Source organism: Gossypium arboreum, chromosome 13, assembly GCF_025698485.1.
Source record: "Gossypium arboreum isolate Shixiya-1 chromosome 13, ASM2569848v2, whole genome shotgun sequence".
In the NCBI taxonomy this organism is placed as follows: domain Eukaryota; kingdom Viridiplantae; phylum Streptophyta; class Magnoliopsida; order Malvales; family Malvaceae; genus Gossypium; species Gossypium arboreum.
In genome coordinates, this window is record NC_069082.1 from 43,716,792 (window position 1) to 43,788,880 (window position 72,089).

Consider the following 72,089-nt stretch of genomic DNA (forward strand, 5'->3'; position numbering starts at 1 on the left):
TTACCTATCCATATCAATCATTACTTTTTTATTATTTATCAATTTTTTAAATCTAATATTTAAATATATATGAAATGATTTAGATTAAATATTTTAAATATAAAAGCATTAATTGATTGTATAAAATTTAATCATTTAACAAATCTCAAGTAAACCTTTAATCTTAAACCATTTAATATATATAAAGTTTATCTATTATCTCTTAAATAATTTAAACTATAATCATAATTTTAATATATTAAAATTAAAATTATATATTTTACAATTATATAAGAAATTAATTAATATATAAATTAAAAACACTAATTAATATAAACCTTAAACGCCTATCCCTATCCCCATAAATCCTAAATCATAAAACATAAACCCTAAGCCCATAACCCATAACCCATAACCCCTAAACCTTAAGCCCCAACCCTTAAACCATAAACTATAATCCATAAACCTTAAAATAGTATCTCCTAAAGCTTAAACCCTAAACTATATATCCTAAACTATAAACCCTAAACTATAATGATAATTAATTCAATATTTTAAAATTAATATTATCTCTTTTACGATTATATAAGAAATTATTTAATATATAAATTAAAAATAATTAGTCATATACCCTTTTTACTTTCAAATTTTTCTACGTTTCATTCTTTTTTTTTTTTTGAAGAATTCAAGTATTCAATTAAAATAAATTGTATTTTAATTAATATAAATAAACCAATTGTATTTTAATTAATATAAATAAACCAGTTAAATAATAAATAGACAGATAAAACATTTTTTGCGGCGTTTTTGATAAACTGACGCTAAAACTCGATCTATAGCGGCGTTTTTCAAAAAGCGCCGCTAATGGTCGACCTATAGTGGCGTTTTTTAAAAAAGCGCCGCTAATGCTCAATCTATAACGGTGTTTTTCAAAAAGCGCCGCTAATGCCACCAAAGCTCTGGCGTTATGCTTAATTTTTTGCGGCATTCTTAAAAAAGCGTCGCTAATGGTCGACCTATAGCGGCGTTTTTTAAAAAGCGCCACTAATGCTCAATCTATAGCGGCGTTTTTGAAAATGCGCCTCTAATGCCACTATAGCTTAACATAAAATGACGAAGTTGTGCTTATTTTTTGTGGCGTTTTTCAAAAAGCGCCGCTAATGCTTGATCTATAGCGGCGTTTTTCAAAAAGCGCCGCTAATACTCGATCTATAGCGAAGTTTTTTATCCAAATGCCGCTAAAAACCTGTTTTGATGTAGTGATTCTCAATTAGGCTATACAAAGTAAACATACCTGAATCTGATATGATTTCACCAAATTATTCATTTTCTCGGAATGCCTATTTGAACTGTTCGAAAACGTAAGGATACGTGGATAGCTCAGAGAACATATACACTGCCAACATCCCAGACGTGGTCTTACATGTAATTAAACATCGATGCTACTGTCCCAGACAGGGTCTTACACAAAGTCAGATACGATGCCGATGTCCTAGACATGGTCTTACATGTAAAACATAAATCGATGCCAACGTCCCAGATGTGGTCTTACAAAGAAACGCATATCGGATCCTATGTCATGACATATGTATCCTAACTATTCCTATGGTTCATACGGGGCTTTTTGGATGTCGTCACATTATCGAAACTTTCTCAGATTTTCTCGTATTCAACTCATATTGCCATTCATCAATGTTCAATAGCATATAAACATTAATATTCCAATTCAAATCACATTTACTTGTATATAGACTTACCTCGTACAGATTCGGATGGATAGAATTGGTTACTCGACAACTTCCGATTTTCCCCGATCTAATTCCGTTTTCTTTAATTTTTTATCTATATAAATTTAAATTTAACTTATTCAATCATAAATTCATTCAAAACAATCCATAAACACATATTTAGGGCACTTTGTAAACTAGCCCTCACATTTTCACATTTTGACACTTTAGTCCCTAATTCACAAAATCACAAAATACACATAATTTTCATATACTCATGCTTGGCCGAATATTCATAGCACTCATACAAGTTCACACATTTCATTTATTTCATATTTTAGTCCCTCAATTTACAAATTTTACAATTTATCCCATTTTACTCAAAATCATCAAAAATCCAAAGACAAAACATATACACCCAACATCAAACTTTCATATTTCATCATATAACAACATAAAGCTCATGAATTTATCCATGGCACATTTCAAATTCATCATCAAAATCAGAAATTGAGACATGGGCTTGATAGTATACTAAGCAACGATTATAAAACGTAGAAATTATCAAAAACCAAAGCAAAAACATACCTTAATCAAAGAAAATCAATGGTCAAACCCTAATGTTCCTTTTTTTCTTTTTTCTTGTATTTTTGGCACAAATGGACGTTAATGGCCATTTTCGTGCTTTTGTTTTATTTTAATTAACATTAATAAACATTTTACCTTATTAACCTTATTATAAATATAAAATAAACATATATTGGATGGTCATTAATGTCCATTCCAACTTCCAGTGGACAAATAACATAATAAGGACCTCTCATTTGTAAAGCCAAATCAAATAAGCACTTTTAACAAGTAGCAGTAACTTTTTATTTTACGCGATTAAATCCTTTTTATCAAATTGAGTACACAAACAATCAAGTTTTCAGATGAAACTTTCACATATGCTAATTCACACATCACAAAGCATGGAAAATAATATTTAACTATTTTTCTAACTTAGATATGTAGTCCCGAAACCACTGTTCTGACTAGGGTCAAAACCAGATTGTTACAGCTTTTGACCTCCAATTCCTAATTCCTCTGGATTTCCAACATTCCTTAAACTATAAATCTCCATTGAAACTAGGAAAATACCCAAAAACTTCATTAATTTCATCATCTTCTTCAAGAATGGATTTTTCAAAATTTTGCCAAAGTTCATTTTTTTTTTTTGCATTCAAGGTAACCATTCATCTTCCTATTAGTTTTAAATGTTAAAACACATGTTTTAGATAAAAATCCAAAATTTTGGTCATTAACGGTGGATTTCAGGTTTTTGAATTAAAACTTGGTTTTAAACTACTTTTCAACTTATTTTAACATAGCTAGAAGGTTTCTAAAGTTATTTTGAATTTTTGTTAAGGAATTCTTGAGTTTTAATGAATTTTCGTTATTATGGTCAAAACTTGTTGATAAAAGTCGATACCTTGAAACATGTAGTTTTGTGTGGTTTAAAGGTTGGGTTTTAGTCGTATATGAATATGGGGATGAATGAAACTTGTCTCATGAGAAAAGGCTAAGTGTAGATCGAGGAATTTTTATTTTAAGGCCATCATGCTAAAGGGTTTGGTTACATGAGAAGGTAATTAGACTTGTGTTTCAGTTAGTTTAAGTGGGTCATTAGCTGTCATTTGACTATGTATATTGTGTGATTGTTATATGTGAAGTCTCGAATTTATTAGATCCTTCTACGAGTTAGAGGAAGAGCCAGTTTGAGCTCTCAATTTTCAATGAAAGTTGATATTCGGTGAGAGTTTTGGAATCACTGTTAGTAGATGATTCATTATGTAATTGGGAATTTAGAGGTAGCCTAAACCCCTAATATAAATTTCGAGAGTAAGTGTTCTCGTGCCTATGATTAAATGTGATATATGTATGCTTGTGAAATTGTGAAATTATGAACATATATGAGATTGTTACGACATATGTTATAAGCTTATGATGACTAATGTGAAAGTGAGTATATGGGTATGTTATTCATGCTATGTGACAATGTTTATAATGTGCTAATTATGTGAATATACAGTGAATATGTGTGGAAAATCAATAAGTAAATATGTGATAATAATGTGAATATTTTGGCCTTGTGTTATTATGATACCGTTGGATATAGTTGGCACGCCATAGGATTGTGAATACTCACCTTTGTGATGTGATTTTGAGGTGTTGAGGCCCAAGGATAGTTTTTAGAGTGATAAGGAAATGTGAGCTAAGCTCCATTTACTGGGATATGTGTGTTTGGTGTGTTGGAGAATGTTAGCTATACGCTACACTTATAGGACATGCATGACTCTATGAGTCATTATTGGTGTGTTGGAGATCCTTGTATCTGAGTGTAGTGATAGAGTCCACATTATGTTTCGTAACATCAAGAGCCAAACTATCTTATAATATGATTGAATGTGACTAAATATGGTTTATTTGTGCTGTGATATATACTTAAATAATCATGTGGTTAAATGTGTGAAATATGATATTAGAGTTATGTTATGAATATTAGAAATGTCTGTTTAGTTGATGCATAATGACTTGTTTACATAGTGGTTGTTGTATAAATATTTTTATGGTCTACAATTTCACAAAATGATTTTGTGAAAATTTCGTTTGAAAATTTTGGCGTTTGGGCTCTCAATTTAGTTAAAAAGACTAAATTGTAAAAATTGCAAAAGTTGAGTTCTACATGTTAGAGGTGTCCAATTGTTATGAAATTTTAAATTGGAGGTCCTTAAATGGTAATTAACCATGGGTTAATTTTTTGGACAAAAATGGACATGAAATAGGTGAAATAGAATATCTTTAAGTTAGAGGCATTTGGGTCATTTAGTAATTAAAATGAATTAAAAATAGAATAAAAGCCAAAATTTCATGTCCATCTTCTTCCTTGTCCGAATTTTACATGAAGAAACCATGGCTGGGGTTTTTCAAGCTTCCAAGCTCGATTGTAAGTCCATTCTGGCCCCGTTTTTAATAATTTTTATGTTTTTGAAATCCTCGTAACAAGATCTACCTATTTCTGCCATTTATTTGAGTTATGATGAAGGTCAAGGGTTAGACCCATGTTAGAAATTTGTGCATTTTGATGTTGAATGGTAGATTATGCATGTTTATGGTTGGAGAAACAACTTTTGCTAAGTGATTTTCAATGAAAACGCTTAAAAGGACTAAATTGTAAAATTTATAAAATATGTAGAAAAAGTGTGTTTTAATGGAAATTGTAGGCTGTTATAGTTATGAAAATGATTCGGCTAGGCTTGTATGTTAGAGAAATTGAACAAAAATCATTTTACAAACCTAGGGGAAAAATGTAAATATGACAAAGTTTAGGGGCAAAAATGTAATTTTTATTTTTGGGTCACAATGAATAATGTGACTAATAAATAAGCTAAATATGATGTTAAAGATCAAAGAAAATGAGGGTCAAACCTAGAACAGGGAAAAAACGAGTAATTAACGATTAGGTACCTCTTTGCCATTTTTGGTGTCGAGGTAAGTTCATGTGTAAATAATGCAATGTTGTATCATGTTTTAATGCTTAATTAATGTATGAATTTCTATGTTTAATTGTTACAATTAGTGTATGAATGATAATATGGTCAATGAGAATGACATTGTAACGAGTTCGGCAAAGATGAGACGTCGAGAAAACCCCGTTTGAACCTTAGGAATAATTTAGGATACAATGTGACATGTCACTAGGAACTATGTGATTATGAGCTCATGAGATTATGTGTATATGTGACCATGTGAATTCGAGTGCTGGTCTTGTACATTCTACTGGTGGCTGGGTAGCCCGGCATGTGTTGTGGGTACCTGTTAGCTTGTGTGAGCAGCTCGTGTAGTTACGTCCTCACTGTCAGCTTATGTGAGTAGGCCCGTGATTAGCTCGAGAGTGAGCAATGTGTGATATGTTATATGAGGTAGCAAGTGGCTACGTATGAGGCACTATGTGCAAGCTTTCCGTGTATTCGATAGTATTCCAAGTGTTTAACGGGTAAATCAGTGAATTATGTGACAAGTAAGTCAATGATGAGGAAATATGAGAATGTGCTACGAGTTAGTACAGGTATGTACTTATAACCCATGAGTAAGGGTCTCGGTATACTATGAATATGTGGTAAGAATGCGTACGAAAAAGTTATGCTTCTGAAATATTGATAGTCATGTGACTGATGATCTACAATTATGATAAATGGATGTATAGTAAGATTTGAAAATAATCATGTGTTAGTCTTATGAGCCTAATTGAGTTGGGATATAGTACGATGTATATACTTAAGTTGTGATTCAATAGATATGTGAAAGATTGTTAAGCTATATGTTGAAATTATGATTACTTGTAAATGATGTACATGTTGTTAAGCAAATTGAAATAACTTGTTAATAATGTGATATGCTATAATGGGGAGATTATGGTTGCTAGCCTAATGACAAGACGATATAATTAGTGTGTATAAGATAAAAGAGTAAGCATTATGAATGAGTAAGTTGTAATCATGGGATTTAATGCAAATTGTAATAATGGTATCATCATGGACGGATAAAGTAAATAAATGCTAATAGTTGTTCTTATTTGCTTATGAACTTACTAAGCTTTGAAGCTTACTCCCCTTTCCTTTCCCATATCTCATAGGTTTATTCAGCTAGCTCGGGTTGGAGATCGTCAGAGATTCTATCACATTATCAAGCTATCATGTTGGGTAAATGAACGTAAACCTTTGAGTCTATGGCATGTATAGGGACTTATTCATTTTGTATATGTGTCATTATGATATGGCCAAATGTATTGGCTTGTAATGAATAAGGATTTGATTTGGTATGTAGCCATATAAATTGGCTTATATTGGCTAATGGGTTGCAAATATATTAATTACTCATATGCCTATACCAATGTCATTGTGTGATGTGGTTTATAATGGTATGTTAATGAAAGTACAAGGGAATCAGTAAAGAGTAAAATTAGCATTAAAACAGTTTTGGATTGCAGCAGTAGTACAACTTTGAAAATCACCAAAAATTTTGAAAATCGAATTAGAGGTTGAAAAAAATATGAAATTAAATTTTATGAGTCTAGTTTTACATAGAAGAAACGTCGTAAGGAAAATAATTTCATTTTATGAGATATTTGAATTTTTGTGAGACAATGTCAGAATAATTTCGGGTTCCCCTGTTCTGAATTCGGAAAATAATTAAAAATTGTATAAAAATACTTGGGGGTTCAAATTTATATTTTTAAATTATTAATGAGTCTATTTTCAAGAGAAATAAATGGGAACATCATCCGAATCCTGTACTAAGAGATAATTAATTTTTAGTGAAGAAAGGTCGAAACTGTCAAACAGCAAAATAGGAATGAATTTGAAGAATTAATTGTACTTATTGGCTAAACCATAAATTCTGTAAATTTTATGGTAGGAAGATATTTGAGTCTAGTTTTGGAAAAATCAAGAGGATTTTAATTTAGAGTTCTGTAGATGAAGATATAAATAATTCAGTGACTGTGACTTAAGTGGACAGTTTTATTATGAACAGTAATAATTGTTTTGATAAGTTTAAGCCTTGGTTATGGTTGTGATGGTAGCTTAATTGTGCCATGTTAAGTTTCATTGAAAGTGTATACGTGAGTGTGCAAATGAGGGTGGCAAATGGCTTGGAAAATAGCCATTTCCTTGGCCACATGGGCAGAGACACGGCCGTGTGTCTCAGCAGTGTGAAGGACACGACCCCGAGACATGAGTGTGTGTATGACCACACGGCCTACCCACATGGGCGTGTGACTCTCCAAAGTATGAAAATTTTCTAATTGTAGTAAAAGTTCCAAAAGTTTTTGGTTTAGTCCCGAACCACTCCCAACATATGTTTTGGGTCTCGTGGGTCCGTATAAGGGACGATATGCATGTGATTGGATGAATTTGATTTGGACCAAATTTTATAGCCCGATTTGTATTAATGTTTATGTTTAAGTTCGGTAATGCCTCGAACCCTGTCCCGGTGTCGGATACGTTTGAGCATTCACTAAGCTTGTTAACCTTATCCACTCCATTTTAACCTTTACAGAGTAGTTGAGTTCCTAGTGTGAGGGTGTAGCCCTCAAGGGATTGATCCAAGCCAATCTTTAGTCGCGATAGTAGGTGTTAATGGTTATTTTGATATGGGAGTTTAAGGCAATGTGGCAGATTTTATATCGGTTTTGCTAAGTCAATTTTTGGGCTGTTTGCATGCTATTTATGTTTGGAATATGTGAACGTGAATATGATGTTAGGATTGTTATTTTGAATACTTTGATGTTTATTTAACTAGGTGAATGAAGCATGTTATGTAACAACCCATTTTTTTAGTGAAATCGGAAGAGTGATTTCGGGACCAGAAAACTGATCCGAAAACAAAGTTTATTTTTATTATATGGTCCGTATTATGACAGTTATGTCGTGTGTAAATCTTGATACGAAAATTTTATCGATTAAATGTTTAATTACAAGAAGGACTAAATCGCATAAAATGCTAAAGTTGAATTCTAGTAGCTATAAGGATTAAATAGCTATGGAATTCAAAACTTGAGGTCCTTATATGGTAATTAGACCATTAAAGAAAGTATGTAGATTTTGGTGACTTATCCATGGAAATTTAGAAAAAGGGTAAGGACTAAATTGAAATTGAAATAATTTAATTAATTAAAAGATGATAAAAATAAATATCATCTTATTTTTGTCATCTTCAACCCCAAAATTATATGGAAACCCTAGGAGAGAGAGAAAAACTTTCAAAGCTTAATTGGGTAAGTTTTATTGTCCCGTTTTTAGTAATTTTGATATTTTTTAAAACTGGGATAGCTTAAACTATCTATTTGAAGGATTAATTTGAAAAGTTACAAGGCATGAAACTTGGGTCATGGATGAATATGCTGAAAATTAGAAATTTATGGTAGAAAATGAAAGGTTGTTGATAGATGAACAACTTTTACAAAGTGATTTTTGATGAAAACAGATTTAGGGACTAAAATGTAAAGTTGTGAAATTTGATGAAAAATTTTGAATTTTTATGAATACATGTGCTGTAAGTTTTTATGGTAGAAAATGAAAGGTTGTTGATAGATGAACAACTTTTACAAAGTGATTTTTGATGAAAACAGATTTAGGGACTAAAATGTAAAGTTGTGAAATTTGATGAAAAATTTTGAATTTTTATGAATACATTTGCTGTAAATTTTTGTAATGGGATTATGGTTAGGCTTGGAATAGGGAGTAAATTGCACAAGTTTCATTTTTCGAGCCTAGGAACAAAATGGGAATTTATGGAAAAGTGAGGGGCAAAATGGTAATTTTGCCTAGGATGTAAATTGAATCCAAATAAATATGAAATATGTTAAATTGATGATTAAAGCTATTTATATAGATCTGGAAAACACAAATTCGAGGTTAGATCGAGGAAAAAAAAGGGATCGGATTAGTAGATTTTATACGCGAATAAGTGTCGAGGTAAGTTCGTGTAACTTAATCGAGCCTGTAAATATGTTTAATTGAATGTTGTGTTTATATGGAATGTGACTTATATTGATGTACATTATTTGAATGTTATAATGAAAAGTTGAATACATGTTTGAAATGGTGAAAAAGGGTTAAGTCTCGATTAAATATTGAATTCCGATGAATATATGCGTTTTCCCGAAATGAATAAGGTCCAACATTTGTTGTGGACGGGATTTTTCTCGAATGAGTAATCCTATTGACCTTGTTATAGAAAGGATTTAGCCTGGACGGGTAATCCTGATATAATACCTCTCAAGTATACGTTACGATTAGGGTTTAGCCTAGACTGGTAATCCTAATTGAGCTCATTTGAGCTTACATTACATAAAGGATTTAGCCTGGACTAGTAATCCTGTTATACGATATGTGGCTTAAGAGTGTGTTCCTTAATTAGTGCCCTAATGGGTACCCTCGAATAAGAATTGAAGGATTATTGAATCGTACACCCCGAGTGTACTACTTGAGTATCCATCAGAATTTCAATGATTCAAAAGACATAAAACTCTTAACATGGAATTAGAATTATGAGATGAAATGGTAATGTCTTGAAAGAGTATTGCATGATGAGCTTATCTATCCTTACTTGATGTATATGTAAATTTTGTGACTAACATGTTTGATTGGATGCATGTGTTTAGGCAATTTTGCCAAATGGATAGAAAACTTGTTATTGTATGCTTAGATTTAATAAACGGGATTGGTAAGTTTAGTTTCTGTTATACGAACTTACTAAGCATGTAATGCTTACTCCGTTTTATTTTTCCCTTATTTTATAGTACTCGGAAGCTCGCGAAGGTTGGAGATCATTGGAGCATTGTCGCACTATCATCTAGCTTGTTTCGGGTATACTTAGTAAAATCATTTTGGTATAATATCATGTATAGCACAACTTGACCATTAGTGGCTTGATAATGATGCTTGTAATCTAGCCATTGGAATAGCTAGTAATGGTTGTTTTGATATACTTGTAATGTCATGTTATGGTAGTTAAATATATGTTAAGTAGTTGATCAGATTATGTCTAATACATAGATTGAATCAAGGTAAGATTGTGAGCATGTATGCATGTAATGGTATGCCATGATGAATTATAGAAATTGCTTAACTTGAATGCTTTGAAATGGTTGGAATGTGTTTGGTATGTTTTAGTACAGGAAAATGGTAAATTTAGGTGACAAATAAGGCTAGGAAATGACTTTATTTTGTCCACATAGGCAGACACACGGGTGTGTGTCTAGACTGTGTGTGACACAAGGCCTAGTATATGGGCGTGTGGTTAGGCCGTATGTCCTCTGCACCTTAATTTTGAGAAAAAGAATGCTCAAAATTGAGTACATGGGCAGAGACACGGGTGTGTGTCTCAGCTGTATATGCTACATGACCTAGAACTTGGGCGTGTGTCTTGGCCGTGTGAAACCTGCACCTAATTTTGAAAAGAATTAATTGACCACATGGCCTAGCACACGGATGTGTGGAATGGCTGTGTGCACAAGTCAGAGAGTTACACGGGGTCAAACACGGCCTATAGCACGGGCGTGTCCCTTGGACCAAATGGACATGTGAACCCTACACATTGGGAAAATTTTTGTAATTTCACAAAAAATTCTTAGAGTTCCAGATTAAGTCTTGACTCGATTCTAATGCTCGTATTGGGCCTCGAGGGTCCAATTAGGGGACGTTTTGAATGATATCAGTTAATAAATAGTAATTTACATAAATTATGTTCTAAAAGTTTTGATAATGCCCTGAAACCCTATTTTGACGATAAATACAGGTTAGGATGTTACATTTAGTGGTATCAGAGCTACGATTTAATCGATTCTCAAATTTATCGTAGCAAACACGAGTTTAGCTATACATGCCATTATATAATTTGTGATAGTGTGATTACTCCTAATCATTTTAAATTTGTTTTTCATATAGTATTATCATCCAACTGATCTAGAGCTGAATCTGAGGAAGCTGAGAGCAATACTTCAACTTCAATTCAAAAAGTTGCGTTTGTCTCTAGTAGTGAAAGGCCCGTCTCTAAGGGTCGAGGTGAGGAGGCAAAATAGGCCTTCTTTCAATTGATGAATGAGTAGTTTACTGAGTACCTAAGAACAAACCCCACTATAAAATGACCTCTCTCACCTGCTTCTCAACCGATTCCTAAGGTACCATAGGGTGCTGAACCTGTTAGAATTAGTAAGCCTCCGGTAGATAAAATCTGTAAGCATGGGGCAGAAGAATTTAGAGCTACTGCAGATGATGATCCGAAAAAGGGCTGAGTTTTGGCTAGAAAATACTATCTGGGTTTTTGATGAATTATCCTGTACACCTGTTGACTGTCTGAAATGTGCAGTATCCCTACTGAAAGATACAACTTATCATTGGTGGAATACCATAACTTCATTGGTACCGAAGGAAAACGTTACATGGGAATTCTTCTAGGCTGAATTCAGAAAGAAATATGTTAGTGAAATATGTTAGTCAGAGATTCATGGATAAGAAAAAGAAAGAATTTTTAGAGCTCAAACAAGAAAATATGACTGTGTCTGAGTATGAATGAGAATTTGTTCGGTTGAGAAAGTATGCCAGAGAATGGGTTCTAATTGAGGCTGAAATGTGTAAATGCTTTGAAGAGAGTTTAAATGAAGATATCAAGTTGTTGATTGAAATTCTCAAAATAAGGGAATTTGCGGTGTTAACCGATCAAGCACACACAGCTAAGGAATTAAGTAAAAAGAAGAAACAAGCTGAAAGAGAGGCTCGGGTTTTAGGAAAAAGAATTATGAGTAAGTCACAATCATTAGCATCTAAGAAATTAAAAATGTATTATGATCGTGTTACCACCTCTACAGAATATTTTGGAAGAGACCGGGCTCTCAAAGTTTTAACCCGAGGTCTTCATCTCCATCTGTGACCAGTATGGGTAGTGTCGGTAATCCCAAACTAAAATGTAAACATTGTAACAAATTTCATCATGAGGAATGTCTGTCTAGAAGTGGAGCTTGTTTTGGATGTGGTTCATTTGACCATTTTCTCAGAGATTATCTCGAAAGAGTTGAAAAAGAAATAGAACCAGCTCCAAAGCTTAGTAATCCTGTTTCAAGAGGCAGACCACCCCGTCACCCGGGCAATGTTAGTGGTAGTCGAGGTACTACCAGGGATACAACAGTTAGATCTGAGGCATGAGCACCTGCAAGAACATATGCTATTCGTGCTAGAGAAGATGCCTCTGCACTAGACATCATTACTGGTACATTTTCTCTACTTGATACTGATATTACTGCTTTGATTGATCTTGGTTCCACACATTCATACATATGCACGAACTTAGTGACTGTTAAAAATTTACTTATTGAATTTGTGGTTAAAGTTTCAAACCCCCTGGGCCAGTGTGTTATGGTGGATAAAGTTTGTAAGAACTGTCCGTTGATGGTAAAAAGTTATTGCTTTTCAGCTGACTTGATGTTGTTTCCATTTGATGAATTTGATGTGATTCTGGGAATGGATTGTTTAACTCAATATGATGCAGTGGTGAATTGTAAGCAAAAATATATTGTATTGAAATGTGAGAGTGGTGAACTACTTCATGCTGAATCTGATAAATTGGATGGATTACCTAATGTGATTTCAGCAACATCAGCACAGAAATATGTCAAAAAAGGTTATGACGCTTATCTTGCATATGTATTGGATACTAAAGAATTTGAGTCAAAAATTTAGTCAATGCCGGCTGTATGTGAATTTCCTGATGTATTCCCAGAAGAATTACCTGGTTTACCATCGGATAGAGAAGTGGAATTCTCTATAGATCTTGTTCCGAGTACAATACTTATATCCATAGCACCTTACAGGATAGCTTCTACTGAATTGAAAGAACTAAAAACACAGTTGCAAGAATTGATTAACAGAGGTTTTGCTCAACCTAGGTTCTCACCTTAGGGTGTGCCAGTTCTATTTGTAAAGAAGAAGGATGGATCGTTGGGGCTGTGTATTGGTTACAGACAGCTCAACAAAGTTACAATAAAGATCAAGTATCTTTTGCCTTGTATTGATGACTGGTTTGACCAGTTAAAATGTGCCACTGTATTTTCCAAGATTGATTTCCGTTCTGGCTATAATCATTTACGGGCAAAAGATTCGGATGTACCAAAGATAGAATTTAGAACCAGGTATGGACACTATGAGTTTCTTATGATGCCATTCGGCTTTACAAATGCACTTGCAGTGTTTATGGATCTGATGAATAGAATTTTCAGCCCGTATTTGGATAGGTTTGTGGTGGTATTTATAGATGATATTTTGATTTACTCCCGAGATGAAAATGATCATGCTGAGCATTTGAGAATAGTGTTGCAAACCTTGCGAGAGAAACAATTGTACATAAAATTAAGTAAATGTAAATTTTGGCTACAGGAAGTTAGTTTTCTCAGGCATATAGTATCTGTGGAAGGTGTCAAAGTAGACTCGAAAAAAATTTGAGCCATTGTTAATTGGAAGCCACTGAAGAATGTGTCTGAAGTCCAAAGTTTTTTGGGACTAGCTGGTTACTATCGGAGATTTGTAAAAAGTTTTTCAATGATAGCTTCTCCAATGACTCGTTTGCTATAGAAAGATGTAAAGTTTGAGTGGACTAACAAATGCCAGCAGAGTTTTGATAGATTAAAAGCTTTATTGATAGAAGCACCAGTGTTATTCAGCTAGAATCAGGTAAGGAACTTATAGTCTACAATGATGCCTCATTAAATGGTTTAGGCTGTGCTTTGATGCATGAAGGTAAAGTAGTAACCTATGCTTCAAGATAGCTAAAACCACATGAAAGAAACTACCTGACACATGATCTTGAATTGGCAGCCATAGTGTTTGCATTGAAAATCTGGCGGCATTACCTATTTGGCGAATTTGTATTGACACAAGGAAGCATGTGGTCTAGTGGTTGTGGCGTCATTAAGGTTGTAAGGAAACCTGAGTTCAAGTCTTGGCTCTTGCAATTTATTTTGGTTTTTCTTTTAAAGGAACCTGGACTTTGGCCTATAGACCTCATAATTAATTGAGAATATTTTGTGACACAGAAAGAGCCTATGGTGGAGAGGCAAGGTGGTGTGTTGTGTAACTATGAGGTCTGAGGTTCAAGTCCTGGGATACGCAATGGAGTATTTATTTTGCTGTTTGAGCTGTGTAGGAGGTAGAGTTGGACTGGAACTCTATGGTTGAAGTGGTCATAAAAAAATAAGGAATTTTCCTAATGGTTGAAAGTAATCCCACATTAAGAAGCTAACATGAGCATTGGTGAGAAGCTGGCTTTAAATAGAGCGAACCAGATGAGTTGGTGAGGGGGAAAGTGATTAAGACTCAATGCAGGATGTGCCAAGGTTGGTAATCGTGGACTTCGGCACGTTCTCATAAACAGGTGTGTATTCACGCCATTCTTTGTTGGAAATCGGCAAAAGCCAAAAAGCCAAAACTTCAACATTTGAGGCCTCACGAGCATATTATCGCTCGTGGGGTAAACTGAGCCCACAAACCATAGGCGATAGACTGTAGAGGCCGCCACAAGCGTTCTCGTGTACTGGGCCTCGATGGGCCAAATGGGCCTCGTGGGCCCACTTGTGTAAATCTAATTGATAAGTGGGAAGTAGTTGGGCTTGTCATGTCATGTACATGGTATAGGCCGTTAAAGGCTTTATTAGGCCAAAATGGGTCGGAAGGGCCTAACGGGCTCTGGGCCCCACACAGATTAAATTCACGGTAAGTGATTTTGGACTGGGCTATGTAGGTCACATAGCCGTAGCTAAATTTGGGCTAAGTGGGCCACACGAGCGTGTGGGCCCACTTGGACCGAATAATAGGTCTTAGGCCAATTTACACCGTTAGGTCTATTTAGGTTACTTAAGTCGCTCGAGCCAACTGTGGACCTTCCAAGAGGTCAATTATCTGTATCAAGACCCTAGAAGGTAAAATGACCAAAATACCCCTGAGAGGTAAAAATTACTATTCTACCCCTAATGGGTGGAAATGACTGTTATACCTTAGAGGTAGGTTAATTGATGAGTGTATGATATATGCATGACCGTATATGAGTATGAAACCTTGCATACATGAAATATTATGACATGACATACTGCATTGGGGTTGGGATTTTGATTTGGAGGAAGTACTGTTCTGGTGGCTTTGCCACGTATTCTGATGTTGGTGGCTACGCCACGTTTACCCCTATTAGCAACTTTGCTGCATTACTATTAGTAGCTACGCTGCAATATTGGTGAGTTGCCTATGTGGGTCAATTTAATCCCCACATGGTGAGTTGGTTGGTACGGGTGGTGAGCAGGATAGATTGGTTTGGGTTGCATACCTATATTATGATCATATTGTTTTGGGCATAGGCCCATACTATTATTGCATAGGGCTTAGACCCGCATGCATCATTATTGAATAGGGCTCGTGCCTGCACTTCTCTGTATGCACTGCTATTCTTGTTGACCGATAGGGGATCACACACTGAGTTTTCGTAAACTCACACTTCTTTTAACTGTGCAAGTAATCCCCAGCCTTGGACGATTTGGAGCCGCGAGGGACTCAATGGTGACCACAAGTTCGTAGATTGGTTGTTAATAACTCAATTTATTTAAGCTTTCATATTTGGGTTTTAATTATGTAATAAGGCCATTTGGGGGTTTTTAACTTTTAATGGGCTTTTGATTTCATATTCTAAACTGCTAGAGTAGGAACATCGAGTTTTCAAAATAATAACGTTTTTGAATAAAAACCTGCATTTCTAACCTTAAGGTTTTCAAGTAAAGATGCTTTTGCGGTTTTTAATCAGATGGGTTTAACTTAAAAATGGTTTCCACCATCAAGTACAAGGTTTCACAAAACACTCAGATGTGACACACCAGATTCGGCCGTAGCATCTAGGCCGGGTTTAGGGTGTTACAAGTTAGATTTACCACCAGAACTTAATCGGATTCACAATGTTTTTCATGTGTCTATGCTACGGCGGTGTCGATCTAATTCTTCATATGTTATCTCTCCGACAGAGGTAGAGATTTAGCCTGATATGACATATAGTGAAGAACCGATCAAAATCTTAGCTCGGGAAACAAAAGAGTTAAGAAATAAAAAGATAGCGTTAGTAAAAGTTCTTTGGAAACGATATTATATTGAAGAGGCTACCTGGGAACACGGAGGATACTAAGAGGAAGCAATACTCGAATCTTTTTACTGGTAAGATTTTCGAGGATGAAAATCCTTAAAGGGGGAGAGTTGTAACATCCCATTTTTTAGTGAAATCAGAACAGTGATTTCGGGACAAGAAATCCGATCCAAAAATAAAGTTTATTTTTATTTTTATTATATGGTTCGTATTATGATAGATATGTCGTGTGAAAATTTTGATATGAAAATTTTATTGATTAAGTGTTTAGTTATAAGAAGGACTAAATCGCATAAAATGCGGAAGTTGAATTCTAGTGGCTATAAGGATTAAATAGCTATGGAATTCAAAACTTGAGGTCCTTATATGGTAATTAGACCATTAAAGAAAAGTATGTATACTTTTGGTGACTCATCCATTGAAATTTAGAAAAAGGGCAAGAACTAAATTGGAATTGATATAATTTAATTAATTAAAAGATGATAAAAATAAATATCATCTTATTTTTGTCATCTTCAACCCCAAAATTATATGAAAACCCTAAGAGAGAGAGAGAAGAAACTTTCAAAACTTAATTGGGTAGGTTTCTTTGTCCCATTTTTAGTAATTTTGATATTTTTGAAACTGGGATAGCTTAAACAATCTATTTGGGGGATTAATTTGAAAAGTTATCAAGGTATGAAATTTGGTTCATGGATGAATATGCTAAAAATTAGAAATTTATGGTAGAAAATGAAAGGTTGTTGATAGATAAACAACTTTTACAAAGTGATTTTTGATGAAAACATGATTTAGAGACTAAAATGTAAAGTTTTGAAATTTGATGAAAAATTCTGAATTTTTATGAATACATGTACTGTAAGTAATAGGATTTTGGTTAGGCTTGGAATAGGGAGTAAATTGTGCAAGTTTCATGTTTTGAGCCTAGGGACAAAATGGGAATTTATGGAAAAGTTAGGGGCAAAATGGTAATTTTGCCTAAGATGTAAATTGAGTCTAAATAAATATGAAATATCTAAATTTCATGATTAAAGATATTTATATATATCTGGACAACGCAAATTTAAGGTTAGACTAAGGAAAAGAAAAGGGTTCGGATTAGTAGATTTTATACGCGAACAAGTGTCAAGGTAAGTTCGTGTAACTTAATCGAGCATGTAAATATTTTTAATTGAATGTTGTGTTTGTATGGAATGTGACTTATATTGATGTACATTATTTGAATGTTATAATGAAAAATTGAATACATGCTTGAAATGAAGAAAAAGGGTTAAGTCCCAATTGAATATTGAATTCCAATTCCGATGAATATATGCGTTTTCTCGAAACGAATAAGGTCCTGCATTTGTTGCATACGAGATTTAACTTAGATGAGTAATCGTATTGACCTCGTTATAAAAAGGATTTAGCCCGAACGGGTAATCTTGATATAATACCTCTCAAGTATATGTTACAATTAGGGTTTAGCCTGGACTGGTAATCCTAATTGAGCTCTTTTGAGCTTACGTTATATAAAGATTTAGCCTAAACTAATAATCCTATTATATGATATGTGACACAAGAGTGTGTTCCTTGATAAGTGCCCTAATGGGTACCCTCGAATAAGAATTGACGGATTATTAAATCGTACACCCCAAGTGTACTACTTGAGTATCCATCTGAATTTCAAGGATTCAATAGACTTAAAACTCTTGACATAACATGAGAATTATGAGATGAAATGATAATGTCTTGAAAGAGTATTACATGATGAGCTCATCTATCCTTACTTGATGTATATGTAAACTTTGGGACTAACATGTTTGATTGGATGCATGTGTTTAGGCTCCATATGGATGGAAAACATGTTATTGTATGCTTAGATTTAATAAACTGGATTGGTAGTTTAGTTTTCGTTATAGGAAATTACTAAGCATGTAATGCTTACTCCGTTTTATTTTTCCCCTTATTTTATAGTTCTTGGAAGCTCGCGAATGTTGGAGATCATTGGAGCATCGTCATACTATCATCTAGCTTGTTTGGGTATCCATAGTAAAATCATTTTGGTATAATGGCATGTATAGGACAACTTGACCATTAGTGACTTGATAATGATGCTTGTAATCTAGCCATTGAATGGCTAGTAATGGTTGTTTTGATATGCTTGTAATGTCATGTTATGGTAGTTAAATATATGTTAAGTAGTTGATCAACTTATGTCTAATATATGGATTGAATCAAGGTAAGATTGTGAGCATGTATGCATGTAATGGTATGCCATGATACATGATGGAAATTGCTTAAAATGAATGCCTAGAAATGATTGGAATGTGTTTGGTATGTTTTAGTGCAAGAACTGGTAAATTTGGGTGACAAATGAGGCTTCGAAATAACTGTATTTTGTTTACACGGGCAGACACATGGGTGTGTGTCTAGACTGTGTGTGACATACAGCCTGGTACATGGGCGTGTGGTTAGGCCGTGTGTCTCCTACACCTTAATTTTGAGAAATAGAATGCTCAGAATTGAGCACATAGGTAGAGACACGAGCATGTATTTCAAGTATGTGTGCTACATGGCCTAGAACACGGTGTATGTCTTGGCCGTGTGAAACCTGCACCTAATTTCGAAAAGAATCAATTGACCACACGGCCTAGCACACTGGGATGTGGCATGGTCGTATGCACAAGTTAGAGAGTTACACGGGGTCGAACACGACCTGTAGCACGGGCGTGTCCCTTGGACGACAAGGGCATGTGAATCCTGCACCTTGGAAAAATTTTTGTAATTTCGCGAAAAATTCTTAGAGTTCCAGATTAAGTCCCGACTCGATTCTAATGCTCGTATTGGGCCTCGAGGGTCCAATTAAGGAATATTTTGAATAATCTCGGTTAATGAATAGTAGTTTACATAAATTATTTGTAAAATGTTTTGAAAGTTCCAATAATGCCTCAAAACTCTGTTCCGATGACGGATACGGGTTAAAGGTGTTACAGGTTAGGGGTATTACATGTTATTTAGGATTGAGTTTAAATGATTTAATGTTGATATATGTTGAAATTTGGTAGTTTGGAGTAGAGGTATCGATATGTGGATTTTAAAAACGATACCTCTGTAACTTTAAAAGTGCAAGGAGTCAGGATATAGAATTGGTATTGATACCTTGGCCAGAGTATCGATACTCGAGATAAATTTATCGATACCTTGCAAAAGGTATCGATAATTTTTTATGTTTTAAAATTTGGCAAGAAATAGAATGCTAGTTTGGTATCGATTTTCCAGATGGTATCGATACCACTTAAGGAAAATATCGATATTGTAAAGGCTGTATCTATACCTACGTAACAGTTTTGGAAATTTTGCTAAGTGGTTCCAAGGCTTGATTTATGCCTATTTTATGTTCATTTGTCGTTTGAAAACTTGATTAAATGTTAAATTGAGTTTGTATGTCTTCATATTTGCATAAATGTTGTAGTAACAAAACAAAATAAAGATGCATGTATACTAAACGTGACAATTGTAATGAAATTGAAGTGAGACGTTGGTGTAGCGTTCTAGTATTCGAGCTCAACGACCGGGCTGGGTATAGGATATTACAACTTAAGATGAGTTCACTCGGCCACACACTTTTAGAACACATTATCATATTAAATTATTATTATCTTAACTATTCAATTACTATCTTTTCATCTCATTTAGCTCACAACACTTGATTTTACTTTTGACAGTCTATATTCACATTTGAAATTCATTATTAACATTTCAGTTCATTTTCACCCATAGTAAACTCTAATAAAATCAACTCCAATACACAGACTCCTCCACCAAACCAAAGATCACCGAAATGTTAAGTCGTAAGACAGCATAACACATTTATCCACCATACTAAAAGGCACTAAAGTGCCAAACTCGAAAGCATGGTAATGTATCCCTCCACCACACCAAAGAGCATCAAATATGTAACACCACAAACCCGACTGAGTAGGTCTGCCTGAATCTGGTTAGCTACATTAGCCACTGAAGTGACTCTCTGTTAACTCCCAATCTAACCTCCAACACACCACATAATAATAACAGATAATGTGTTAAGTTAAAACACAACAATGAAAATAATTCACCCAGCAGAAAACATGTAAGCTTACAAAACCACAAATGTGACAGCCCAAAATTGACCCTAGTCGGAATGTGGTTTCGGGACCACAAAACCGAGGCATAAAAATAATTAAAAATTTATTTTGATGCCTATGATATATGTTAATTTGTGTATGACAATTTGATGTTTCGATTTAGTGTTATAAAGGCGAATTCCACTAGAAAGGACTTAGTAGTGAACTTTGAAAGTACGATAGGGAAATGTGTGATGACTAATTAAAGCATGCATGCAAAATAATGGACTTGCATGTCAAATTCCCCCTTTTTACAAGTGATGGCCGGCCATGACAAAGAGATATGGGCTAAACATGTCATGAAACATGTTTTGTTGGGCATTAGGGAGAAATAATAAACAAATAAGCATGGGTAAGAAAAGAATGAAAAAAAAATGTGTGTGAGAGAGTAGTATTCCCCCATTGCCGTGCAACCAAGAAGAGAAAACAAAAAAATTTGTTCATCCTTTCTCATCTTTTTGGCCGAAAAACATAAGGAGGAAGAAAGGGATTTTGCTCCATTTTTGGTTTAGAAGAGAACTAGAAGGAGAGTTGGCCATACTTGTACCAAGATTAAGGTATGTATGAAGTTGTGTTAGGAGTTTCATGCATGTTTTGGTTGCTAACTTGATGTGCATGTTAGCCATGGTTCAAATCTTTGTTATGCCATGGAAATGGTATTTGGCCAAAGTTGTTATGGTGATTAAGCCATTGCATGCCAAGTGTGAAGCTTGATGATGATGCATGCAATGATGGATTGTCTACTCTTGAGTAAGATTTTGAGTTTTCTTTTGTTTAACCATGATTGAAGTTGAAAAGGGCATGATTGTCATATTCGCCATGATGCATTCATGAGCATGGTTCATGCTTCTTGCATGTTAGTTAAAATTTGTGTTTTGGATGGCTATGGACACCTTGAAATTCGGCCATGCTCATATATGTATATATATGTTTGCACATGATGTTTTGGTTGTGAACTAAGTGATGAATATGTTTGTTTAAAGAAGAAGATGTTGAAGAATGATTGTGAAATTTGCAAGCACATTCGGCCTAGCACACATATGAGTGCTTGATGCTATAATATAAGTTTTGAGCTACAATATGCAAAGCATTAACTAGTAAAATGCATGCTGTTTTTGTGAGGTATTAAGTGCATAATTGGCTTCAACATGGACATGAATATTCGGCCTTGGGTAGCCTATTGAAGGCCTTAGCTTTTCCTTGATGCTCGGATAAATTGTATTGAATTGCTTGATGTAGTATAAAATGTGCATGACCATTGTGTATTCAAGCTAAAGGGTGGCCATATGACCATTTAAACTCCTTGTCATATTCGGCCATAAGCTAGCACAATGAGGTTTTAATAAATTGAATTTGTTTGAATTAGCTCAAGAGCTAAGAGGGCCACAATTGGACAAGGGAAGGAAAAAGTGATCGAATAGACGTAAAAGCCGCTCGACAACATCCGAGGTAAGTCCTCAAGAAGTGACCTTAATTGAATTATGTGGAATGAAATATGGATGTATTGATTATTGATTTATGTGTGTCCGAGTATTCAATTCTACCCGGGCTAAGTCCCAAGGCGATTATGCTAATGATTATAATTGTGTTTGAGCCTTAGTAACGAAAATGAAATATGTATGTCCAATGATTATTGATGTATGTGTGCATGAGAAATTGAATGATATCCGGCTAAGCCCCAAGACAATTATGCTGAAATTATATCCGGTTAAGACCAAGGCAATTGTGCTAGTGGCTATATCCGGCTAAGACCAAGGCATTCGTGCGAAGTCATTCTATCCGGCTAAGACCAAGGCATTTGTGCACATGGTTATATCCGGTTATATTCAAGAATCTTGGGCTGGAGGTGAGTGTTGGTTGCTGTAATAAATTCAATTAGTACACTCGAAAAGCCCAAAGAATAAGGTACGCTTATATGTGCATTGAAAGTCGACATGTTTGAGCAACATTCGCTCAATCGACTAATGAATTTCAGCTATTGAATTGATTGATACTTTGTGAAAGTATATAATGATGAAGTGTGAAGTAAGAATGTGTATTAATGAAATGATGCATTTGGCTATGTGAATGTATTGCTGTAATTAGAGTTGATTATATTCCTTGAGACTTACTAAGCATAAAAATGCTTACCCCGTTACTTGGGCTCTCTGTTTTATAGATTTCGCTCGATAGCAATCGGATTCGGGATCAATAAAGTCGAAGTCATCCACACTATCAACGCCTCTATTTTGGTATAAATTTTTGGTTGAACTTTGAAATGGCATGTATAGGACTACCCCTTGTTGGTTTAAATATGTTATGATGTATATGTGTACGGCCATGCGAAAATGGCTCGTAAAAGAGAAGTATCAACTTAAACTATTTGCGGTTTGTATATATATATATGGTGTCATGATGTGGCTATGAATTGGAAATGGGAATGTTGGTCACATGATCAGCCATTGGCATGGTTAAAATGATCATATGTGGGCCTATGTATGGCAAGACTAGTTGGTTCATGGGGACTACAAAATAGGTAAGACCTACCGTAAAAACAGATGCTGCCAGCTGCAGTAACGTGAATGTGAAAAATCACCAAAATTTATAGGAATGGTATTAAATGGTGAATCAGCTATGTAAATGAACCTTGATGAGTCTATTTTCATATGGAAGAAACGAAATGGTCATAGGAGTTACATGTTAAGAGATATTAAAGCTATTGTGAGACAGGGCCAGAACGGTTTCTGGGTTCCCTGTCGCAACTTTAAAAATTTGCTATAAATTATCCAGAAAGAATTAGGAGTTATTCTTTATACGTACAGATTCCATTTTGAGTCTAGTTTCATTAGGAACAAACGGCACCAGTATTAAAGCCCTGTACAGTGAGATATTCAAGTTGTAACGCGCGAAGGTCAGAGCAGTCGATCCCTGTAACATGGGTGACTTTAACTAATAAACTGTACCAATTGGCCTGACCAAAAATTCTAGAAATAAATCCATGGATGGATACATGAGTCTAAATTCAAGGAAAATTTACGAAACCAGTTTCCGAGTTTGGTAACTCGAGATATGGTTTTTAAGGCGACGGTGACGCAGTTTTCCAGCCTGACTGGAAATGTCAAATTGGTGGGCAAAATATGTGAACTTGGCTTGTTAACCCCTCGTGTCCGACACCGGCGATGGTCTCGGGTTCGGGGTGTTACAATTTTATTGGTATCAGAGCCACGGTTTAGTCGTTTCTAGGACTACTGTGATGTGTTTGGGGTCTAGCTATACATGCCGTTAAATGATGACTCGATAGTGTGGTGATTTCTGACAATTTGACTTTGTGTTTGTTTATAGCAATGGATCCCGATCCCAACCGAAGCGATAGCTGATGATGTGGAGAGTGTGGCGCCTGCTCCGCGCAAGGGACAGCGCCATGCGGACTCTCAACCTATGGCCAGCAATCCGAATGACGAGGCTAGGCAAGCCTTTTATAGTGTGATGAACGAATGGTTTAATCAATACATTCGAACTAACACTACTGTTCCACAACCTCCATTCCCGACAAATGCAACCCCGCACCTACAATACCTCCGTGGATGACCAAATAAGGTCAAGTAAGCCCCAATCGATAGGATTCAAAACATGGGGCCACTGAATTTAAGGCTACGGATGATGATGATGCCGAAGCGAGCTGAATTTTGGTTGGATAACACTATCCGGTGCTCGATGAGCTATCCTGTACACCCGATGAGTGCTTAAAGTGTACCATCTCCTTGCTACGTGAGTCCGCCTACTATTGGTGGAGTACTCTGACTTCTGTGGTACCTAGAGAGCAAGTGACTTGGGAATTCTTTCAAACCGAGTTCCGAAAAAAGTATATCAGTCAGAGATTCATCGACCAAAAGCGAAGGGAATTCCTTGACCTTAAGCAAGGTTCTATGTCGATTCATCGATCTGAACGAAAATTTGTGAGGCTTAGCCAGTACGCGCGAGAATGCATTTCGTCCGAAGCCATTATGTGTAAATGCTTCGAGGATGGGCTGAATGATGATATAAGGATGTTCGTTGGCATTCTCGAGATACGAGAGTTCGTAGTACTTGTTGAGCGAGCTTGTAAAGTCAAGAGCTTAGAAAGGAGAAACAAAAAGCTGATGGGGAACCGGAGAATTCGAAAGAGGTCCTCGGAAAGTCTCTTCAACAAGCATCGAAGAGATTTCGAGATGATGCGAGCCGGTCTAGAGGCGTTTCGGGCTTTTCTAGACGAGGACGCGATCGACCCCCTGTGACCACACGAGTCACTTCGATCGCCAGTGGTGGAAATGATCGCCGAGAGAGGGCGGAGTGTCCACATTGTGGCAAATGGCATTCGGGAGCTATTGGTTTCGTGATCGCTCCGCTATAAGTGTGGGTCGGCCGACCACTTTATGAAGGATTGCCCGAGGATGTATGAATGAATGTAAGTCGAGTGGAAACCCGGTGCTACCATCGCCGAGGTAGGCCACCTAGAAATATGGGCAATGTCGGTGGTGGTCGAGAGGATCTAGAGATGCTACCATCGGATCTCGAGGCTCGTGCTCCTGCAAGGACTTATGCCATACGCCACGTGAGGATGCCGCCTCTCGGATGTCATTACCGGTACTTTCACTCTTTTCAATACAAATGTGATTGCTTTGATTGACCCCGGTTCTACTCATTCATATATATGTGAAACCTTAGCATCCAAAGAAGACTTTGCCTATTGAGTCTCTTCGAGTTTGTAATTTGGGTGTCAAACCCTTGGGTCATTACGTGCTTGTCAACAAAGTGTGCAAGAAAAGTCCCCTCTTGTTCGAGGTTCTTGTTTTCCGGCAGACTTGATGCTTTTTCCGCTCGATGAGTTCGACGTTATTCTTGGTTTGGATTGGTTGACCATGCACGATGCGGTTGTAAATTGCAAGAGCAAGACTATCGATTTGAGGTGCGCGAATAATGAAATAATTCGGGTTGAGTCTACGGACTTAAAGGGGTTGCCACCGTAATATCGGTGATGTTGGCCCGAAATATGTAAGAAAAGGGTGTGAAGCGTACCTTGCGTCGTGCTCGATGACAAGGAATCGAAAAGAAACCCAAATCTGTGCGTGGTTTGTGAATACCGGATGTTTTCCACAAGAATTGCCGGTTTACCACTGCTCGGAAATAGAATTTGGCATCGAATTGGTACCGTACCACTCCATTTCGATAGCTCCGTATCGTATGGCACTAACGGAATTAAAGGAGTTGAAAGCTCGATTGCAAGAATTGGTGGATAGAGGTTTTGCTCGCCGAGTTTTTCGCCTTGGGTGCGCCAGGTGTTGTTCGTGAAAAGAAGGATGGAACCATGCGGTGCAGCATCGACTATCGTCGACTTAATAAAGCGACAATAAAGAAAAAATATCCGCTGCCACGTATCGATGACTTGTTCGATCAACTAAAGGGAGCCTCGGTGTTCTCGAAAATAGATTTGAGATCGGGCTATTATCAATTGCGAATCCGAGATTCGGACGTACCCAAGACCGCCTTGAAGCGAGATATGGTCACTATGAGTTCCTAGTGATGCCGTTTGGGCTCACTAATGCCCTCGCGGTATTTATGGATTTAATGAATCGGATCTTCGCACCATATTTGGATCGATTCGTAGTCGTGTTCATTGATGACATCTTGGTCTATTCAAGAAATGAGACCGAACATGCTGAACACCGCGGTTAGTGCCGCAAATCTTACGGATAAGCAATTATATGCTAAGTTCAGCAAGTGTGAGTTACGGTTAAGAGAGGTTAGCTTCTTGGGTCATGTGGTATCTGACGGTATTCGAGTCGACCGAATAAAATTTCAGCCATACTTAATTGGAAGCCTCAGAAATATTATTGAGGTTCGAGCTTTTTGGGGCTTGCTTAGGTTATTACCGACGATTTGTAAAAGGCTTCTCAACGATAGCCATGCCGATGATGAAGCTACTCCAAAAGGATGTTAAGTTCGAATGGATGGAGAAATGCCAAAAAGTTTCGATCAACTGAAAACTTATTTGACCGAAGCCCCAATTCTAGTGCAACCCGAGTCCCAAGAAAGAGTTTGTCATCTATAGCGACGCCTCCCTACTTGGGTTAGGTTGTGTATTGATGCAAGAAGGTCGAGTTGTAGCCTATGCGTCGAGGCAATTAAAGCCACACGAGAAAAATTATCGCACCCATGATCTCGAATTGGCCGCCATCGTATTCGCCTTAAAGATTTGGCGACATTACTTATTTGGTGAAAGGTGCCATGTGTACTCGGATCACAAAAGTCTCAAATATTTGATGACCCAAAGAGACTTAAATCAGCGACAAAGACGTTGGCTCGAGCTGTTAAAGGATTATGAGCTGATCATTGACTATCACCCGGGAAAGGCGAATGTGGTTGCGGATGCCTTGAGTCGTAAATCATTATTCACTTTGCGAGCGATGAACGTGCACTTGTCTGTTCGATCCGATAGTGTGTTAGTAGCTGAATTGAAAGCCAAACCACTGTTGATACATCAAATTCGAGAAGCTCAAAAAGTCGACGACGAGTTGGCTGCAAAACGGGCTGAGTGTGTTCCGAACAAGGACTCGGAATTTCAAATCGATGATGACGATTGTTTGAGGTTCAAAAGTCGTCTGTGTGTTCCAAAGAATTCGGAACTCATTTCGATAATTCTGAATGAAGCCCATTGTAGCCGAATGGCAATCCACCCGGGGAGTACGAAGATGTACAATGATTTGAAGCGTCGGTTTTGGTGGCATGGTATGAAGCGAGACATCTCCGACTTTGTTTCGAGATGTTTAATATGTCAACAAGTGAAAGCGGAACATCAAGTGCCTTCAGGATTACTTCAGCCAATCACGATACCCGAGTGGAAATGGGATCGAGTCACAATGGACTTTGTATCCGGACTACCATTGTCAACAAGTAAGAAGGATGCGGTTTGGGTCGTGGTAGATCGATTGACAAAGTCTGCTCACTTTGTCCCCGTACGTACGGATTTTTCAATGGACAAATTAGCCGAATTGTACGTTTCTCAGATTGTGAGATTACACGGGGTACCTATTTCCATCGTGTCGGATAGAGATCCGAGATTTACCTCGCGATTTTGGAAAAAGTTGCAAGAAGCTTTGGGTACCAAGTTGCATTTCAGACCGCCTTTCACCCCAAACCGATGGTCAATCCGAGCGGATAATTCGATACTTGAGGATATGTTAAGATGTTGCGTCCTCGAGTTTAGTGGTTCATGGGAACGGTATTTGCCGTTGATTGAATTCGCCACAACAACAACTTTCAATCAAGTATTAAGATGGCACCCTACGAGGCTTTGTACGGTCGTAAATGCCGTACACCATTGTTTTGACCGAGCTTGGTGAAAGCAAGATTTTCGGGTGGATTTGATTAGAGATGCTGAACGAAAAGTGAAAGTAATCCGTGAAAGTCGAAGATAGCCTCCGATCGTCGAAGTCGACGCGGATCTGAAGCGTAAGGATATCGAGTATCGTGGGTGATAAAGTGTTTCTCAAGGTATCGCCTTGGAAAAAGATACTCGTGTTCGCCGTAAGGGCAAGTTGAGCCCGAGGTTCATTGGGCCATATGAGATATCCGGCGAGTCGGTCCAGTGGCATATCGCTTGATTTTGCCCCTTGAACTCAAAAAGGTTCACGATGTCTTTCATGTTTCGATGCTTCGACACTATAGATCCGATCCATCGCACGTGATTAGTCCATCAGAAATTGAAATTCAAGCTAATATGAGTTATGAGGAAGAACCGATTCGTATCCTATCACGAGAAGTGAAAGAGTTGCGAAACAAGCGGGTTCCGCTAGTGAAAGTGTTATGGCTCAAGCATGGGATAGAAGAAGCTACTTGGGAGACCGAGAACTCTATGAAAGAGCGATATCCAAACCTATTTACCGGTAAGATTTTCGGGGACGAAAATTTCTTAAGTGGGGGAGAGTTGTGACAGTCCAAAATTGACCCTAGTCAGAATGTGGTTTTGGGACCACAAAACCGAGGCATAAAAATAATTAAAAATTTATTTTGATGCCTATGATATATGTTAATTTGTGTATGACAATTTGATGTTTCGATTTAGTGTTATAAAGGCGAATTCCACTAGAAAGGACTTAGTAGTGAACTTTGAAAGTACGATAGGGAAATGTGTGATGACTAATTAAAGCATGCATGCAAAAATAATGGACTTGCATGTCAAATTCCCCCTTTTTACAAGTGATGGCCGGCCATGACAAAGAGATATGGGCTAAACATGTCATGAAACATGTTTTGTTGGGCATTAGGGAGAAATAATAAACAAATAAGCATGGGTAAGAAAAGAATGAAAAAAAAATGTGTGTGAGAGAGTAGTATTCCCCATTGCCGTGCAACCAAGAAGAGAAAACAAAAAAATTTGTTCATCCTTTCTCATCTTTTGGCCGAAAAACATAAGGAGGAAGAAAGGATTTTTGCTCCATTTTTGGTTTAGAAGAGAACTAGAAGGAGATTTGGCCATACTTGTACCAAGATTAAGGTATGTATGAAGTTGTGTTAGGAGTTTCATGCATGTTTTGGTTGCTAACTTGATGTGCATGTTAGCCATGGTTCAAATCTTTGTTATGCCATGGAAATGGTATTTGGCCAAAGTTGTTATGGTGATTAAGCCATTGCATGCCAAGTGTGAAGCTTGATGATGATGCATGCAATGATGGATTGTCTACTCTTGAGTAAGATTTTGAGTTTTCTCTTTGTTTAACCATGATTGAAGTTGAAAAGGGCATGATTGTCATATTCGCCATGATGCATTCATGAGCATGGTTCATGCTTCTTGCATGTTAGTTAAAATTTGTGTTTTGGATGGCTATGGACACCTTGAAATTCGCCATGCTCATATATGTATATATATGTTTGCACATGATGTTTTGGTTGTGAACTAAGTGATGAATATGTTTGTTTAAAGAAGAAGATGTTGAAGAATGATTGTGAAATTTGCAAGCACATTCGCCTAGCACACATATGAGTGCTTGATGCTATAATATAAGTTTTGAGCTACAGATGCAAAGCATTAACTAGTAAAATGCATGCTGTTTTTGTGAGGTATTAAGTGCATAATTGGCTTCAACATGGACATGAATATTCGGCCTTGGGTAGCCTATTGAAGGCCTTAGCTTTTCCTTGATGCTCGAATAAATTGTATTGAATTGCTTGATGTAGTATAAAATGTGCATGACCATTGTGTATTCAAGCTAAAGGGTGGCCATATGACCATTTAAACTCCTTGTCATATTCGGCCATAAGCTAGCACAATGAGGTTTTAATAAATTGAATTTGTTTGAATTAGCTCAAGAGCTAAGAGGGCCACAATTGGACAAGGGGAAGGAAAAAGTGATCGAATAGCCGTAAAAGCCGTTCGACAACATCCGAGGTAAGTCCTCAAGAAGTGACCTTAATTGAATTATGTGGAATGAAATATGGATGTATTGATTATTGATTTATGTGTGTATGAGTATTCGAATTCTACCCGGGCTAAGTCCCGAAGGCGATTATGCTAATGATTATAATTGTGTTTGAGCCTTAGTAACGAAAATGAAATATGTATGTCCAATGATTATTGATGTATGTGTGCATGAGAAATTGAATGATATCCGGCTAAGCCCAAGACAATTATGCTGGAAATTATATCCGGTTAAGACCAAGGCAATTGTGCTAGTGGCTATATCCGGCTAAGACCAAGGCATTCGTGCGAAGTCATTCTATCCGGCTAAGACCAAGGCATTTGTGCACATGGTTATATCCGGTTATATTCAAGAATCTTGGGCTGGAGGTGAGTGTTGGTTGCTGTAATAAATTCAATTAGTACACTCGAAAAGCCCAAAGAATAAGGTACGCGTTTATATGTGCATTGAAAGTCGACATGTTTGAGCAACATTCGCTCAATCGACTAATGAATTTCAGCTATTGAATTGATTGATACTTTGTGAAAGTATATAATGATGAAGTGTGAAGTAAGAATGTGTATTAATGAAATGATGCATTTGGCTATGTGAATGTATTGCTGTAATTAGAGTTGATTATATTCCTTGAGACTTACTAAGCATAAAAATGCTTACCCGTTACTTGGGCTCTCTGTTTTATAGATTTCGCTTGATAGCAATCGGATTCGGGATCAATAAAGTCAAGTCATCCACACTATCAACGCCTCTATTTTGGTATAAATTTTGGTTGAACTTTGAAATGGCATGTATAGGACTACCCTTGTTGGTTTAAATATGTTATGATGTATATGTACGGCCATGCGAAAATGGCTCGTAAAAGAGAAGTATCAACTTAAACTATTTGCGGTTTGTATATATATATATGGTGTCATGATGTGGCTATGAATTGGAAATGGGAATGTTGGTCACATGATCAGCCATTGGCATGGTTAAAATGATCATATGTGGGCCTATGTATGGCAAGACTAGTTGGTTCATGGGGACTACAAAATAGGTAAGACCTACCGTAAAGACAGATGCTGCCAGCTGCAGTAACGTGAATGTGAAAAATCACCAAAATTTGTAGGAATGGTATTAAATGGTGAATCAGCTATGTAAATGAACCTTGATGAGTCTATTTTCATATGGAAGAAACGAAATGGTCATAGGAGTTACATGTTAAGAGATATTAAAGCTATTGTGAGACAGGGCCAGAACGGTTTCTGGGTTCCCTGTCGCAACTTTAAAAATTTGCTATAAATTATCCAGAAAGAATTAGGAGTCATGCCTTATACGTACAGATTCCATTTTGAGTCTAGTTTCATTAGGAACAAACGGCACCAGTATTAAAGCCCTGTACAGTGAGATATTCAAGTTGTAACACGCGAAGGTCAGAACAGTCGATCCCTGTAACATGGGTGACTTTAACTAATAAACTGTACCAATTGGCCCGACCAAAAATTCTAGAAATAAATCCATGGATGGATACATGAGTCTAAATTCAGGGAAAATTTACGAAACCAGTTTCTGAGTTTGGTAACTCGAGATATGGTTTTTAAGGCGACGGTGACGCAGTTTTCCAGCCTGACTGGAAATGTCAAATTGGTGGGCAAAATATGTGAACTTGGCTTGTTAACCCCTCGTGTCCGACACCGGCGATGGTCTCGGGTTCGGGGTGTTACAACAAAGGATGGTTCATAGGTCATATATGAACAAGTTAAGGTTTGAACACATGATAAAATACAATATAAGTTTGTATAATGCAAACAGTATTAGTTCACACAAGATTACAAGTTCGCAAATCAACGTAGGTTCACAAATAACAATTTAGACTATGTTTGCCCATACAAGTTCACAACACAAGTTAAATCATTCATTTATAGCTTAAGTTCACAATACAATAGTTCACATATTTTATGAAGTTCGCACCCAAACACACATCAAAGGTTCACATCCTAACAAGTTTCATAAAAAAAAAGGATTATATACGCCAAGGGGTTTCATACTTTAATAGTGTTTGTTTGTATGCATGGGTTCGCTAATTTAAGAGTACACGTGTAGTTTTGGAATAAAAAACATACAGGGATCGCAAAAAACAATGCTTAGTAATAAATCTGACTCGCATTTTTAATAGCAACTCAACGTAACATTTTTGCATGAAAACATCAACTTTATTCGTAATATAAGATAATCAATATTCTAAGTCATGGTTCACAAAACAAAATAGCTAAAACTTTAAAAGACCTATTTGGAAAACAAAATCAAAATATAATAAGTCTAAAGCCTTCATAAAATAAACCTTATTGCCTATTTTCCTAGGCTCGCCAATATCTAGTCAGAAGTGAGCCTCGCCAAGTCGTCTACCTCGCCACTGCTATCCACGATCTACTTACCTGTGAAGTAAGAGAGGAGTTGGTGAGTTCATTGAAAACTCAGTGATTAAATAGGAATCAACAAAGTATGCTTTTAGAATAGAACTTTTAAAACATAAAGAAAACTTAATCTTAAAATCATTTCACGTGTTGGTTTGCTGGTGAGGTTGCGAGACCCAGTTCACAGATCTTGCCAGAAAACATAAGTTTGAAAAACAGTTTCGTATATGTTACTGAAAATTCATACTTAAAAACTTAACTTGTGCATTCTCAAAAATAGAACTATACAACATGAAGACATGCTCACATACTTATCTTGCTGAGAAGCATAAAATTTGTTCTCGCACTTAACATACTTATTAGTATGGTTGAGGAATATAAGATATGTTTAAGCCCACACTTATCTTAGTCTTGTTGGATATGTGGATCTCCTTATAGTGCCTCAGAATGACTCAAAGAGTCCTTATAATATGTGCCATAAAGTGTATCACGAGGTAATACACTCTCCTGTACATCAACATGTGCCAGTGAATGGAGTATAGTTCCACATTCCCTTATCACTCTACATGTCCCAAGGCCTCAACGCCTAAAGTCACAGAAACAAAGAGGTGAATACTCATAATCCTTTGGTATGCCAATATGTCCAACATGGCTTGTAAAGGAGCACGCATAGAGACATATCACAAAGAGCTCGCATAGGGAGCTTACTTGAAAACACTTGTAAAAAGCTTGCACAAAATCTCCTAAAAACACAGTTTATGAAACTGTTTTGTAAAACATATTTAAAAAAGTCAGCTTGCTTAGGAGCTCACATAAAACGTATATTTAAAAAAAAGACTTAAAAACACGTTTCGAAATAGATTCTCAAAACTTGAAAATAGGGTTTCCTTGAGAACAACTTTTGAAACTTAGTTTGAAAATAAAGTTCTTAAAAATCATCATAGTTTACACACAAGATACGAACCTTAAGCATTCAGACTGGAAATCATGATAATGAACATGCTTATGATGTATCTCAAGTCACTTACTGAAAAACTAAGAAACTAAACAAGCTTGGCTTTGCCTTATACTTGCTGGTGGATGGTTCGGCTGGTTCGCAATATAAACATACACACAGATTACTTAAACAGACCATACTTATAGAATTCACACATGCAAATGAACCTAGCTTTCTAAAGAATTACCTAACATGATAGAGACTTACCTTGATTGCCACGAACTTGGTTCAGAAATAGAGACTTGACGACAGAATATTTAATGAGACAACTCTCATGAATTAAGGGTCACAATTATAGACTTAAGTGTTCTGAAAATCTTAAGATACTTTACTTGACTTAGGAAAGGTGTTACTTACACGTAAAGTATTCATAAATACATCATATTTTTATTTTCTAATTCGAATCTGAAAAAATCTATGATCGGCGAATCCCAGTTCACTAGACAGACTGGCGAAATACACTTATGGTGAATCTGGCAAACCCCTTACTACGCCTTTTGGCAAATATATTACACTGAAACACTTAGCATTTTGGCAAATATATTACATTGAAACACTTTGAAACACTTAGCATTTTGGCAAATATATTAAACACTTAGCATGCCAATTATATCAAAATAATTTGCCCAAAGATAACAAAACTATAAACATGACAATTATATCCTAACATTTCACTAAATCTACAAAAATTCTGTCTATATTTAATTTTTAATCTGTCAAATTCAAATTCTACCTTAAACAAAAATTAATAATTTAATTTCTTTGAAATAACTATCACATCACAGACAACGTACTGCATCATTGTAAGATAAAAGCGTGTTAAAATAAAGTATTCGAATGTTAAAAACATCTGAAGTCACAAATTAACAGTTTCTAAATTCAAATTTTTTCTTATTCACAATTTTTAGAAGTGATATTTAATTTTTTCAAATTAATCAGATCATTAAATCTATTTCAAAAATTTCTAAACTATTTTTTTAACTTAGTATAAAAATTTTTTAATCACAAATAGTTACATTATTTTAATTTAATAGATTATTACGAACTTTTAAAATATATAAAAATTAATTGTTTTATTTTATCTTATTTTCTTCATCCTCTTAAGGCCGAGAATTTTGTTTTTCAACTTCAGACAAGATAAAAGTTCTTTCATCAATCTAAAACCAAACCAAATTTGAGATGCTGCGAAGATAGAGTTTGATCTGTAACTAACTTTGAGATATTCGAAGATAGAGTTTGACTTGTATCGGTTAAACCGGACTAATAAACTTTGATTAGATCGATTCTTTTAAAAATATATTTTATTTTTATTTTCATAAATTTTTAATAATATATTTCATTGAATCAAATGTATTAAATTGAAAAACTAACGATATGAAATAAATAATTTAGATAGGATACCAAATTAATTTTTTTTAAATAAAGTCAACTTTTAGTGATACTTGAATAAAAATTTGTCTAAGTATGATAAAAAAGTAAAAAAATAAAATCAGATACTGAGATGAGAAAAACGTAGAGTTTAAGTTCCCTATGTGGATTAAGGAAAAAAATGGGAATGGAACAAAGAAATTTACTAATATGAATTTTCTGTAAAAAAAGAAAAGAGCTGGAGAACTATTACCGCAAGGAAAAGGCCTCCAGAGTTCTCACTCCAAGACACAACACACAATTCACTGCACTCCAAGCTTCTCTACTCTTAAATCTAATGTCTCTAATGTCACAAACTATAAAACTAAATAAGTAAAGTTCGACCAAGTACCTAAAAGCAAGTCCATAATGAACCACATTCCTATTGAACTCCAACTACAGATTTGAGAAACCCAAGCTTCGCATCGACTTCTGCAGGATCACACGTGTCCTTCAAGGATGGAGGGGGCTCAATTCCAGTGAACACATACAGAGCTTTCAATTCATCTATGCATGTCTCTCTTCGGGCGGCTTTATACCCCACTATTGTTCTCAGAGCATTCATTTGTTCCCAAATCTTCTCCTCACAGTGAATTGCCTGCAGTCAGATGATAGTTAAATGTGTGATCAATGTGATGAACTACTGTTCATGAGAAACCTACATATCCACGTTCATAATCCTTTGTGATAAGCACATTTATAGGTAATAAATGGTTCTAGTAGGGGTTTACCAGCACGAGGGACGGACATTCCTTGACATGGTAATTCATTAAAAACTACGCTTTAAAAATGCTCAAGACAAGGGAACATCATTTAAATTGAAATTGAACATGTCTACATGACTATTCTAGCAGGAAATAAGACCAGTTTGATCAATAAAAGAATTCTGACCTTATACTTCAATTATTTGGAGCATGGCTCCCGATCTTAATGAGACTGACAGACATATTTATTAAGAAATAGTTGCGTGACATGCGACATAAATTATCTTAGGCCTAACCTCATTGGATGGGGCATCCGTGGCATTTTCTACAGGAATTTTAGTGTTATCTGCTTCCTGAGCTTTTGTAGAAACAGGAAGATCTGAAGAATCAGAAGCGTGTTGGTGAAGAGAGTAACTAGATGAAGGCCAACTTTCTGCATATGTAGCATTGGAGTATAATAATTAGAATCACAATTAACCTTATAAACAAAAGCAAACCATGAAACAAATTAAGCTGAAAATCAACTATTGCAGATGCTACCTTCAGTGTTCACTTCTGGAGGAGACCCCTGCAGACTAACTGTACTTAAATTTTCTGACAGGTCAAGCCCTTGGTCGTCATTGATCTCTCTTATATCTTCATTGGAAAAAACCACATCTTTCTTCTCCTTATTCAGTCGATAGCTTCGATCTACAATGTTTTCATCTTTTGCTTGTCCTACTATCGATGTAGAAATTTCGACTGTAAGCCCCTTTGTAATGCTATCATCATTCGCAGTTTCACTCACTGACCCTACTAGTTGCTCCCTTTTCTGAATATCCATTTCCACAGATCCCTTGATTTGCTCTTTACTATCAGCTTTATTTTTTTCTACTTCGGTTTCAGATTCACTAGTTGGCATTTCCATCCCATAATCAGCGACGGCATTTGCAGAAATTTGCAAAATTTGCTTATCATCTTTCTCAGTACCAACATGCACTTTTTCTGTACTCGGCTTATCATCCATATAAGCTCTTTCCCCCTGGTCTCGGATTTTTTCTAATAATCCCATAGTCTCCCTTACTAACTCTTCATCCTCTTCAACGTCAGTAGACTGGGTGAAATGCACATCTACCTTTTCCATCAGAAATTGTGTTTCGCTCTCCTTATTGTTGCCATTCTTCTCATCTTCCACAAACTCAATCACAACATTACAGGCCTCCTCTATTGGCTGTTTATCTCTCACATATTCCTCCTCTTTAGCTTCATTTATTCCCTGAACCTCCTTTTCTTTTTGTTGTTCTCCAGTTGTCCCTCTTAATTTCTCATTCACTAAAGCATCAATGGCCCGAATTAACTGAACGTATTCATCTTTCTCTTTCACATTTCCGGATCCCAATGGCGTTTCATTCACAAGATTGCTGCTGCACTTTTCGTCTCTTTGGATAACAGCTTCAATACCCTGGCTCTTTTCTGCTGGCGGTTTGTTTCGACATTCCCCTATCATTGGCTGCTCTGTTTGCATTCCTGTTAGTTCCTTAACTTCTTCAAAACTTAGGGATGGCCTTTCATTCATAAATTCACTGTCATCTCCAGCTGATCTCTTTACATCATTTTGGACCCCATCTTTCTGATATGCACCCTTTTGCAAAATATCCCCTTTATCTGGTTCCTCATTTCTCTTGTCAACCAATTCAATTCTAGCCTCAATTTCTTCAATAATGTCCTCTTTTAACTCTTCTTCCTCCCTCTCTATGCTAATATCTCCTTTAATAACTTCATTTTGTACTCCATTAGTTTCTTCTCCTCCTTCTCCTTCTCCTTCTCCTTCTCCTTCTCCTTCTCCTTCTCCTTCTCCTTCTCCATTACATGCTTTTCCATATTCCAACAATAATGGGGCAGATCGCGAAGGCATTGGAAGTAACCTACTCATTAAAGTCTTAGTGCAAACATAGCTTACTAATAAGACTCCATAAGGGACCGAACAGACGAACCCAATAGCAGAAATAGCCATAATTGGAGGGAAGACAAGTGGTGCAGATGATATAACAATTCCAGTGACAAATATTTTCCTTCCCAATCTCATCAACCAACTTAGTTTGCCATTCTCACTATACCCAGTTGATGATTCTTGGATTTCCCATTCTAATTCTGGATCATCCATCCTAGAACCACTTAAACAAAGTCTTGAAATTAGTTTCTTACTTATCTAAACAACAAAAACTAGTATCACCAACAAAATCTAAATTGTATGCAGCTAACCTTTAGTATGGTTAATTTGTAACTTGGCTTCAGACTATGATGGATGCTGCAAAACAGAAAAGTTTTTGAAACAGGAACCTAATTAATCTATCGTGAAGGTGACTTCAAATTCTGAAACATGATCATCAAACTAAGTATATGACGAGGATTTAAAGGGGAGAGAAAAAGCAATGAAGAACAACAGAAAGAAAAAGGAATGAGAAAAGAACAGATTCGATTTGTGTAAGCCTTTAATTTTAGAAACTATACCTGAGAGTGGTAGATGAATGGTTAGTTTGAAAGTGGATGAGGCCATGACGAATCTTCAGAGAGAGCAGATGATGTTTCGATTGAAAACCTGGGAGGAAAAATGCAAAGTGTAAGATGCAAGGCAACTAAAAGGAGAGTGGAGAGTGTTGACAATGACACGTGTTGGAAGAGCAGACAGGCAGATGTCGATTTGCATGCAGAGATTAGTTTCCGCAGTTCAACGTGTTTGCTCTACACTGGCAAGTGGCAACCTTAATAGCCCTGTTCTTTTTGCCTCTGCATTTGCAGCATTTCGATACAAATCAGTGGCTGTGTGAATACATGTACCTATATTTACAAGAAAATGCTCTCACTAAGTTTCAGGAAATTCAACTTAAAAATTAAAAATTAATATTTATATAATCTTATAGAGAAAGGATTGTATGAAACAGTGACGTCACGTTATCTGTATCTCTTTTCAATAGTTTTATGCCACATCAGTATTCTTATTCTGAATTTTAGTATTTTAATTTGGATTTGATTTTTTTCAGTATAAAATTCTGAAATTCAGGATAAAAGTACTGATGTGACATAAAAGTATTGGAAAGGGATACAGATGACGTGGCGTCACTGTTTCATACAATCATTTCCCCTTACTATATTATAAACAAAAATAATAAACAAAAGATGATATGAAAATATGAGCATTTCTATTCCCTTCTATATTTTCATTATCTTTTCAAGTAGTATTGTAACAGCTCGTTTTTAGAGTTAATCGGAACAGTAGTTTCGAGGCCACCAAATCCAGCGAGTAGGTTTGTAAATATTATATTTAATAGAGTTTAAAAAAAAAAGGTTTTTGATATTGTGATTTTTGTTTTATAAGCGATTTATTAAGTTCAAATGGTATGACGTTAAGGTCAAGTGGGTTTAGAAAATAAAATATCGAGACCTCGTTTTTATAAACCGAGTCGTAAATATTTTTATAAACATTTACGGAGTGGCAATAAGATAGTATTAAAGTTTCGTTGAAAAATTTTACCGTTTGAGTGGTTAATTCGGTAAAAAGGACTAAATCACGTAAAATGTAAAAGTTGCATGCTTTAGTAAAAGGGAGTTATTTGCCCTTGGTTTTTAAAGTGAGGGTCCTCAAATGGTAACTAATCCATTAAAGAGTTAGTGGATGGCAATGGTTTGGCAATATTGAAATTTTGGGTTGGCTTTAATGTTAAATAAGTAAATGGTGTTAATAAATGTTAAATAATAAAGAAATAAAATAACACATGCATTTTATTTCTTTTGTTTCTTCAACCGAAAGTGGAAGAAGAGAAAGCCATTATTATTTGAAGCATTCGGCCATGGAGAATTGAATGCATGTAAGCTCAATTTTGTTCCGTTTTTAATGATTTTTACGTTTTTGAGATCGTTGCTTTGTGTTCTAGTTAATCTGTGTCTTAATTTTCGAGATTGTTAAAGATTTTAATAGTTGCCATTGAGATGTTTAATAGTGAAATATGAATATTTGAAGTTAGATTAACAAGTGTTATAAAGTGATTTTTGACAAAAATGTCAATTAGGTATTAAATTGAGAAAATGTGAAATGTTGTAGTTAAAAGTGTGAAGTAATTGAAAATATGGGCTGATAGTAATATATGGAAAATTCGGCTAGTTTGGGTTTATATTTAATTTCATGAAATTGTGATTTTAAGTGATAAGGACTAAATTGCAAAAATGCGAAACTTTAGAGGTAAAATAGTAATTTTACCAAAATATGAAATTGGGTTAAAATGAATAGAATATGAATTGTAATAGTTGAATTTGATTGATTAGATCAAGTTAAGCCTCGCACGAGTCTATATCGAGGGAAAAACGAAGTATCAGATTCGTCGATCTAATTCGTCGTTACTGCAAAAGAGATAAGTTCGTATGCTAATAAACGTACTTTAATTGTGTTATAAATGCTTATTTATTATGGAATTGAATTGAATGCTGGATGATCATGATTACGAGTCGAAATCGACAGAGTTACGACGTTCGGAAGCCCCGTACAAACCTTGGAATAATATAGGATACAAATGTCATGACATTAGGTTATCGAGATGTGATTACATGTAAGACCCTATGTGGGATAGTGGCTTGTATTGCGATTACGTGTAAGACCATATGTGGGACATCGGCATCGTTAATTGACTTCGTGTAAGACTCTGTGTAGGACAGTTTCATCGATATATGATAACATGTAAAACCATATCTAGGATATGACATTGTACGAGCTATATGTGATTACCGAGTATCCTTAATGATTCCGAATGGTTCAACGGGCAAAGTCAAGTCGAGAAAGAAAGTGTAAATGAATTAAGCGATGAAAGTACATACAGAACCTACGTGAGAATTGAATGAAAGTAAATTGGTGAGTTCATATTGTATTATGTATATTATATAAGAATGAATTGTGCATAGATATGTTTCATGTCAAAATATGTTTATTTGACTATAATGAAGAATGTATTGAATATTATGTGAGATATGAATTATAGTTGCTTTAACTAAATATACTTATGGCACGTGAAAGAAAGACCACGACAGGGCCTTAGTAATAAATAAGTAAGACCATAGTTGGACTATGGCATCGGAAAATCGATGAATTTGTATCATAAGTACTTATAAACTAGAAAGGTTTGATAAGTGTATGTGTGATAAATAGAAGGTATCAGTACAGTTGTGTATGGAAAACTACTTAAGTATCGAGTTATATGAAATTGAGAACTTATGAATGAGGACATGAATAATTTGAAATTAGTTCATGAATTGATGTTTTAAGTGTTAAAGATTTATCTAATTCGAAACTGTTATATGAATTTTATGATCATTTTAGGCTCATATACGAACTTACTAAGCTGTGAAGCTTACTTTGTGTTATTTTTCTATGTTTTGTAGTGTTCGGATGTTTGCTCGGGTTGGAAGTCAGCGGAGATCATATCACACTATCCGATTTTTGATTTACGGTATTTTTACACTTTGAGGCTTGGTTTATGGCATGTATAGGCTATTGTTAAGATGGTATACTTTGTTGTGATTTTAGCCATGTGGCTTATAAATGTTGGTGTGTATTGGCCATTTAAGTTGGCCTAAAGTATGTGTTTGATAAATGACATATATGATGTATATAATGCTTTTGTGTTGGCATATTTTAGTATGAAGTATAAATAATGAATTGATATGTTTGAGAAGCATGATTTAGGTGATGAAAGATTGAGAAAAATGCATAAGGAAGATATGTAAAATTGTTGATAATGATATGTTGCTTTGGATATGTTTAAGATTGAGTTTTGAGTAGTGATTTGGTTTGTGATATAATGTCTTGATTTGTAAATGAATTTGGCACGTTGTAATTGTCTATGTGTGTATTGAAATGGCATGAAGTGTGGTATTTAGGTATGCTTGTGGAGGGTGAGAAATAAGGCTTTAACCAAGCCTATTTTCACTCAATATGGCTGAGCATACGGGCGTGTGGCTTGACCGTGTATGACACATAATGTAACATCCTGATTTTGGGCCTAGTCAGAATAGTGGTTTCGGGACCACAAATCCGATGAGGAAAATTTCATTTTTATTTTATTTTTATAGTCTACGATTTCATAGAATGATTTTGTGAACATTTCGTTCGAAAATTTCGACGTTTGGACACTTAATTTGGTCAAAAGGACTAAATTGTAAAAAGTGCAAAAGTTGAGTTCTACATATTAGAAGTGTCTAATTGTTATGAGTTTTTAAATTAAAGGTCCTTAAATGGTAATTAGACCATTTTGAAGTTTGTGGACAAAAATGGACACGGTATGATAGGTTTTTAAAAGTTTTTCATTAAGGACATTTTAGTAAATTGGTAATTAAATGAATTAAAAATGTCAAAATAAGCCAAATTTGCTCATCTTCTTCCTCATGGCCGAATGTCTCATGAAAAACACCATGGATAGGGTTTTCAAGCTTTCCAAGCTCATTTGTAGGTGATCCCGAGTCCCGTTTTTAATGTTTTTACATTTTTGAAGTCCCGGTAACATGTTTTAGCTATTTCTACCATTTATTTGAGCTAGGGTTTGTGTTTAAAAATTTACCCATGAATGATATGCATGTATTTTGATATTTAATTGTAGAATATGAAGCTTGAAATTGTGTTAAACAACTTTTGCTAAGCGATTTTACGTGAAAACGAGTAAAATGACATAATCGGTAAAAATACCTAATGTTCATAAGTACATGTTAGAGTGAGAATTTGATGTTTCCATAGAAGGGAAAAATTATCATCATGTCATAAAATATAAGAAAATAGGATGAAGTTTAATTTCCGAGCCTTGGGGCAAAAGTGTAAATATGCAAAAGTTTAGGGGTCAAAATGAAAATTTATAAAAATATGATTTTTGGACCCGTATGAATAATGTGACTAATTATTAGGCTAAATGTGATATTATAGACCAAGGAAATCGAGATTCGGGCTTAAATTGGGAAAATACAAGGTTATGGACTAAAATGGTAAATTGCCGTTTCTGGATCGAGGTAAGTTCGTGTGTTAATAATAATGCAATACCATGCATGAATTTTAATTCTCTATTGATATGGCATAAATTGTATGATTTAATATGTTTAAGAGAAGTTGATAGATGGTGTGTATGATATGGAAAAATGTAATGCTTGTTCTGTCATGTGAAATTGAATGGCAAATTATTGTTACATGAATTGAGTGTTAAATTACTATTACCTAGGTTGTATGAATTGCTACACGGTTGTACTTGATGATATTTCGACAAGTAAGTTTGGATAACTTAAAGTAAACTCCTAACATGCCTAATTGTATGATTTATGAGTGCATGATAAGTGCATTTATTGATGGCATGAAATTACATGAAATGCATCTTTGAAAATGATTTGTCGAAAAATGTCTCAGTTGAAGTTAAAAAAGGAATTCGATGGATAAACCATGATTTACAAGCGAATTGAGATCCTACATGTGTTGCAGAAAGGATTTAGCCCGGATGGGTAATCCGTTGATCTCAATTATGAAAAGGATCTAGCTCGGACGGGTGTTCCTTTGGATGATCAAGCCTTCTGAAGAATATATGTGCATTGGATTTAGCCCAGATGGGTAAGCTGATTAGGGTTTGAATTTAGCCTAGACTAGCAATTCAGGTCCAAACTCAGTAAGGTTGTTTGTTGCAATGAGGGATTTAGCTTGGGCTGGTAATCATGCCGTAAGATGTGAGGTTCCCGGGAGTGCATACATGAAATGATCATTCTTATGAATTCAAAGTAAATGGATAATCCACCGGAATTTCCTAGAAACTCAACAGGATTAATATGATGTATATCAATGAAATGATAAATGATGAGCTCTTCTAAGACAAATTTACATGGTGCATTGTCATGAGACTAATTTGATTATTGAGTGCATGTGATAGAGAATTATCCTATACTTGGAATATATGACTAAGTGTGCCCATGAGAAATAATAACTTTTATATTGAGCTCCATTGTGAAAAAATGAGTAAGGGATCCATGAAACAATAAGTTCATGATAGTTGGAAATGATCTTATGATAGTGATCATTATATTGTACCAAAATAGATTTGGATAGCAACATTGGTCCAAATTTGAAAATCCACTAAAAATAGTGGAAATTGAGTTAGAAGTTTAATAAAATATAAATTAAAGCTTAATGAGTCTAGTTTCACATAAAGGAAACATTGAAAGAAAAAGAATTCTGTATCATTAGATAATTGAATTATTGTGAGATAGAGTCGAAGAGATTCCAGACTCCCCTACCCCAACTTTGGAAAATCACTAGAAATTGTAAAAAAATAATTATGAGTTAAAATTTATTTTACTGAAATATTTAATGAGTCTACTTTCAGGAGAAAGAGACGAGAACATTATCTGAGTCTCTTATTATTAGATAAATAAATTTTAGTGAAGAAAGGTCGAATCTATCAAATAGCAAAATAGGGGAGACTTTGAATAATAAACTGTATTATTGGCTAGACCAAAAATTCTGAAACTTTTATGATAAGAAGAGATATGAGTCTATTTTCTGGGAAAGTTAACAGATATTAATTTGGAGTTCCATAGCTCTAGATATAAATAATTTAATGACTATGAATCGAGAAAATAGCTTAGCTGGAATTTGAATAAAAAGAAAAAAAAATGAAAATAACATGTTATCGCATTGCTTTTTATTTTCATGCGAGCTTACTAAGCATAAAGCTTACTCCCTCCTTTCCATTTCTTTTAGTTTTTTCAGGTCAGCTCGGGGTTGGAGATCGTCGGAGGCAGCATCACACTATCGAGCCATTATCCGTGGAATATTGATATGTGTATGTTAAATGTTTTCAAATGAGTGGCATGTATAGAGACTTTGTTTTTCTATGATGACTATTGTTGTGATTAGCCAAAGGCATTGGTTTATATTGATTTGTTGTTTATAGCCATGAGATATGGCTTATAATGATTTTGGCTTGTAAGCTTATTTATCCATGATATGTGTTAATGTCTTGTGATGTGGTTATATGATTGTGCTTGTGCTTGTTCACTATGTATGAGAAGTTTATGGCATATGTACATGATGAATGCCATTGAAATCGTGTATGTGTGTGTATGTAAAAATGACAAAAAGGCTTGGAAATTAGCCTAAGTCTTGACCACATGGGTTGAGACATGGCCGTGTGTCTCAGCCATGTGGAGGACACGACATCTAGCCACGGGTGTGTGCCTTGGCCGTGTGCCCTTAAACGGTTGCTAACATCAGAAACAGAGAGTTACACAGGCTGAGGACACGGGCGTGTCCCAAGCCACACGAACGTGTGCGACCACACGACCCAACCCACATGGGTGTGTGACTTTCCAAAGATAGAAAATTGTTAAGTTGCCCAAAGACTTTCGAAAGTTCTCGGTTTAGTCCCGAACCATCCTGATGTATGTTATAGGCTTCGAAGGCCTGTATAAGGGACAATATGCATGTGTTTGAAAAGTTTTAATTTTGGGCGAAATTTGGTAACCCAGTTTTGTATGTTTGTGAATTTTTAAGTCCGGTAATGCCTCAAACCCTGTCCCGAAGTTGGATAAGGGTGAGGGGTGTTACACATAGCCTTGGTCACGACCATGTGTTCCCTAGGTAGCCCCTCGAATTAAGTCAGTATACCCTACAGACTTGACTCGGCCTAGACACCCGGGCGTGTCTTGTGGCCATGTAAGGCACACGGACTGACACATGGGCGTGTGGCCGGCCGTGTGACCCAAGTCAGTATGCATGCCCTGTTTCCACACGGCCTGGGACACAGGCGTGTCACTTGGCTGTGTGAGTAACACGGCCGGGGTACACGGGCATGTGACCCTTGCAAAGATGAAAATTTTCTAAGTTTCCAAAAGGTTTCAAATGTCATCGGTTTAGTCCTGAACCTCTTTCGAGCATGTTTTAAGGCTGTGATGAGCCTAGTAAAGGAAAATATAATTGTGAATGATAAAGGTTTTAAATTGTATGCAAAATGTATGATTCGAATATGTTTAAATGTTATGAAGTAAGTCCGGTAATACCTCGAACCCTGTTCCGGCAAGTCCGGTAATACCTCGAACCCTGTTCTAGCTTCGGATACGGGTAAGGGGTGTTACAAGCATACTCCTCTTTATATTTAGGGAGATTACACTCTTTATATTCTAACCATTAATAGGAAAAGGGTTAGAAAAAGATGAAAGGTTTAAGAAAAATAAAAGGTTAGAGGTGGAAGGTTAAGGGAGATGAAAGATAAAAGGTTGAACATCCAGTTAATAGCATTCATAACACTCCTCCTTTGTATGTTCATTGTATAAAGGATATGTCTCATTAAAAAGTTTACTAGGAAAAACTCTATGGGACAAAAATCTAGTGAAGGAAAAACAGTACTAATCCTTTGATACATAGTATATCACAAAAAAAAAAAATGTAAGCATCACTTAAGATCTTTGAGACAATCTAATCCAATGTTGAAAATTAACTTCCTAAAAGATATGTCAAATTCTCATTTGAACGAATCTGTTGAACATTTATATCTCTATTCTTTTATAAATAATGATGAAGAAAAATTTTGGTAATATATTTTTTGTTCTATCACCCTTAATATATCCTTCCTTGAGTTGTTTCATATAAGACTGTTGGAGCTTCTTTTTTCAGAACATAAACCACAACCTTTTTGTATGCGATGAATTACAGACATTAGCTACACACATTCATGACTAGTCTCATGGATTACCAAAATCTCAGCATGATTAAAAGAAGTAGCAGTAATTGTTTGTTTCATAGAGCGCCAAGAAATTACAGTACCACTATATAGGGAAACATAACCAATTTGTGATCGAGCATTGTGAGGATAAGATAAGTACCCTATATATACAAAACCAACCAATTCTGTTTTGAGGTTAGGGAAATATAAACCTATATCTTTTGTACCTTGAAAATAATGAAAAACATGCTTAACCCAATTCCAATGTCTTTAGGTTGGATAAGAGCTAAATATTTCTAATAAATTGATAATAAATGATATATCAGGTCGTGTATGACTAGCAAGATACATTAATATAGTACTTCAGGACCAAGAAAATCTTTATCATTTTCCCAAGGATGGAAAGGGTCTTTATTTACATAAAGTGACCTAACAACCATTGGGGTGCTCAACGGATGCGCGTTATGCATGTAAAATATTCTTAGCACTTTTTCTATATATGTTGTTTGATGCACAAGGATTCCATTCTTTAGGTGCTTAATTTGTAACCTTAGACAAAATATTTTCTTTCCAAGGTCTTCCATTTCAAATTCTTTCTTTAAGCAATCTATTGTCGCTAAAATCTCTTAAGGAGTCCCAATGATATTTAAATCATCAATATACACAAAAATTATAACAAATCCAGATCCAAACCTCTTTATAAAAATGCATGGGGAAATGGGATCATTCTTATAGTCTTCCATCAATTAGTACTCACTAAGGCGATTATAGCACCCAAATTGTTTCAATCCATAAAGGGGTCTATTTATTTTGATTGAGTAATTTCTCGAGAACATGAATTAGTTGCTTCTAGTAGTTTAAAACCTTTTAGGAGTTTCATGTAAATGTTATTATCAAGTTGGTCATATAAATAGACTATAACTATATCCATTAGACGTAAATTAATCCATTATTTATTGCCAGGCTAATTAAGAACCAAAAAGTAGTTGCATCCACCACCAGAGAGTCTCTTCATAATCAATATCAGGTCCTCGTGGAAATCATTGTGCAACCAAATGCACTTTATATCTCACAATTTCTCCTTTTTCATTTCTCTTTGTCACAAAAACCTATTTATATCCCACAGGTTTTATACCTTCAAGTGTACGAACTACATGTCCAAATACATCTCTCTTCGCAAGAGATTTTAACTTCATATTAATTGTTTCTTTCCATTTTAGCCAGTCATCTCTTTGGCTACATTCTTCAATTGATATTGGTTCATTATATACATTGTCATTCAAAATATCTAGTGCTGCGTTGCATGAAAATATGTTATTGATGTCGATTTGATTTAAATTCCACTTAATTCTTAACATGACATAATTTTTTGAGATTTTTTCATTATCAGGTACTTGAGATTTTTCTTGAACTTCAGTCATGCCTAAAATCTCTTCTAGAGATCCTTCTAAACTCATTGCTTCCTCGAGCTAATCATCATCTATTTTTACTTCTTTTCTTTTTTGAGGATTCTTAGATCCGGAACCAACTGATCTACTATGCTTCAAACGTGTTTTAGACTCACTAGCAACTAGAGTTTGTCCTTCAAGGACATTTGATTGGAGCATTTACAGCTGGCATATGTGATTTTGTCACTTTTTTTGGATCAGTAATTGTGTCTAGCAATTGATTTGTTAAACTTTGTAAATGAATTATCCTCTGAACCTCCAGTTCACATTGTTGCTTATGAGGATCAAGATGAGACAATGATAATTCATTCCAATCTATTTACTTTTCCAGCTATTTATTTTCTCCCTTTAACGTTGGAAAAACCGACTCATTAAAATGACAGTCAGCAAATCGAGTTGTAAATAAATTTCCCGTTGATGGCTCGAGAAATTTAATTATTAATGGGGATTCATATCCAACATATATTCCTAACCTCTTTTGAGGACTCATCTTAGAGCGTTGTGGTGGAGCAATCGGAACATATACAACACTTCCAAAAATTCTTAGATGGGAAATATTTGGTTCTTAACCAAAAACCATTTGTAACGGGAAGAAGTTATGATAAATTGTTCGCCTAACTCGAATTAGTGATGCTGCATGTAGTATGACATGTCCCGAAGTAGAAATTGGAAGTTTTGACTTCATAAGTATTGGTTTTGAAATCAATTGAAGACGTTTGATTAATGATTCAACATGACCATTTTGTGTATGAAAACATGTGCTACAGGATGTTCAACACTTATTCTAATAGACATGCAAAAATCATTGAAAGCTTGGGAAGTAAATTCACCAACATTGTAAAAACGAATTGTCTTGATAGGGAAATCTGGAAAATGTGCTTGTAATTTTATCAACTGAGCAAGTTACCTTGCAAATGTCAAGTTGCTAGTTTATAACAATGATACATGTGACCATCTGTTCGAAGCATCAAGTAAAACCAAAAAATATCTCATTGTATCCATTCTAGAAAAGTGATAGATTCATAATTTATCATGGTTGGTGATGGTTGAATGATTAATTTGCCTCGAGAGCAAGCATCACATGAAAAATTATTAGCTTGAAAAATCTGCTAGCTCTTCAATGAATGTTCACATGAATTGTCAATAACTTTTCGCATCATAATTGAACCAGGTTGGCCTAACCAGTCATGCCAAATAATAAATTCATCAGTAAACTTCTGATTTATTATAGCTTGTGCTTCAATTGTACTAATTCTCTGTAGTACAACCTAGAGGAGAGTGTAGACAATTTCTCCAAAATATTTTTATTTCCTTGAATAATACTTGTAATTTGAAGATATTCATCATTCCTTTCACTTATTGTCTCAATATGATATCCATTATGGCGAAAATCTTTAAAATTTAACAAATTTCTTTGAGACTTAGGATAGCATAACACATTATTAATTTGAAACTTAGTTCCTCTAGGCAACAATATATTTGCTCTTTCGGAGCCTTCTATGATTTTGGTACTACCAAATATAGTACTCACACTAGCTTTTTGTATTGCCAAATGAGAAAAATATTTCTTATTATTTATTATAGTATGAGTGGTTGCAATTATCGCTAAGTATAAGTCTTCACCATTTATCGCTAATTGAATTTGAGAGTTATTCATATTCTTAAAAGAAAAACAAATAAATATCACATAGATTTTCAAAATATATAAAATTTTCATAAATATTTTAAAACATAATATAATAATCATGCTGTTAATAACATAACAAAATTACATGAAATTTATTATTTAAAACTATAATAATAAAATTAAAAGATCAATTTTTTCCTTTAGGGGTGGTGAAGAAATCAACAAATTCCAAATGAGTTGTACCAATAATGCCATAATCATCTTTATTATTCTCACAAACAAAATTTGTCTCTATTTTATTCCCTTTATCCTTAAATGATTGTTGATATAGTTCCATAAGATGCTTTGGTGTACGATATAGTTCCACTGTCTAGATGTTTCATTTCCTTCATTAATAGTTTCGCCAAGGCCTTTTGCATCTAAGTGTATTTCAGCATCTAATATCCATGATAAATAGTTCTTTCTAGTAATATCAAGGGCCATAAATTTAAGTTTTGTAAAGTTCGACATTGATGATATAGCTACAATATAAAATTTAATATAAATATAAATAGTTCCTTAACAAACTTTCTAGCAAACATACGTAATTCCTTAACAAAACTTTCAAGTATAACATAACATGAAAAAAAATATTCAAGTAATTAGAAAAATTTAGTCATAAAATAAATTATAAGTAATTTGACTATGTTAGAAGTTTTAACAAATTATGGGATTAGTGGAACCCTTAAAAATGAAACAAATTATAAATATAAGTAATTTTATCATAATGGACATATGATAAAATGTATTACATACCTTGATCCAAACTAATAAAAACGCAAAGCTCTTGGATTAATTTAAGTGCTCGTGTTGATAACAAATTATAAACAAAAATAATATACAAAAGATGGATATGAGAATATGAGGATTTATATTGCCTTCTATATTTTCATCATCTTTTAAAGTAGTATACTCCTCTATATATATAGGGAGATTAGACTCTTCATATTCTAATACATAAATAGTAAAAAAGGTTACAACAAGATAAATGGTTTAAGAAAAATGAAAGGTGAAAGATTAGAAAAGATGAAAGGTAGAAGGTTAAGGGAGATGAAAGGTGAAAGGTTGAATATCCACTTAATAGCATTCATAACATATTATCTATATTGACTACTCTATATATAAAAGGAAGGCCTAACTTTCACGCCCATCCTTTTTTCCTTCTTTTAAATTACAATTATGGTACTTTATCTTTTACATATGTCCTTTTTTTTTTACATTAATAACAACAATGGTTAAATCGCAATCACGGTCCTTCTATTTTTAGATTATATAAAATTATCAATTATCAATTTCAATTCCTTTACTATGCTCAAATTTGAAATTTAATCACATACTTTAAATTTTGACATAATTTAACACTACAATATTTATAATTGCTTTTAAGTTTGAATTTGAGCGGGATTACAACGAAAAAGAAAAAAACACTCCAATTTTTTGGCTCATAAATTTCTTGTAAGGGTTAAATTTTAATTTTCACTTTTTAACTTTTATAATTTATCTTTTTAATATAAGTTGGTATTTCAATTTTTATAGTATCAATAATTTGTTTAGATATTTTATTTGACTAAAATACTTATGTGATTTTTAAGAGTTGTTAATATTATTAAAATGATTTATTAAATTCAAATCCATTGCAATATTGTTTTTGTTATATAAATATCAAGCAATTTTTTTCTAACTTTACAATATCACATCAATAAATTCAACAGAATAATTTAATGGTGTTAACAGTTGGACCTAAAATTTTAAATTAAAAAGTAGCGAATTAAATTCTTAAAAATAAAAGTATAAATATTAAATTCAAAATGTATGAAGAGTACAAAGATTTGAAGTATATTTTAACCTTTAAATTTTCACTATATAATTTGATCTAAAAAATTTAACCCAACCCAAAGCGTGTTAGGGAACCATACATAGCTACACAAATTCTTTATCGAAATTGATTTTTCCTGTTATACTCTATTTAGTGCTTAGTGGGCTATTTACGTTAGTGTAAAATGCAAATAGTCACTTAGCTTCATTGTCTCCTCGAGGTTAATTTGATTGAAACTCATTTGCACACCAAGTATAGGTGGGGGCGAATAGAATCTTAAATATAGTGGCTTGATACATGCCTTAGAGCCTTGTCCTATTGCTTCATTTTTCTATTTATGTTTCTTTCATGTTTCGTTCATGTGTTTAAGATTTTCCTCATCGAAGTTTCGCACTAACACTTTTAAGGTTCTATTTGTTTTCATGATGGATACTACAACACATGAAAGTGTAACACTAAGGGAATTGACTTCCAACTTTACCAAGCTTGATTGGTTTGATGGTGAAAATTTCCAACGATGGTAGAAAAAGATGCACTTCATACTATCAACTTTGAATATTGCTTCTGGTTTGGATACTCCAAAACCGTAAGAGAATAAAAATGAACCTACTGCTGCAACCCGAGAAAGCCAAAAATGGGACAATGATGATTGCATATGCATAGGCCACATATTGAATGGTTTATCTGATAGTTTGTTCGATGCCTACCAAAATAAGGTCATTATTTGATCTGGTGCCCTAAGTGTAGTATTTTCATCTAAGTACACTTGTAATTTTTCAAATAGATTGGGAAATAAAGTTATTCATGAATTACATTAATACTTTATATATTTTCCTCACATGGTTTTTGCATGGAAAGAAAAATGGAGCAAATGTTACATACTAGTTGTCTAATGTTTGACTAATATTAAATGTTATTACGTGGTCGGATTGTAATACATAAATATAACTTATATTAGTCGACAAACCTAAACATACCCTTAGTTTAATCGTAAATGAGAAAAACGATTGCAAGACTAATATGTCGTCTATCAAATCCAATTGGGGAGATGTTTTGTCTTGAGCATCAAAGCAAATGACTCCCAGAAGATAAAGACATAGATGTGACAACATGATTGATAGTACATCGGACTGGACCCAAGAAAAATAGATCTGAGTCCTTTTATGGTTTATTCACTTGTGACGTTCATCGTGTGGTATACTTAAATCCTGAGTGAATGATGGACTATGTCGCGTGACTCATACACGTTGATGTAAGTAAAAGCCCGAGTTTGAATAGATATGGAACCGAAAGTTAGTGCGTTGGGTGTATGACTTCTGTAGTATGTAGCATCATTCATAATAGTGGAATTCATAGCTCGGTACATGGGTAAATGATATCCTCCCATTGGCATATTACATGGTTGATGAAAAGTAAACGTGGCCATAGTTCGTTCTTGTTTATAATGAATGAATTGATCACTATTTGATAATGATTGACTTTTCATGAAGGAAGATGTAATGGTTATCATGAGATAAAATAAGATTATATTTGGAGAACAAATATTATCACAGAGAGATTGAGGAAATCCTATGAGGGTAACACACTTATGATAAGGTCATTAGATGAGCATTAAGTAGATGCTTTCATAATGGTATGTCCTTAGGGGGAGCTCAGTCATGGTACTATAGTAGAATGAATTCATGACTAAATGAGTTTATAATTAATAGGCAAAAAGTCGGAACTTAATTATAAACCATTTGAGCCCTAACTACTTATGTCTAATCTGTCCCTTTGCTAGCTTGTTGAAACCAAAAATGAATTGAGTGTTGAATCAAAAATGAACAAAATGAATGGAAATAAACAAATGGAAAACATTCATAAATGATGATGGTTTTCTTTGAAATGTATAAATGCAATCATTTGGAAATGGATGTGGTTTTCTCAAAATGGAAATGGAAATGGAAATGAAAATGAAAATGAAAATGAAAATGAGAAATGATTCATTTGCTAATGTACATGGATTACTAAAAAATGATCGAAACAATGAGTTTATATTTCTGAGCAGTTTTAAAGCTCAAAAATGAAAATAAATCATTCGGTCATAGTGAACAAATTGAGTTGTGAAATATTGAATATATTTTTTGAAAATTTTACCAGGGGTAAAATTGTTATAATTTTATTGGGGGTAAAATTGGGATGAGAAAATTAGTTATTATTAATGTTTATTTTGGAAAATAGAAAAATATGTATTAGGTTGGATTAAATGGAAATAACATATAATTGGGCCTAATACAATAAGAGGCTCGAATCCTCATCATAATACATATGAGGGGAAACACACCCTATAAGCCCCTCTCCCTCTCTTGTTTGGACTAAAAAGTTATTTTTCTATCTAAAATAAACCTCTACAATTCAACAAAGGGTTCTACTTTTTCTCCATATAAATAGATGGCATCGATAGAGCTATTTACACAACTTTGAGAGATTGTACTGTGCTGACAAATAGAGAGAATTTATTATCAACTATTAAATATATTTTTCAAAAATAACAATTCTACTAATGTCTATTAAAAAAGTGAGAATTTTTGTTTTCACCCCAAAAAGAAAAGAGAACCTTTTCTAGTTCTATGTTTTGATTCAATTGATTCGAGTCCACACTCGAAGCAGTTCGTGGTATGAGAATAGCGAAGAAGATTATTTGGTTGAAATCAAGAAAACATCAAGGATCCACTTATTCGAAAACTTAGGTACGATTTCGGTCTAAGGTTTATTGCTATAAATATCACAAATCGAGCCAGTTTTTAAAATTTTAATTTTTTGCTATGTAAGAAAACCATTTTCAAACTAGATAAAAATGTTTTCAAACTAGATTTTTTTTCAACAATTGGTATCAAAGCCCAGTTGTGCTATGTTTATCATGTAAATCAAGAACGAATCTCTCCATGTTGTTTGATTAATATTTGATAAGATGTGACATTCTTGTAATATTCTTGTAATTATTTCTAACATTCTTGTAGGGCAATGTATGTGAATGAATGTATACAATTATTTTATTGTTATGGATGATAAAATAATTTTGTAAAAGTTGTGATTCCTAAAATTTTTTTGGTAATTTAATTTATTTTTTAGGTATGTATATTTTAGGCCATAGACTATCATCTCTATGTAGGATTTTAAATTTATTAATTTAGAATAAAATATATGAGCTAAAAACAAACATATGAATTTTGATAAAATTATTTTTCGACGAAACCCGAAAACTGAGATAGCATAACATGAACGTGAACCGGAGGGTGGCCGACAGTGGTCTAGCAACAAGAGTCTGTCGGTGGTCCGACTGTGACCTATGATAACGCAATTTTTCTCGCTGGTGGCCGACAGCAGCAACAACACGCAAATAGCAATAGAAAGATGTTGATGACAAAAATGCGAATCGATACCACAAAAAAAGTCCTTGATGTCAAAATTGAAGACCCAAAATATAATTTAAGGTGTTACCGCCTCTGTACGTACCAATGTCCAGAGTATGACTACTGCAAGTAAAAGATATAAAATATAGAGATGGTGTCCACAAATATACAGGTTAGGTTGTAATATAGTTACAAAGAGTGGGTGAATACTTCGAGGATTCTAACCTAAATGCAAATAAATCTAATTAGTACTTTAAGTAAATCATATTACGAATAAATATAAAAGGGAGAAATTGCCTATAACCTAAGGAAAGAAATAACATGCATAAAATAAAAACGAAAAAAACTGAATCTCTAAACTCAATGAAATCTAAGCATGAGTGCTTAGTTCGTTTCGACAATCATAACTAATTCCTATCTTGGGTTTCTATTCAATCAACTAGTCGTTACCCTAGCAGGATCTCTCAATCTTCCACTAAACTAATGAGCCGACAAGAAGTACTTATCTCTTGACCTCACAGTTTAGTCCAATTCAGGGCTAAGGTGTTCATAGATAGGTCATACCAATTTTGGGTTAATTCCCTCCTAAATGACTTTCTAGGGTCATCAAGCCTAAGGTTTAAGTTCTCACTTTCCCAAGTAGCTGATATGCTAAGAAAACCCTACATAATAATTAATTAATCACACTTCCACTCACTAATACCCCATAAGAGGATTAGTTCCTTATGGATTTTATAAACAGAGTAAACTTGATAAAATAAAGAGACATTAAGAGTAACTCAAGAATAGAGTATAAAGGGAAATCTTGATTATATTTAATTGATAAGTGCAGAATCCACAAAGAGTTTGAATGAATCTACAAATCAGATCATCCGATGAATGCTAATAGAAATAAACTAAAAATAAATCTAAAACCTAAAAAAAGGAAAAACTAAAAACTAAATTTACAAAGAAAACTTGATAGTATCCAAAGCTATCCTCTTTAAGAGCCTATTTATAGAGTTAGAGATGTTGTTGTCCTCAACCCTAGGTTAGTTGACATTCTCGTGTTAAATTTTCATTTTGTAGACCAAAATGTCATTGGCTTGTAGGTATTTCTCGTACAAGGCTGATGTCGCGTCACCCTAGTGCTTGTGTCATGACATCGAAGGCAGTATGCTTAGGTTCAAGGTAGCTTTAGGAGTGTGTCGCGACATCCCATGGTTGTGTCGCGAAACCAAAGGCAGTCTCGAGATTCTTACATTCTACTCCTTATGTTGCGACATTAAACTTCTCTTGTTTCAACACAGTGACCAGTATTGAGTTTCTCCACCTTTGAATGGTCTCCTGCACACTCACTAAATATATTATCTCACTTTTAGGTCTCATTCTGCCCCTAAGGTCAATAATAGACTCAAAATGCACTTTTTATTAGATTTAAACTAAACTAAGAAAACATATTAAAATATAATGAAAATGCTTGTATTCAAGCTCCTCAAGTAGAAAAACTAGTTTAACCTACTACACTGAATTACAAGAGATCAAACTCCCCCACACATAAGTCATTGCTTGTCCTCAAGCAAAGCTAAATAAAAATAGAAAGTAAATGACAACCCTAGAGTAGGTATATTACAAAGATTGGTTTCGGAGTACATAACTAGGTATTTTCATATTTATACATAATCTTGACATGATATATAAGTGACTTACTACTCTTAATATCAAACACCTAAGTTCAATATATTACAAAGTACACATACATTAAGGTTTTCAAATATATGAGTCCATCCATAAATTATACATGTATTTTGATTATTGTAACACCCCTTACCTGTATTCAATGTCAGAACAGGGTACGAGACATTACCGTACTTATCATACGAACAAACATATATTTTTGAGCCATGAATTTTTGTATTTAATCATAAAGTCCCTCATACGAGCCTATTAGGCCTAAAACATGCTTTGGAAGTGGTTTGGGACTAAATTGAGAACTTTAGAAAATTTTACAAGACTTAGAAAATTTTTTACTAAATAGGAGTGTAACACCCCAAACCCGACCTAGACGTTATGACCGGATCTGGTGCGCCACATCGATGCGTTCAAAACGTTCTGTATTACTTAGTTTGGAAAACTTAGTTGGTGTTGTAAAAGATACTTTTAAAAGTAGGTTAAAGTGAATAGAAGCTGTGCACCAGGTAGGAAACCAGGAAAAGAGGAGGTGAGTCCGTCTTGACCGCTAAGTACCAAGCTCCTTCGGATCCAATCCTAGACATGCACACCACCATTGCCACACCTTAACGACTCATATAATTTTGAGAAAAACCGTCAGTTATGTCTATCTTAAGAAAATGATTAAGTTTGAAAACGTTTGCTTAGCGGAAGTCTTACTTGTAATCGTGTTATTTTGAAATCACTTAATGTTTTTGGAAACGAACCCTAGATCTAGCCCATTTTGATAGTTAATATAATTTAATATCATCATGATAAGTTATAGATCAAAACCCAAATAAGAATAATCATAAGCGGCCTTATTACATAACAAAACCCAAAACCATAAATGAAATTAAAAGGACGTCCCGTTCACCAGAAAGAAACCAGGCTCGTAAAAACATGTGGCCAGTCCGAATCCCTCACAGCTCCAAGCCCACTATGGTTGAGAATTACCTGCGAGGATGAAAATAAGGGGTGAGTTTTGGGAAACTCAGTGTGTAATTCAACCCAACCATAGCCTAAATCAGTTCAAACCACAGAGACAGAATAGGTTGGCCTCAGCCCAGAACAGATATCAGAATAAAGCCCATAGGCCCAGAACAGACCAAAACAGATATATCATGCTTATGCAGAAACCCAACCATATCCAACCACATACACCCCCATACCATCCTTTCGCCATATGGGGAGACTACTCGACCCACCCAACCACTACACGCCACAGAAATATGCAGCATGGCTGCCAGATACAGAAAATGTGATAGAGTCACCAGATACAGATATTTTGTGGCAGTGCCACCAGAACAGATATATGTGGTACGGCCACCAGAACAGATAATTTGTGGCATAGCCACCAGGACACTTCCTCCATAATATAACCCATGTCCCCATGCAACAGATATACATTCATGGCATACATCATACAGATTTAATTCATCATGCTTTTCAGACAAAATTAACCCTAGGGGTATAAAGGTCATTTTGCATACATAGGGGTATAATGGTAATTTTGCATACATAGGGGTATTCTAGTACATCTAACTATTTCTAAGGTTTTCATGCATATCGTAGCCATTACGTTTAGCCAGAAACACTTACCGAGTGTTCTTACCGAATTGGGCCCGTTGGCCCATTGACCCAGTTTTGGCCCATTAAACCCAAAATATCAAAACGCATGAAATAGAGCGTACTGCAGTTTTATCACTTTTGATTACCAGTAATAATTACCCAAACGTCTTACGAGCATTCGCACACTCGCAAGTGCCCAAAATACCGGCATTTCGGCTTTTGCCGATCTAGCCTATGAGAGGGTGTCAGTTACACACCTGTTTTGGGATTTCCTCGACGAGATCTACACACGAACTGCCTACAATTGAATCACTTAATATTACTCCAAATATCGAAATAAGATTGAGTATATAGTCCCCTACCACATTCGGCCAAACATGCCTAAAACCCTTATTGCTCTTACTTTACTGCCGAAAGATGGTTAACTCCAAAGATCCGATCGTTCCACCTGTCCAAGCCCTTGATCAACCGCCTCTAAATCACGCTATTACCAAAACAAAATAGTTACTACGACCCTTCAGGATTACAAGTCCAAATCGACAACTTCCCTAACTTTTAGGGATTTCGGCTTTTCCTAAAATATGCAAGAAGACTAAGTTTTGGAGAAGACTTACCACCGATTCCTTAGTGAATGATTCCAATGAGTTTCCCACTCGATCCCGATGTAGATCTAAGCCCTCAGATGATAACAAAATTCAAGCTTTCAGTGACTCCAGTATTCGGCCAAGTCCCTTTTAATGTGGGGTTTTCGGCTTTTTGCAACTTGTGTTTAGAAAGGTAAAACGAGAGGGTCTTGCTATGGTCTTGTCGTCAAAACTTGAGGTTTTAGAGGGCTGGTGAATCGGCCATAAATGATGAAGAGAAGAGATGTGGTTTTGATTAAAAGAAATCGGCACAAAAAGAAACAAGCTTTCGGGATTTCGGCTTTTTATGGCCACAGGCTATGAAGGTTTTGAAATGGTTGAAGGGAAAAATGGAGATGAACAAGATGGTAGGAAGGTTCGGCAATGGAGGAAAGGAGAAGGAAGATAGATAGAGAGAAAAAACAAAAGAAAAGAAAGGAAAAGAATGGTCAGAAAAAAAAACGGCACAACACTCCCAAATGCCGAATTTATACCTAGCTTTTGACCTAGCCGAAATTTTGCCCCCCTTATAGATTCCCTTGGCCGGCCACCTCTTGCTCTTTAAGAGTCCAACATTCAGCCAACACATCTCTCCCTAATCAGCTCCTAATTTCTCTCCCTTATCCCCTCCTTGCTCCATCTCCTGAGCAACTCAAACTCTTGTTAACAGTCTTTCACTTCATTTCCATTACCTACCTTTTTTGTTCATAAAAATTAATCCCTTGTTTTTGCTATCAATGTGACTTGAACCTGGGTCCTCCCTAGCTTCCACACGCCACTTATAGCCTTCCCTGTGGCGTCACATGCCACTTCACCACTTGCTTCCTTGTGATCTATTTTACACAATTAATTCCTCAAAGCCCAATTTACCAGAACCCCTTTCCCTTATGGAATTAAAATTAATTAAAACTATCGGGTTTTATCCTAAGCTTGGGCCTTCTAGAGGCCCACTATCACAATTAAACCTACACTTAACAAGCAGAACACAAAATTTTTAATTTTACAAACTTTTTTCAGAATTCCCAAAAATTTGGGGCGTTACAAGGAGTCACAAGCCCGTGTGGACATGGGACACGCCCGTGTCTCGATCTCGTGTAACTCTTTGTTTGTCACCCAAGAACAAATTGAAGACACACGGCCAAGTCACACGCCCGTGTGCTACGCCGTGTGCTTTATTTAAAATTTATGATTTTTCATTAAATAGGTGTAGACTTACACGCTTGTGTCCAAGGCCGTGGCCCTCACATGGCTGAGACACACGGCTGTGTCTCTACCCGTGTGCTCAATTTTGAGCATTCTGTTTCTCAAAATTTAGGTGTAGGGGACATACGACCTAATCACATGCCCGTAGGGCGAGCCGTGTGTCACACACGGCCTAGACACACGCCTGTGTGTCTACCTGTGTGGACAAAAATAAGGCTATTTACCAAGCTATTTTCCACCCTTTAATGCACACACTTACACAACATAACATAGCACCAATTCAAGCATATACATACAACCAAATCAGCCACAACCAATACATCAACACATCATTCACATGCTACCATCTATCATACACAAACACCACATACTTATCAACTCAAATCATGTAAATTCGCCCATCCATGAAAGCCATCATCATATAAATTACTTATACCAATAGAAGCCAATTACAAACGGCCTTATACAAAATGAACTTTCAACCAATATAAGCTAACACATTTGGCCAAATCAATTATGACACATAGCAAGATGATCAAGTCCCCTATACATGCCATAACTAAAAATGTTGAAATCATTGATACCAAAATAATTGTTGACAGTGTGAATGGATCTCCGATGGTCTTCGATCCCTGAGCTAGCTTGGTGACACTATAAGACAACGGAAAGGATGGGGAGTAAGCTACAAAGCTTAGTAAGTTCCTATGCAAATAATAAGCATCATAACCACTTTAACATACAGTTAACATAATGTAAGTTAACATAAATACTATTAAAATCTCATAATCATAGATTTTCTTGATCACAACCTTACCGAGAATTCATCACATACCGAGTTTATTACTTATGAGTTTTTCGTACATACGTGTACCAACTCGCAACATAACCATATCCTTTCACAAATTGACATTCCTATTGAACACTCAGAATATTAACGGATACTTAGAAATCTTGCACATAAGTGCCATCTATGTAGCCAAAGCTACCTCATATCTTATAATACATATAAGCTCATTTTCGAGCTATTCATGGGCTTGCTCACACAAGCTGTCAGTCAGGACGTAGCTACACAGTGCTGCTCACACAAGCTTTCAAGTATCCATAACTCATGCCAGACTACCCAGCCACTGGTAGGACATATAAGACCAACACTTGGATCACATAATCGCATATACACATGGGTTCCTAGTGACATGTCACTCGTATCCTATTCTATTCCTAAGGTTCAACTGGGATTTATCACTTGTCAAAACTTTGTCGAATACATCCAAAAAGTTAATCACAATTCATAATATATTAAAGCATTTAAAACATAAATATAACAATGCATTATTTACATATGAACTTACCTCAGTACAAAAATAATAAAATTTGACCTAATCGTCAAACACTTTGTTTTCCCCCTGATCTAGGTCCGAACCTCTTTTTTCTTGATCTATAATGAAAATTTTAACTCATTTAATACTCACATGATTCCATCTAGCCCAAAAATCATATTATGGAAAAGTTACATTTTTGCCCTTAATGTTTCACATTTTTATGATTTAGTCCCTAAGCTCGTAAAATGAAATGTATTTAATTTCTTCAAAACTCAAGCCTAGTTGAACCATTTTCATACTTAAAACAGCCCACATTTTTCACTTAATCACACTTTTACTACTTATTTTATAACTTTTACAAATAGGTCTTTTTGACATTTTTACTGAAAAGTCACTTAGCAAAAGTTGTTTATCTAACACCAAATATGCAATTTCTACCATTAGACATCAAAATACACAAATACCTATAATGGGTAAAAATTTAGACTTTGATTATTTCTTAAATTAGTGGTAGAAATAGATAGATCGGGTTACAATGACTTAAAAAATGTAAAGAGCATTAAAAACGGGGCAAGAGCGACTTACAATCAAGCTTGGAAGTGGCCAAACCCTAGCTATGGCTTCCCCTTCTAAAATTCAGCTATGGTGAGGAAGATGGACAAATATTTTGGCTTGATTTTTGCTTTTTAATTCATTTAATTACCAATTGACTAAAATGCCCTTTTATTAAAACACTAAAATTTCTCTTACTTCATGTCCAATTTTGTCCACTAACTTAACAAATAGTCTAATTACCATCTAAGGACCTTTAATTTAAAATCTCGTAGAAAATAAACACCTTTAGCATATAGAACTCAAGTTTAAACTTTTTGCAATTTAGTCATTTTTACTAAATTAAGTGTTCAAACGTCAAAATTTTCGAACAAAATTTCCACAGAATCATTTCATAAAATTGTAGACCATAAAAATATAAGAAAAATAATTTTTTTTACATCAAATTTGTGGTCCTGAAACCGCTGTTCCGACTAGACCCAAAATCGGGCTGTTACATGTCATGCACATGATGCAATGTAGAAAGGTTCCTACCCATACCATCTGCTGCCCACCACGAGTTCCCCAGAACCCATTTGCCAAACTCAAAAACATTATGAGCATAGCTTGATGTGGTAAAACCACCAAATAATAAATAATGCAAGAAATCTGTCGAATATCAAATAGTGCGATACAATCTCCAATAACATGTAATATGCGATAAAATTGCCAATCCCCTCGGTACTCCAGGTGCAGTGCACTAACTACAAATAATGCAAACTTAATATACCACCGGTGCTCCACAAAACTCCTCCGCCAACCACAGAATCCCAACCCAACCCAATGCATATGCAATATGTCATACAATCTCATACATGATCATACCTCAATACTTTTCACATTTATTTGACATGCTTAGCATGTCTTCAATAATCAAATTCTTTCAGTAAATTGAAACAATGTTCTAATCTTTCAAATTACCATTGAGTTGGTATCAATCAATATCATTCAATTTTACATACTTTACAGATTTTTATTGTGCATAAATAGCAACCTTTTCAATACACAATATAACAAATATCTCATGCGTCTAAATCATACAAAAGCTTAATATATCAACACATTATATCATTAATTCAAACATTCCCATATCTCATAACTTAAATATGCAATTACAAACTCAATCAAACATCCATACTATCAAACTAGCAATTTTGCCAACATGTCAATCTTTGAAGGCTGGAAACATACCTAGTTCGACCACTCATAAGATCAATAATTTGGCTATTAATCCAATCCATTCAGTAAGATAATTTATCAAATATAACATGATATTTAACATTTTCAAACAATTTTATGATTTTAGGACCCACACCTTATTTTTCACTTCCTCGCAGCACACCAGCCAATCTTCCAATTTTCCTTAATAATTCCTTAAACGAACCTAAACCAAAATTCAGTATAAATTCAATAAATTTAGCATTAAACCAGCCCCAAAACACCCACTTATGAGTTCAAACCAATCGTTGGAATTATAACTATTTTATGAATCCAAACTATTTAGATTACTTACACTGTATCGATGCAACGTACAATCATTCTTCACCGTTACGGATGATTTGGGGTGTTTGGGTCAGCACCTGATTCAATAATATAATGAAAAATCAGTATATAATTAATGATTAAATTCCTTCATTTAATCAAATCATAACTTTTACCCAGCAACTATGTCGAAATAACAAATTAGTTACCCTTAATTGCACTATGCTTCACAATTTATGGGATCCTAATGGCTAATCGATCAAGAACATTTTCCCCTAATTTAAATATGTTTAGAAGCTGATTATAAGGGTTAAAGAACTAAAATTAATTCTGGAAAAATATAGGCAAGAACCAAGAAACAAAACAGCCCCCTTTCTTGCACATAGGCGTACGCACTACCACCCATGGTGGCCAAAATTGGGGCTAAATTTTAAAATGGTTTGAGATCTCATTAAATTCTGGAAAAATAACTTTGAAATCATTTAAAATCTCCCAAATTATAGATATAGAAATTTATGTTTTGAATGGACAAGATTAATTAAGAATTTGAAGAGAGAAGAGACCTTACCCAAGCTAGTCGAGAGAAACGGCAATGGCACTTTCTTGGCAATGTTCAAGATCGATCTTGGAGTTCAAGATTTTATATTTTGGGCTAATTTTAATGAGGATAAATGAAAGAAATATGGTGGAGAATATTTTAACAAATCTTGTGGACAAAAAGAAAAAGAAAAAGAAAATAAAGAGATGGTAAAACTAGGTGTAGGCGACGACAACAATGGAGGAAAGGAAAAAAAATTGAGGAGGAAAGAGGAGAGGAAGAGGGTGAACGGCTTGGGGAGGTAAAATTTGAATTAAAGGATGAAAAATACAATAAAAATTTATATTTATACATAGGGTTCAAGGGTATGGATGGCACACACATTAAAAAAATAAGGGATTTTGCAAAATTTAATTATTTCGCAAGGGAAGGGATTCGAACTTGGGACCTTATTTAGTTTCCATGCTTTCTCATATTTCTTTTAACCATTAGAATTTTTCCTCATTCTTGAAATAATTTTGCAATATTTATTTAAAAAAAAAAACAAGACATGCCACATACTAGGGTTTAAGGCAAAATTTGTAAAATAATAAAAATGATGCGAAAGAAGAGATTTGAGCTTGGGTTTCAAGCAACGTTACACTAACACTTAACCAACAAACCAATACCTTATTTATTTCCTAAAGATTCATAGAAAATTTATAAAATTAAGGCATTATCACACTCTCAATTGACAAACTCGATTCTATTAACCCTTAATTTTTGGGATGTTACAACACTATTTCTATTTACTGAAAGTATGTGATTATTAAGGACATGCTGAGCATGTCAAATGAATGTGAAAAGTTTTGAGTTATGATTATGTATGAGATTGTGTGACATATTACATATGCATCAGGTTGAGATTTTGTGGTTGACAAAGGAGTTCCATGGAATACCGATGGCATATTAAGTCTGCATTATTCATGGTCAGTGCACTGCACCTAGAGTACCGAGGGGAATGATGATTTATCGCATTTTTACTGACGGCTTATCTTCATTTTTGCTGGCAAAATTTTATGCATATTGTTATCGGTGGTTTTAACCACAATGATCTTAAGCCCATAATGTTTTGGAGTTCGAATGATGGGTTTTGGGGAACTTGTGGTATGTAGCAGATGGTATGTGAAGGAACCTTTTTGCATTGCATCATGCTCATGACATATTCAAATGTTATTGATTTATGATATGTGTTATATTGTGTTGCATTAATGGTATCAAAATTAAAGATTATTACTTGAATGAATGATGTCTCATGCTCATACACCATTTGACGTCAATTTGATAATGGCTATGTAATGATATGAAATTCTTATGATGGTTCTATTTTCTTTTGTTAAAGTGAATCTGTTTCACTGTATTCGACATTTATGTTTGTTTAAATAAATTTTCAACTCATACTGAGCTTTTCATAAGCTCACCCCCAATAGTGATTAACTTTTCAGGTAAACCTTGAAATTACGACTGGACTAGGCATTCGGAGAATCACCTTGGACCTTGAACTATTTTTAATAAGTATTAACCAGTCTCAATTGGTTTTGGTTTATAATTTTTAATGACTTCTGGTCTGTGGCTTGGTAACTTTTCTTCTAGGATTTTTGCATGCATGGATTACTCAATCATAATAACTAGATAATTCATGATATCGGGCTTAAGTAAAATTTGATATTGTTCCTTGTAACGGGGTTTGTGCAAGTGTACACAGTCGTTCAAGTAATAAGTAAGTAAAATAAGTTATCGTCTCCACAAGGATTGTATAAGCTTAACCAAATATTTGTAAAATTAGAAATTCACAATTTGATGTAAAAATTCAATAATTTGGATGGTGATGATTAAACTAAGTAAATTAATTAGATGCAAAGATTGATCCCTATGAAATTCTAATCTAGATGCAATTCTAATTAATTCTAGTTGATGTGCTCCTCTATTCTGCTTGATGATTCTTTTGCTAAGTGTTTAAGGGGTAGTTGGCTAAGGAGTGCTTTTGACAAAGCTTTTGAGGCTAAATAATGAAGGAGGGATGGACGACTATTCAAGGGGAAAAGGGAAAAAGAATTGAGATGAAAACTAGTGAGAGTGAGAGAGGAATGTTGAGGGATGAGGGATGATCGTAGAAGTGAGGGATGATAAGGTATTTATAGGTGAAGGTAAGGGTTTGAGTTTACTAAAAATAGGTTTAAATTTCCTTCTTCCGTTTCTCATATGGTTGACCATGCTTCAAGGACAAGGGATGACCAAGGCTTCTCAATTTGAATATCAAATTCAAGCTAAAAATAACTATAGAATGGACTCTTTCAATGGGGAAGTTGTTGGGATGGATTCTCATTATTTTCCAACTATAAAGACCTTCAATTAATTATCCCAAAACATATTTTGGGCAGCCAACTTTAAGTGCCGAATTTGGCCACTTAGTTCCCGTTGTTGGACGTTTTTTCAGCCCAAAACTTAGCAGACATGTCCATCTTTCATCACTTTCTTTATTGGGTCAAGTAGTCAACCTCATGCCCCAAATTGCATGGTCTTGCTGTCCACATGGATAAGTTGTACATGTCCATGTGTTATTTATTTAAATCATGTCTCCAATGGACCTCCTGCATAGTGAAAATACAGTCATTAATAAATTAATATGAATTAATATAAAATATGCATGAAAATCGTGTAATTAAGGATAATTTCGCATACTTTCTAAATTCATGTCTAAAATTACTAATTAAGTAAAATTCACTTATTTCAATAATAATTACTCGAGGTAAACACATTTATTAAGTAAGAAGGTGGTAAAAATATATAGGAAAACCCGATATAATTTTGAGTTTGCACACTCCCAAACTTAAACCATTAATCATCCTGAGTACTGTTCATGCACAATACAATTTTTGCTAGGAAATTTTGGCAAAATAATAAAGCGGCATCAATCTTCGCACATAATCATGCATCGAAAAAATCATGCTAAAAAATATTCTTTATTGATAAGTAGCTCGAATGCAAATATTATTTCTAACTTTATACTAAGTACATCATAATGTCAACATGAGTCATAGTTTGCATGCATTTTCAAAGTCATACGTAACATTTACCTATCAGTATGCTTTCCTTATCGACTAATCATATTAATTGCAAGGTTTAATTAGTGTCTTCATATGTTGAACTTAGTAATTCCTCTCCACTAATGTAGTCGGTATAATCATCCAAGGTATTTTATTAGGTTGAAATGGGGCTAGGCTAAGGGTAGGAATACAAATAAGTGATTTTTAGGTGCAAAACATCTTAACCCTAACTTTGTCTTGGATCCTTTTTGTGTCACAACCTTCATATAATTGCGTCTTTGGAACACCCCCAAGCTTATTCTGAGGTCATACTTAACCTTTATTATTTTTCAAACTTTGAACAAATTTTGCTCTTTATTTTTGAAAATTTGAACAATCTGTCCTTTTTCTTTTTATTCTTTTGAACAAATTTACATTCATCATTTTTTTTTTGAATCATGTGAAGAGCATGACATCTTTTTGTATTTTTCCTCAACTTTGATCAGTAAGACAAATTTTGGTTAAGATAGGTGCAAAAGAATAGGATAAAAAAAAAGATGATAGTGTGGCTTATAATGTAGGTACTTTGCAATAAGCAGGCCATTACACTCAAAAAATAAGTTTCAAGGGTTAATTTAATAAGGTTGGCTTGAAAGGCTCAAATGATCCAAAGAAAGTGTACCTATATCATATTAGATTCTTATACCTCCTAGGATTTTCCCTCAAGAAAGTTACTAAGTCAATTCTAAAGACTTAAATATTCATACATGTTTATTTCTAAAGAAATCAAAATTTCATGACAAATACTACATAAGACTAAAGATCATACAAGCATTCCATCGCTCAAGATAACATACGAATAACTTAGATAAAATCAGAAGTTATGCTTGTATTTGGACATACTTGTGAACAAAAATTCTTTTTGAACACTCATTTATTTCAACATGCTTAAGTAAAAAGTTTGAAACATACTTTAAAATTTATACGAAATGCCTTATTAAAAATTCATGTGAAAAATGTCTTACCCCCTTTAAAAAGATACAATATCCTCATTGCGAAAACAAAGTGATGAGAACTGGACACCAGGTAGGGTTGCAAGAAAAAAGAGGTGAGTCGTAAAGACTGCTTAAGTACCAACTCTTTCTCCACAATCTAATCTTAGACATGTTCATTCCCATTATGGCATTACTTTGTTTTTCTATTGACGAGGCATTGAGCTTATTTTATTCATGCTTGCTATTTATTATGCAAAAGCAAAATTCTAACTAAGAAATAAAAATAAACACTTAAAAAGAAATAAAAAATAAAGGAAAAGATTCCTCCCATTGTAATTTATTTGACTTATCATCCTCGTTTTCCTCCTTTGATCCTTTATCCTTGCATTCTTTGAACTCATAAGGTTGAATACGATTATCATGCCATCTCTTAAATTTTTCTTTACACATCTCGGTATTCTCATATGAAAAGAAGCTCAACTCCTCCAACCCATCGAGTTGTACCATCTATCTTTCATTAGCTTACTTAAGATCAAAATTCAATTGCTTCAAAGCCTAGTGAGCTTTATTCTCCAATTCGAGCGGCAAATGACATGCCTTTCCAAAAACTAACCGATAGGAAGTCATCCCTAATGGTGTCTTAACAGCAGTTCAATAGGCCCATAGTGCATCATCGAGCCTTCAAGACCAATCTGTTCTATTAGGGCGCACTACTCTTTCAAGTATAGTTTTAACTTCATGATTCACCCTTTCAATTTGCCCATTCGATTGTGAGTGATAGGCAGTAGCAATCTTATGTTTCACATCATACTTGTCAAGCAGTCAGTTAAACCACTTATTTACAAAGTGAGATACTTAATTGCTAATTATATCTCTAGAAGTCCCAAATCGTGTAAATATGTGCTTACGTAAGAATCTCATGACTACCTTAGCATCATTAGTTGGGTATCCCACGACTTCAACCCATTTGGACACATAGTCCACAGCTAGCAAGATATACTTGTTCCCATAGAAAGAAGGAAATGGGCCTAAGAAATCAACGCCCCATACATTAAAAAGTTCTCTCTCTAAAATATTTGTAAGGGTATCTCATTCCTTCTTGATATGTTTCTGTTTCTTTGGCATTTATTGTAGTTTCTCACATATGCATAAGCAAATTTGAATAATGTAGGCCAAAAGAACCCAACTTGTAAAATCTTTACTATTTTACGTGAACAACCAAATTTTCCCTCACTTGGAGATGAATGACAGTGTTACAAAATCTCGTCAATCTCACTTCTAGCTACACATTTCCTGATTATGTTATCTGCACATTGTTTAAAAAAAAATGGGTCCTCCTAGAAAAATACCTATTATCATGAAGGAATTTCTTCCTTTGTTGGTATGTCATTTCTCGAGGAATTATTCCACATACTAAATAATTGGCAAAATCAGTAAACCAAGGTGTTTCATAGATTTGACTTATTTCGAAGATATGCTCATCAGGAAAATTCTTATTAATTGGAACAAGTGAAGAAGTTACCTCATTTTGTTCCAACCTTGACAGAAGATCGGCTACTTGATTTTCAACACCTTTTTCTGTCTTGGATCTCAAGGTCAAAATCTTGGAGCAAAAGTATCCATCGAACTAGCTTCAATTTAGTATCTTTCTTTGTGAGTAAGTACTTAATGGCAGCATGATCGGTAAATACTATAATTTTGGTACTTAGAAGATATGAATAGAACTTGTCAAAAGTAAAAACTATAGCAAAAAGTTATTTTTTAGTTACCATATAATTGATCTGGGCTCTTGTCAAAGTTCTGCTTGCGTAGTAGATAGGGGGAAACACTTTGTTCCTTCTTTGGCGCATCATAGCTCCAACAGTGAATTCACTTTCATCACACATCAACTCAAAAGGCATGTTGGAAACACAAAAATATACACACTTTTCCATGCCCTTTTTAACTCAAGTTCATGAAAGTTCGGTAAAATTCTTGTTGAAAAATATATAATTATTATAAAATAATCATTTTGTACTTAAATTATTAAAATAATGAATTTCAATTAATTTTATAATTAATTTTGATTAATTTAGATCATTTTTGACAGATTTGCACAAAAGGCGAAAAACGGCTCGGCAAACACTGTTAGAAGCACAAAGCCGAGAAACAATTTTAAAGCATCAAGGCGAATTAATTTTTCAGTCTAAGACGATCCAAATTATGTTTATTAATTCATAATATAATTAGTTTTAATTTATATCCAATTTAATTTGGGTTAAATAAATTATTATGAATTAATTATGAAAAGTGGCCTAGTTTAGCTGAACCGAGAAAATCGAACCGACCGAGTATTTGGCAGCCTAAAACCGTCCCACATGCTGACCCAATCAGCTTGCTTGACTGATTAATTATCTTGAAAAATGGCCCTTGAAGACTTCTTCAAATTGCAAACAAACCTCTCCACTATTTATGCCTTTCTATATTTGCCCCTACCTTAATATAGCAAGTTTGAAAACTTCAAACTTGCCACATGTGTGGCCGGCCATGGGAGGTCTCTTTGGCTGTTGATTTTGGCTATTTTTAGCAGCCCTCTCAACCTATAAAACCCCTCTTGGCTGCTCATTTGAAACACACCTCAACTTTCTCATCTCTCTCAATTTTCTCTCTTCATTTTTCATTATTCTCTTGCCGATTTCACCTCTCGAAAAAGAGTCATTCCTCTACCATTTGGAGCAGCATTAAAGTGTTCATAGCAGCCTCAGTTCGATAAGAACAAACGGAGAAGGAAGAGTGGAGCAAACCATTCATGTAACACCCCTTACCCGTGTCCAATGTTGGGATAGGATACGAGGCATTACTGGACTTGAGCATACGCTACTATGTAATACCAGGCCATAAAATTTCGTTCAAATTTAAAATTTATTGAAGAACATGCAAATCATCCCTTATATGGGCCTACGAGGCCCAAAACATACATTAGGGGCCGTTCAGGACTAAACTGTGAACTTTAGAAAAATTTTCTTAAAACAGGGTCACACGCCCGTGTGCCCTTGACACTCTCGTGTCCCCAGGTCGTGTAACTTTCTGTTTATGACATCAGCATAAATTTAATATCACATGGCCAACTCACACGCCTGTGTGCTAGGCCGTGCGATGAATTTAATTTTCGCATTTAAGGTGCAGACTTCACACGACCTAGGCGCACACCCATGTCCTAAGGCCGTGTCCTCCACACGGCTGAGACACACGATCGTGTCTCTACCTGTGCATTTACTACCATGCATACTGACTTGTAAAACTAGGATGCAGGGGACACACGGCTGGACTACATGCCCATGGGGCTGATCGTGTGTCACACACGACCTAGACACATGCCCCTGTGTATACCCGTGTGGACAACTTTGAGGCTATATTCCAAGCCCTCTTACCACCCTTAACAACACCAACACACTCTCACATGCCAATGGTGGTTGACATGGCATAAAAGGGTTATTTAGACATCCATAGCTTTAACTCATGCATGATAAATTCATATCAAGTTTACCTAATTGGGACTCCTTGACTTGTTAAGTTCATTCAATACATTTCTTTACCTTTATAATATAGTGACCATACCAATTGACATCATTTATCCATCAAACATAAATTCCACATCTTATCAATCATTTCGCACACACCACAAAAGTAATAACATATCTCATGCATGTAACAATATTTAAGGATTTTAATCCAATAATCAATATGAGCCATATTTCATGGCCATATACAAAATGGAATAATATACCAAAATGAGTCATCACTTTGGCTAAAAAATATGACACATATAAAAAAATACTAAGTCTCCTATACATGCCATACTTAAATGTAGTAAACTAATTATACCCCAAAAGATTTGTTGATAGTGTGACTCAAGCTCTGACGTCCACGATCCCCTAGCTAGCTTGACGATGCTAAAAGAAAAGGAAATGAGAGAAGGGTAAGCACAAGGCTTAGTAAGTTGTATGTAAATAATAAACAACATAAGTCAAGATATTCATGGATTAAACATATTATCAATTATCACCGCAATATCATACTACACACATGAACGTAGTCAAAATTGACATTAAATATCATTAAACATCAAGCTTATCTTACTCCTTTCTACTCATGCTAAATTTCCCATCATGAATTGAGTTCAATACTCATGAGGTTTACGTACATACCTGTACCGTACATTCTTACTCATATCACTCCACTTCTTAACCCAACATATTGAATGGCCCGTTGAACCACCGGCATACTAAAGGACACTCGGGATTGTCATACACCAAATAAAGTACCAATGCCATGTTCCCGACATGGTCTCACATGAATTCACATATCATCGCTGATGCCAAGTTCCAGACATTGTCTTACACTGGCACACATTGCATCGCCGATGCCATGTCCCAGACATGGTCGTACACTGTCACATATATCATCGCTGATGCCATGTCCTAGACATGGTCTTACACAGGAATATATA

At 34.9% G+C, this 72,089-nt stretch overlaps 1 protein-coding gene and 1 long non-coding RNA gene across 3 annotated transcripts; both read right to left on the bottom strand.

Moving 5' to 3' along the window:
• Window positions 1-32,161: 32,161 nt before the first annotated feature.
• On the bottom strand, window positions 32,162-32,726 carry LOC128286495 (uncharacterized). The gene is made up of 2 exons (XR_008277077.1): window positions 32,696-32,726; window positions 32,162-32,405 (listed from the first exon to the last, which is right to left on the bottom strand). It is a non-coding gene; the product is annotated as an uncharacterized LOC128286495 (long non-coding RNA).
• A 2,224-nt stretch (window positions 32,727-34,950) lies between these two features.
• Window positions 34,951-38,122, bottom strand: LOC108464445 (uncharacterized). Of its 2 annotated transcripts, none has more exons than XM_017764748.2 (5): window positions 37,983-38,122; window positions 37,734-37,779; window positions 36,033-37,636; window positions 35,789-35,925; window positions 34,951-35,386 (listed from the first exon to the last, which is right to left on the bottom strand). In XM_017764748.2, exons 3-5 carry the CDS (start codon window positions 37,633-37,635, stop codon window positions 35,171-35,173), a joined length of 1,956 nt encoding a protein of 651 aa, XP_017620237.1. In that variant the 5' UTR covers window position 37,636; window positions 37,734-37,779; window positions 37,983-38,122; the 3' UTR covers window positions 34,951-35,170. The 2 variants fall into 2 exon arrangements, with proteins under 2 accessions (XP_017620237.1, XP_017620238.1); XM_017764749.2 differs by having other exon boundaries at window positions 36,033-37,645.
• Between the last annotated feature and the right edge of the window lie 33,967 nt (window positions 38,123-72,089).

Coding starts and splice junctions, on each gene's coding strand:
- LOC108464445 (XM_017764748.2), bottom strand. CDS start 37,635: ATGGATGATCCAGAATTAGAATGGGAAATCCAAGAATCATCAACTGGG. Junction 35,926..36,032: donor TCCAGAAGTGAACACTGAAG/GTAGCATCTGCA, acceptor CTACATATGCAG/AAAGTTGGCCTTCATCTAGT. Junction 35,387..35,788: donor CGGATGCCCCATCCAATGAG/GTTAGGCCTAAG, acceptor ATCTGACTGCAG/GCAATTCACTGTGAGGAGAA.